At 44.9% G+C, this 72,089-nt stretch overlaps 2 protein-coding genes and 1 long non-coding RNA gene across 4 annotated transcripts; 1 reads left to right on the forward strand and 2 right to left on the reverse strand.

The window, feature by feature from the left end:
* The first annotated feature begins 23,943 nt into the window (after nucleotides 1-23,943).
* LOC123147979 (40S ribosomal protein S24-1) lies at nucleotides 23,944-26,167 on the forward strand. The gene is made up of 4 exons (XM_044567315.1): nucleotides 23,944-24,196; nucleotides 24,283-24,453; nucleotides 25,789-25,875; nucleotides 25,986-26,167. Exons 1-4 carry the CDS (start codon nucleotides 24,071-24,073, stop codon nucleotides 26,013-26,015), a joined length of 414 nt encoding a protein of 137 aa, XP_044423250.1. The 5' UTR covers nucleotides 23,944-24,070; the 3' UTR covers nucleotides 26,016-26,167.
* Nucleotides 26,168-28,188: 2,021 nt separating this feature from the next.
* Nucleotides 28,189-32,636, reverse strand: LOC123147980 (tRNA A64-2'-O-ribosylphosphate transferase). 2 transcript variants are annotated; one of them, XM_044567317.1, is made up of 7 exons: nucleotides 32,231-32,636; nucleotides 31,726-31,889; nucleotides 30,462-31,176; nucleotides 30,245-30,342; nucleotides 30,063-30,171; nucleotides 28,989-29,048; nucleotides 28,189-28,746 (listed from the first exon to the last, which is right to left on the reverse strand). In XM_044567317.1, the coding sequence occupies exons 1-7, from the start codon at nucleotides 32,541-32,543 to the stop codon at nucleotides 28,577-28,579; spliced, it is 1,629 nt and encodes a 542-aa protein (XP_044423252.1). In that variant the 5' UTR covers nucleotides 32,544-32,636; the 3' UTR covers nucleotides 28,189-28,576. The 2 variants fall into 2 exon arrangements, with proteins under 2 accessions (XP_044423252.1, XP_044423251.1); XM_044567316.1 differs by having other exon boundaries at nucleotides 30,245-30,348.
* A 2,446-nt stretch (nucleotides 32,637-35,082) lies between these two features.
* On the reverse strand, nucleotides 35,083-37,694 carry LOC123147981 (uncharacterized). The gene is made up of 3 exons (XR_006473567.1): nucleotides 36,638-37,694; nucleotides 35,947-36,029; nucleotides 35,083-35,577 (listed from the first exon to the last, which is right to left on the reverse strand). It is a non-coding gene; the product is annotated as an uncharacterized lncRNA (long non-coding RNA).
* Nucleotides 37,695-72,089: the final 34,395 nt, after the last annotated feature.

Genomic DNA, 72,089 nt, shown 5'->3' on the forward strand with positions numbered 1-72,089 from the left:
CGTCCGCCGCACTGACTGCGGAAGTGGACGTGCTAAAGCAGGACCTCGAGCGGCCCGAGCAAGAGCTCGGACGTGCCAAGAAGCAGCTCGAGGACAGTGAAGGTAAGAAAATACCTTGTATAAATGTGTATAAAAAGGTGCAATTGCGAAAAATGATAGGAGTATCGTGGCTATTGTAGGGGCCACGTCTGAGGTGGCGACCCTGAAGCAAGCGCTGCTCGAGGCCGAGAAGAGGTCGGCCGCGGAGCGCACTAAGCGAGAAAAGTATGAGGCCAAGGTTGGCAAGGTGCGGCAAGAGCTCCAGGCTCTCATGGAAAAACATGAGAGTTTGGAGCATGACTCAAGGACGCGAGCGTCCGAGCTCGCGGCGGCTACTGAAAGTGCCAAGTCTGCCAAGGCCGAATCCCAGAAGACCCTCCAAGAGTTGGATGAGGTGAAGAAGATAGTGGCGGGTAAGGCATTCTTTATGCAAAGTAAACACATAAGCGTGAGTTACTTGTTACTTACCCGAATCCGGAGTTCTTCAGGCGCGTTCGCAGATCTTCCCCGGAGTATATCTGATGCCGCCGCATTCTATCGAGCCGAGGAGGGCAGCTCAACGAAGAAGGTGTTCTGGTCTTAGTACGCTGAGGCCGGACACCCATGCCCCTGAGCGACCAGTTGAAGCAACTGGTCGAGCTCCACAAGGCGGCCGAACAGGCCATGAAGGGCCTCATAGTTCGGCTGTGGCCTGGAGAGGCTCAACCTGGGAGCTATTTCGGGCTGGTGCGGCGGCTGGTGGAGGCCTGTCCAAGGCTCGAAGTTATCAAGTGCTCCGTCTGCATTGAAGGTGCCCGTAGGGCCCTTGCCCGTGCGAAGGTGCACTGGGGCAAGCTGGATGCTGAGAAGCTTGTGAAGGACGGGCCACCGCCGGGGAAAGAGCATCGCAAGCCCGAAAATTATTATAAGGATGTTCTGAAGGGTGCTCGCATTGTGGCGAATGAATGTTCTATGGATGTAATTTTTGAATAAAACTCGCTCGTTTTGTCCTATGCGCTGAAAACTTGTTCATATGCGCTTAAACAATGCTGTTTGAATTTAAAATAATACCTTCTGTGCAGCTGTTTATCAATTCTAAGAGATGGCAAGTCGTCGGCTTCTGCCCCCGGGCCGCTAGTGCTGGGGTGTTCGGGGATAAACCTGAGGGCTCTTTTTCCCATGTTTGGGTCCTTCGAGGGAGGCGCTCAGCCCAACGAACAAGGCAATCGGACTATAATGCGTGAACACTCTCACTTAGCCATAAAATTCTATAATTTTAAATTTCGGCGAAGCCCCTGGTATTCGGAAGACCGAGTTCGGGGCGCTATCCACGCCTTGGCCGGACAAAACCGGCTCCTCGCCCTAAGCGGCATAAGTCTTTAAGGACTCGAAAAGACCTCTCGAACAGCGACCAGCTCTCGCCTCATCATGACGGTCAGTTTTAGCTTTCTCCACTGAGGTGCTCAACCGGGGCACAATCGCAGTGGTTCTCTGTAACGCCCCGAGACCGATGTGCCAGGTGTCCTCCAGTTATTCGCTGTAGTTGCCATGTCATTTTCTTGTGTGTTTCATTTCATCATGTCATCATGTGCATTGCATCATCATGTTTTCAAAACTTGCATCTGTCCCGGTCTCCTCGTTCCTTCCGTTGTCCGTTCTGAGCCCAGACACACTTGCACGCGCCCGCGGCATGACCGAAATAGTATTTTATAAGTGGCCGGAAAATGTTCTCGGAATGGGATGAGAGTTGACGTGCGGTCTTATTATAGTGTAGGTAGACCGCCTGCCAAGTTTCATCGCGTCCGGAGTTCGTTTGATAGCCCAACCGTTAAACTATAGCGGCATTATAGCCGGTCTAACGTCGGACGTTTTCGGTCTCCGGAAACAGTCGCCGGGCCTCCCTCTCTTCTCTTCTCTCAGCTCGAGACCGTCTGCACAGCCCACCTAGTCCATCCTCCTTCCCCTCTTCGCTTCCGGAGTTGCCCGATGCGATCGCGCGGTCCGAAACCCTCTCTGCACAATGCATCGAACCCCTCACGCGAGCGCCCGAAAGCTGTCCCGGACCCGACTCGGACAGTCGTTACCGCTGTGTCCGGATCATCCCCAAACATCTGCAAAATATCTTCGTTTTATTATTCGGGCTATTTAACCTGTTTATTTACGACCGCCCGATTATAATCGGACGGACCGGATTAGTCCCTACCTAGTCCCCTGCCTATATAATCAGACCAACCCTAAATTTTAGGGATCTTGTCCCATCCACCCTCTCCCGAGCGCTGCCACTCTTCTTGTCCCTTCCTCCTCGGGATCCTCCCCGATCCAAAAATCCAGCCATCCACCTGCGCCTCCCTCCTTCCTCGTTTTCCCTAGCCGGCCAACCCCCACCGAGATCCAGATCCTCCAGCCGCCACCTCGGTTCCCGAGGCCCAGCCTCCTCTCGCTCTCGTGCGCGAGCACGCGCCCGAGGAGCTCGAGCAGGGGAGCCCCGATCCCGCAGCAGCAGCGCTGCCTGGCTCCTTCTCACCTCATCTTCTCCTGCGCGCCTCCATCTCGCGCAGCCCCGCCGGCGACGAGCAGCAGCAGCTGCAGGAGCTCCGCCTCCTCTCGCGAGCGCCCAGGCCCGTGCTCCTCCTCCCTCTTCCTTCCCCTCCCTTTTTCTTATCCTTCTCTGATCTCCCTCTCTCACCGGATGCTCCCTCCCTGTTCTTCTTCACAGGGAACTGACGCAACCGCTGCCTCGTTTGACCCCGCTGGATCGGGTCGCGTTCGCCCCGTTCACGCCATGGCCGCCCGAAGCCTCCCCGTCCGTGCCGCTGGAGCTCCATCCCCGCTCCGCCCGGAGTCCTGCGCGTCTCGACGCCCCTCGCTCGGATCTCGCCGTCTCCGGCCGCCAGATCTTCCAGCGCCGGTGCCCTGCTGCTGGTTCCTGCAACGCCGCCGCGACTCTGCTTCCTGATGAGACGAGCAGAGGACGAGGCGCCCGCTCGCCCGCCTGCTCGTGTTGACTGAGCCGCCAGCGAGGCCGGTTGACCGCGCCCTGCCTGTTCGATCCAGCCCGGCCTCCTCCTGCCTCTCCCTCCGACCGGGCCAGGCCCAAGGGTGAGCCGACCCCAGCGCCCCTCCTCTTTTCTCTTCCTCTTGTTGCGCTGCCCAGTGCACTGTTCAGATTCGGCCCGTGATGTGTTTTTTTTTCAGCGCCTGGGATTTTTCCTATTATTCCTGAGACAGCAGTTTTGCAGTATAGTCCCCCTAGTTCATGCATTTAATAACTCACAAACCGTGCATCGGATTAAAATGTTTCATATATGAAACTTGCTCAGAATTTTGTGTAGATTAATAATATCCAACTTTCATCTATATTTAAAATGTTAAAAATGTTGTTTGCATTAATTTGCTCCTATGCCATGCTAAAATGCTTTATTTCATAACTAAATAACCGTAACTCCAATTTTAATAAACTTTATATGTAAATGGGGTAGAATTTTGCCTAGTTTATCATGGTGACCTTTATTTGCATATTAAACAACTCTAAAATTGTGTTTAGGGCAGAACAGGACCTAATCTAAAATATGCATATGGGGAGTTTCCGGAATTGTTGTTCGTTGCTTCCGGCCTCATTTAAACTTGACTAGATAGGTAGTTTTACTTTGCTTCAACCTCTTGCCATGTTAATCAACATTTAATATTGTTGAGTACATAAACGAGATCAAACTAAATAACTTATTGTGGTGTTCCGTCAACATGCACCTCGTTGCATATCGAGCTCCACTTAACTTGTAGTATTGTTTGTTGCACTTTGCCATGCCATGTTTCATTAAATCGGACATGCATCATACTCGTTTGTGCATCATGCCATGTTGATGTGTGGGTTGTTTACTATGTTTTGTGCTTCTTTTCCGGTGATTGCTTCTTCGGGTTGGTTCCGATAACGTCGCGTTTGTGAGGATCCGTTCAACTACGTCCGTTTGTCTTCTTCATGGACTCTTTCTTCTTCCTTGCGGGATTTCAGGCAAGATGATCATACCCTCGAAATCACTACTATCTTTGCTATGCTAGTTTGCTCGCTCTTTTTCCATGCCAATGCTATGATGCCTACCACTTGCTTGTCAGCCACCCAAATTGCCATGTTCAACCTCTAACCCACCATGTCCTAGCAAACCGTTGATTGGCTATGTTACCGCTTTGCTCAGCCCCTCTTATAGCGTTGTTAGTTGCAGGTGAAGATCAAAGTTTGTTCCTTGTTGGAACATGGAGATGTTGTTCCTTGTTGGAACATGTTTACTTGTTGGGATATCACAATATATCTTACTTAATTAATGCATCTATATACTTGGTAAAGGGTGGAAGGCTCGGCCTTATGCCTGGTGTTTTGTTCCACTCTTGCCGCCCTAGTTTCCGTCATATCGGTGTTATGTTCCCGGATTTTGCATCCCTTACGCGGTTGGGCTATAACGGGAACCCCTTGACAGTTCGCCTTAAGTAAAGCTTCTCCAGCAATGCCCAACATTGGTTTTACCATTTGCCACCTAGCCTTTTCTTTTCCCTTGGGAGTCGCGCTCCTGAGGGTCATCATTATTTTACCCCCCCCCGGGCCAGTGCTCCCCTGAGTGTTGGTCCAACCTGTCAGCTGCCGGTGGCCACCAGGGGCAACTCTGGGTTGGCCTACCCGTACCTTGGACAATCTGAGTGTGCCCTGAGAAAGAGATATGTGCAGCTCCTATCGGGATTTGTCGGCACATTCGGGCGGTGTTGCTGGTTTAGTTTTACCCTGTCGAAATGTCTTGTTGTACCGGGATACCGAGTCTGATCGGAATGTCTCGGGTGGAGGTCTATTCCTTCGTTGACCGTGAGAGCTTGTGATGGGCTAAGTTGGGACACCCCTGCAGGGATTTGAACTTTCGAAAGCCGTGCCCGCGGTTATGGGCAGATGGGAATTTGTTAACGTCCGGTTGTAGAAAACCCAAAGTTGACCTTAATTAAAATATATCAACCGTGTGTGTAACCGTGATGGTCTCTTTCCGGCGGTGTCCGGGAAGTGAACACGGTGTTGGAGTTATGCTTGACGTAGGTTGCTATAGGATCACTTCTTGATCATACTTTTATCGACCGTGCTTTGCCTTCTCTTCTCGCCCTCATTTGCGTATGTTAGCCACCATATATGCTAGTCGCTTGCTGCAGCTCCACCTCATTACTCCATCCTTCCTATAAGCTTAAATAGTCTTGATCTCGCGGGTGCGAGATTGCTGAGTCCCTGTGGCTCACAGATACTTCCAAAACCAGTTTGCAGGTGCCTATGTTACCATGCAGATGACGCAACCAAGCTCAGGAGGAGCTCGATGAAGATCTTGACCTTTATGTTGTTTCGTGTTAGTTGATCAGTACTGGAGCCCAGTTGGGGTCGATCGGGGACCTATGTCGCATTTGGGGTTCTTCTTTTATTTTGGTTCCGTAGACGGACCTTGATTGTATCTGGATGATGTAATGCTTTATTCATGTAATTGTGTGAAGTGGCGATTGTAAGCCAACTATGTATCTCTTTCCCTTATGTATTACATGGGTTGTGTGAAGATTACCTCACTTGCGACATTGCTTTCAATGCGGTTATGCCTCTAAGTCGTGCTTCGACACGTAGGAGATATAGCCGCATTGAGGGCGTTACATTCTCCTAGTGCTACCTGTTGGGGAACGTAGCAGAAATTCAAAATTTTCCTACGTGTCACCAAGATCTATCTATGGAGAAACCAGCTACGAGTAGAAGGAGAGTGCATCTACATACCCTTGTAGATCTCTAAGCGGAAGCGTTCAAGTGAACGGGGTTGATGAAGTCGTACTCGTCGTGATTCAAATCACCGATGATCAAGTGCCGAACGTACGGCACCTCCGCGTTCAACACACGTACAGCCCGGTGACGTCTCCCACGCCTTGATCCAGCAAGGAGAGAGGGAGAGGTTGAGGAAGACTCCATCCAACAGCAGCACAACGGCGTGGTGGTGGTGGAGGAGCGTGGCAATCCAGCAGGGCTTCGCCAAGCACCTACGGGAGAGGAGGAGGTGTCACGGGAGGGAGGGAGGCGCCAAGGGCTCAGGTATGGATGCCCTCCCTCCCCTCCACTATATATAGGGGCAAGGGAGAGGGGGGAGGCGCAGCCTTGCCCCTTACTCCAAGAAAGGGGTGCGGCCAAGAGGGGGGGAGGAGTCCATCCTCCCCAAGGCACCTCGGAGGTGCCTTCCCCCTTGAGGACTCTTCCCTCTAGGGTTCCCTAGGCGCATGGGCCTCTTGGGGCTGGTGCCCTTGGCCCATGTAGGCCAAGGCGCACCCCCTACAGCCCATGTGGCCCCCCGGGGCAGGTGGCCCCACCCGGTGGGCCCCCGGGACCCTTCAGGTGGTCCCGGTACAATACCGATGACCCCGAAACTTGTCCCGATGGCCGAAACAGGACTTCCTATATATAAATCTTTACCTCTGGACCATTCCGGAACTCCTCGTGACGTCCGGGATCTCATCCGGGACTCCAAACAACGTTCGGTAACCACATACAAGCTTCCTTTATAACCCTAGCGTCATCGAACCTTAAGTGTGTAGACCCTACGGGTTCGGAAGACATGCAGACATGACCGAGACGTTCTCCGGTCAATAACCAACAGCGGGATCTGGATACCCATGTTGGCTCCCACATGTTCCACGATGATCTCATCGGATGAACCACGATGTCAAGGACTCAATCGATCCCGTATACAATTCCCTTTGTCTAGCGGTATTTTACTTGCCCGAGATTCGATCGTCGGTATACCGATACCTTGTTCAATCTCGTTACCGGCAAGTCACTTTACTCGTTCCGTAACACATCATCCCGTGATCAACTCCTTGGTCACATTGCGCATATGATGATGTCCTACCGAGTGGGCCCAGAGATACCTCTCCGTTTACACGGAGTGACAAATCCCAGTCTCGATCCGCATAAAACAATAGATACTTTCGGAGATACCTGTAGTGCACCTTTATAGTCACCCAGTTACGTTGTGACGTTTGATACACCCAAAGCACTCCTACGGTATCCAGGAGTTACACGATCTCATGGTCAAAGGAAGAGATACTTGACATTGGCAAAGCTCTAGCAAACGAACTACACGATCTTTTGTGCTAGGCTTAGGATTGGGTCTTGTCCATCACATCATTCTCCTAATGATGTGATCCCGTTATCAACGACATCCAATGTCCATAGCCAGGAAACCATGACTATCTGTTGATCACAACGAGCTAGTCAACTAGAGGCTCACTAGGGACATATTGTGGTCTATGTATTCACACGTGTATTACGATTTCCGGATAATACAGTTATAGCATGAATAAAAGACAATTATCATGAACAAGGAAATATAATAATAATACTTTTATTATTGCCTCTAGGGCATATTTCCAACAGTCTCCCACTTGCACTAGAGTCAATAATCTAGTTCACATCGTCATGTGATTAACACTCACAGGTCACATCGCCATGTGACTAATACCCAAGAGTTTACTAGAGTCAGTAGTCTAGTTCACATCACTATGTGATTAACACTCAATGAGTTTTATGTTTGATCATGTTGCTTGTGAGAGAGGTTTTAGTCAACGGGTCTGAACCTTTCAGATCCGTGTGTGCTTTACAAATCTCTATGTCATCTCCTAGATGCAACTACCACGCTCTATTTGGAGCTATTCCAAATAACTGTTCTACTTGGAGCTATTCTAAATTGTTGCTCCATTATATGTATCCGGTCTCTCTACTCAGAGCTATCCGGATAGGTGTTTAGCTTGCATCGACGTAACCTTTACGACGAACTCTTTTACCACCTCCATAACTGAGAAAAATTCCTTAGTCCGCTAGTTACTAAGGATAACTTTGACCGCTGTCCTATGATCCATTTTTGGATCACTCTTGTACCCCTTGACTGACTCATGGCAAGGCACACTTCAGGTGCGGTACACAGCATAGCATACTGTAGAGCCTATGTCTTAAGCATAGGGGACGACCTTCGTCCTTTCTCTCTATTCTGCCGTGGTTGAGCTTTAAGTCTTAACTTCGTACCTTACAACTCAGGCAAGAACTTCTTCTTTGACTGATCCACCTTGAACACCTTCAAGATCATGTCAAGGTATATGCTCATTTTGAAAGTATTATTAAGCATTTTGATCTATCCTTATAGATCTCGATGCTCAATGTTCAAGTAGCTTAATCCAGGTTTTCTATTGAAAAACACCTTTCAAATAACCCTATATGCTTTCTAGAAATTCTACATCATTTCTGATCAACATATACTCATCAGAAATTCTATAGTGCTCCCACTCACTTCTTTGGAAATACAAGTTTTTCATAAACTTTGTACAAACCCAAAATCTTTGATCATCATCAAAGCATACATTCCAACTCCGAGATGCTCACTCTAGTCCTTAGAAGGATTGCTGGAGCTAGCATACCTTTTAGCATCCTTAGGATCGACAAAACCTTTCTGATTGTATTACATACAACCTTTCCTTACGAAACTGGTAAGGAAACTCGTTTTGACATCCATCTGCCAGATTTCATAAATGCAGCTAATGCTAACATGATTCCGACGGACTTAAGCATCGCTACGGATGAGAAAATCTCATCGTAGTCAACTCCTTGAACTTGTGAAAAACTCTTCGCCACAAGTCGAGCTTCATAGACGGTGACATCACCATCCACGTCCGTCTTCTTCTTAAAGATCCATTTATCTCAATGGCTTGCCGATCATCGGGCAAGTCCACCAAAGTCCATGCTTTGTTCTGATACATGGATCCTATCTCGGATTTCATGGTTTCTTAACCATTTCTTGGAATTTGGGCCCACCATCGCTTCTCCATAGCTCGTAGGTTCATTGTTGTCTAGCAACATGACTTTTAAGACAGGATCACCGTACCACTCCGAAGTAGTACGCGTCCTTGTCGTCCTACGAGGTTCGGTAGTGACTTGATCTGAAACTTCATGATCACTATCATAAGCTTCTACTTCAATTGGTGTAGGTGCCATAGGAACAACTTCCTGTGCCCTAATACACACTGGTTGAAGTGATGGTTCAATAACCATATCAAGTCTCCACCATCCTCCCACTCAATTCTTTCGTGAGAAACCTTTCCTCGAGAAAGGACCCGATTCTTAGAAACAATTCATATTGCTTTAGGATCTGAATTAGGAGGTATACCCAACTGTTTTGGGTGTCCTATGAAGATGTACTTTATCTGCTTTGGGTTCGAGCTTAATCCTGAAACTTTTTCACATAAGCGTCACAACCCCAAACCTTTAAGAAACGACAACTTAGGTTTCTCCAAACGGTGTCGTCTCAACGGAATTATGTGGTGCCCTATTTAAAGTGAATGTGGTTGTCTCTAATGCCTAACCCATGAACGATAGTGGTAATTCGATAAGAGACATCATGGTACGCACCATATCCAATAGGGTGCAACTATGATGTTCGGACACACCATCACACTATGGTGTTCCAGGCGGTATCAATTGCGAAACAATTTCCACAATGTCTTAATTGTGTGCCAAAACTCGTAACTCAGATATTCATCTCTATGATCATATCATAGACATTTTATCCTCTTGTCATAATGATCTTCTACTTCACTCTGAAATTATTTGAACCATTCAATAATTCAGACTTGTGTTTCATCAAGTAAATATTCTCAACATCTACTCGAATCATCTGTGAAGTAAGAACATAACGATATTCACTGCATGCCTCAGCACTCATTGGACTGCACACATCAAAATGTGTTACTTCCAACAAGTTGCTATCTTGTTCCATCTTACTGAAAAACGAGGCTTTTCAGTCATCTTGCCCATGTGGTATGATTTGCATATCTCAAGTGATTCAAAATCAAGTGAGTCCAAACGATCCATCTGCATGGAGTTTCTTCATGCGTATACACCAATAGACATGGTTCGCATGTCTCAAACTTTTCTAAAACGAGTGAGTCCAAAGATCCATCAACATGGAGCTTCTTCATGCGTTTTATACCATTATGACTTACATGGCAGTGCCACAAGTAAGTGGTACTATCATTACTATCTTATATCTTTTGGCATGAACATGTGTATCACTACGATCGAGATTCAATAAACCATTTATTTTAGGTGTAAGACCATTAAAGGTATTATTCAAATAAACAGAGTAACCATTATTCTCCTTAAATGAATAACCGTATTGCGATAGACATAATCCAATCATGTCTATGCTCAACGCAAACACCAATCTCGATGGTAGAGGGAGCGTGTGATGCTTGATCATATCAACGTTGGAAACACTTCCAACACATATCGTCATCTCACGTTTAGCTAGTCTCCGTTTATTCCGTAGCTTTTATTTCGAGTTACTAACACTTAGCAACCGAACCGGTATCTAATACCCTGGTGCTACTAGGAGTACTAGTAAAGTACACATCAATACAATGTATATCCAATATACTTTTATCAACCTTGCCAGCCTTCTTATCTACCAAGTATCTAGGGTAATTCTGCTCCAGCGGCTATTCCCCTTATCACAGAAGCACTTAGTCTCGGGTTTGGGTTCAACCTCGGGTTTCTTCACTGGTGCAGCAGCTGATTTGCCGTTTCATGAAGTATCCCTTCTTGCCCTTGCCCTTCTTGAAACTAGTGGTTTCACCAACCATCAGCAATTGATGCTCCTTCTTGATTTCTACTTTCGCGGTGTCAAACATCGCGAATACCTCAAGGATCATCATATCTATCCCTGATATGTTATAGTTCATCACGAAGCTCTAGCAGCTTGGTGGCAATGACTTTGGAGAAACATCACTATCTCATTTGGAAGATCAACTCCCACTCGATTCAAGTGATTGTTGCACTCAGACAATCTGAGCACAAGCTCAACGATTGAGCTTTTCTCCCTTAGTTTGTAGGCTAAGAAAATTGTCGGAGGTCTTATACCTCTTGACGTGGGCACGAGCCTGAAATCCCAATTTCAGCCCTCGAAACATCTCATATGTTCCGCGACGTTTCGAAAACGTCTTTGGTGCCTCTACTTAAACCATTTAACTGAACTATCACGTAGTTATCAAAACGTGTATGTTCGATGTTCGAAACATCCACAAACGACGTTTGGGGTTCAGCACACTGAGCAGTGTATTAAGGACATAAGCTTTCTACTGTTCGCATAATTGCTACTATCAACTTTCAACTATATTTTCTCTAGGAACATATCTAAAACAGTAGAACTAAAGCGCGAGCTACGGCATAATTTGCAAAAGGTCTTTTGACTATGTTCAGGATAATTAAGTTCATCTTATGAACTCCCACTTAGATAGACATCCCTCTAGTCATCTAAGTGATTACATGATCCGAGTCAACTAGGCCGTGTCCGATCATCACGTGAGACGGACTAGTCATCATCGGTGAACATTTTCATGTTGATCGTATCTGCTATACGACTCATGCTCGACCTTTCGGTCTCCGTGTTCCGAGGCCATGTCTGTACATGCTAGGCTCGTCAAGTTAACCCTAAGTGTTTTCGCTGTGTAAAACTGTCTTACACCCGTTGTATGTGAACGTAAGAATCCATCACACCCGATCATCACGTGGTGCTTAGAAGCGACGAACTGTAGCAACGGTGCACAGTTAGGGGAGAACACTTCTTGAAATTTTGTAAGGGATCATCTTATTTACTACCGTCGTTCTAAGCAAACAAGATGCATAAACATGATAAACATCACATGCAATCAAATAGAGTAGTGACATGATATGGCCAATATCATATAGCTCCTTTGATCTTCATCTTCGGGGCTCCATGATCATCTTGTCACCGGCATGACACCATGATCTCCATCATCATGATCTCCATCATCGTGTCTTCATGAAGTTGTCACGCCAACGACTACTTCTACTTCTATGACTAACGCGTTTAGCAATAAAGTAAAGTAGTTTACATGGCGTTCTTCAATGACACGCAGGTCATACAATAAATAAAGACAACTCCTATGGCTCCTGCCGGTTGTCATACTCATCGACATGCAAGTCGTGAATCCTATTACAAGAACATGATCAATCTCATACATCACATATATCATTCATCACATCCTTTTGGCCATATCACATCACATAGCATACCCTGCAAAAACAAGTTAGACGTCCTCTAATTGTTGTTTGCATGTTTTACGTGGCTGCTATGGGTTTCTAGCAAGAACGTTTCTTACCTACGCAAAACCACAACGTGATATGCCAATTGCTATTTACCCTTCATAAGGACCCTTTTCATCGAATCCGTTCCGACTAAAGTAGGAGAGACTGGCACCCGGTAGCCACCTTATGCATCAAGTGCATGTCAATCGGTGGAACCTGTCTCACGTAAGAGTACGTGTAAGGTCGGTCCGGGCCGCTTCATCCCACAATACCATCGAAACAAGATTGGACTAGTAATGGTAAGCATATTGAACAAAATCAACGCCCACAACTACTTTGTGTTCTATTCGTGCAAAGAATCTACGCAATAGACCTAGCTCATGATGCCACTGTTGGGGAACGTAGCAGAAATTCAAAATTTTCCTACGTGTCACCAAGATCTATCTATGGAGAAACCAGCTACGAGTAGAAGGAGAGTGCATCTACATACCCTTGTAGATTGCTAAGCGGAAGCGTTCAAGTGAACGGGGTTGATGAAGTCGTACTCGTCGTGATTCAAATCACCGATGATCAAGTGCCGAACGTACGGCACCTCCACGTTCAACACACGTACAGCCCGGTGATGTCTCCCACGCCTTGATCCATCAAGGAGAGAGGGAGAGGTTGAGGAAGACTCCATCCAACAGTAGCACAACGGCGTGGTGGTGGTGGAGTAGCGTGGCAATCCAGCAGGGCTTCGCCAAGCACCTACGGGAGAGGAGGAGGTGTCACGGGAGGGAGGGAGGCGCCAAGGGCTCAGGTATGGATGCCCTCCCTCCCCTCCACTATATATAGGGGCAAGGGAGAGGGGGGAGGCGCAGCCTTGCCCCTTACTCCAAGAAAGGGGTGCGGCCAAGAGGGGGGGGGAGGAGTCCATCCTCCCCAAGGCACCTCGGAGGTGCCTTCCCCCTTGAGGACTCTTCCCTCTAGGGTTCCCTAGGCGCATGGGCCTCTTGGGGATGGTGCCCTTGGCCCATGTAGGCCAAGGCGCACCCCCTACAGCCCATGTGGCCCCCCGGGGCAGGTGGCCCCACCCGGTGGGCCCCCGGGACCCTTCAGGTGGTCCCGGTACAATACCGATGACCCCGAAACTTGTCCCGATGGCCGAAACAGGACTTCCTATATATAAATCTTTACCTCCGAACCATTCCGGAACTCCTCGTGACATCCGGGATCTCATCCGGGACTCCGAACAACGTTCGGTAACCACATACAAGCTTCCTTTATAACCCTAGCGTCATCGAACCTTAAGTGTGTAGACCCTACGGGTTCGGGAGACATGCAGACATGACCGAGACGTTCTCCGGTCAATAACCAACAGCGGGATCTGGATATCCATGTTGGCTCCCACATGTTCCACGATGATCTCATCGGATGAACCACGATGTCAAGGACTCAATCGATCCCGTATACAATTCCCTTTGTCTAGCGGTATTTTACTTGCCCGAGATTCGATCGTCGGTATACCGATACCTTGTTCAATCTCGTTACCGGCAAGTCACTTTACTCGTTCCGTAACACATCATCCCGTGATCAACTCCTTGGTCACATTGCGCATATGATGATGTCCTACCGAGTGGGCCCAGAGATACCTCTCCGTTTACACGAAGTGACAAATCCCAGTCTCGATCCGCATAAAACAATAGATACTTTCGGAGATACCTGTAGTGCACCTTTATAGTCACCCAGTTACGTTGTGACGTTTGATACACCCAAAGCACTCCTACGGTATCCAGGAGTTACACGATCTCATGGTCAAAGGAAGAGATACTTGACATTGGCAAAGCTCTAGCAAACGAACTACACGATCTTTTGTGCTAGGCTTAGGATTGGGTCTTGTCCATCACATCATTCTCCTAATGATGTGATCCCGTTATCAACGACATCCAATGTCCATAGCCAGGAAACCATGACTATCTGTTGATCACAACGAGCTAGTCAACTAGAGGCTCACTAGGGACATATTGTGGTCTATGTATTCACACGTGTATTACGATTTCCGGATAATACAGTTATAGCATGAATAAAAGACAATTATCATGAACAAGGAAATATAATAATAATACTTTTATTATTGCCTCTAGGGCATATTTCCAACACTACCTTAGCCAATATAGCGTAATGTAAGACACCAAAACATAGGAGCCGGGCAAACCCAACTATTGACCCAAGACATGATTCGGAGTCGATGCATATAATGCTATAAGTTCGGGGTGCCGTACTTGTTAAAGTGTTCAGACTTCTCACACCATGTTGAGGGGTACTGAAGCCCCTGGCGTATTTTGGCCGTACCAAAGTGTACGGGTACAACATGTCGTTAAGGAACATATATAAATATAAAGAAAAAGAGTAATGCAAAAATAGACAAAAGCTATGCATTATTTATTAAAAAGAGCTGCGATCAAAGCAGAATGATACAAATAATGCGATAAACAAAAGGTTGGACTATGTAACATGTCCGCTCCAGGGGCAAGCTGCAGAATAATATGTGAAACAGGTATACTGCTCGTGATAGAGACCACCTGGGAGTTCCATAATACGACGCGACTCGTCTGCTTCCCTGGTTCTTGCATCGTTTGTGCGGCAATTGAACTGCCGAACAGGCCTTCCGAAGAGTGGAGTCCTGAAAGTAAGAGAAAATTAAAAAATCGGCAGCCCCTGGTACAGTTGAAGCCGTGTTTTGGGCGTGCCGTGATGGTGCCCCTCCCCCTGTGCCCATGGTATCTCTAGAGCGTAGTTATGTACGCGAAGTACTGACGTCGCCTTTTTGCGAGGGTTGGGGTTGGGGCCACATTGCTACGCCTGCTCGGATCGTGCCAGACGGTCTTGTTGTAGGTTACTCCGGGCGCGCTTGACGGTGTCCGGTCGTTTAGTGGCCAGACTGGAGAAATGCCTGGAGAGGCTGCTTTGTACTTCCGCTGCAAGGGCCGTCGTGTGCTCCTCCGTTCGGAGGGAGTGTTCGGTGTTTCCATTGACCGTAATTACTCCTCGAGGGCCTGGCATCTTGAGCTTAAGGTATGCGTAATGTGGTACCGCATTGAACTTAGCGAATGCGGTTCGCCCGAGCAGTGCGTGATAACCACTGCGAAATGGGACTATGTCGAAGATTAACTCCTCGCTTCGAAAATTATCCGGAGATTCGAAGACCACTTCAAGTGTGACTGAGCCTGTACAGTTGGCCTCTGCACCTGGTATTACGCCTTTAAAGGTCGTTTTGGTGGGCTTAATCCTCGAGGGATCTATGCCCATTTTCCGCACTGTATCCTGGTAAAGCAGGTTCAGGCTGCTGCCGCCGTCCATAAGGACTCTAGTGAGATGAAATCCGTCAATAATTGGGTCTAGAATCAATGCGGCGAAGCCGCTGTGACGGGTGCTAGTGGGGTGGTCCCTTCGATCAAAGGTGATCGGGCAGGAGGACCATGGGTTGAACTTTGGGGCGACTGGCTCTATCGCGTATATGTCCCTTAACGCGCGCTTCCGCTCCCTCTTGGGGATGTGGGTTGCGTATATCATGTTCACCGTCCGCACTTGTGGGGGAAAACCCTTCTATCCCTTGTTGTTCGACGGCCGGGGCTCCTCATCGTCATCGCTATGCAGCCCCTTGTCTTCATTTTCGGCGTTTAGCTTGCCAACCTGCTTGAACACCCAACAATCCCTGTTGGTGTGATTGGCCGGCTTTTCAGGGGTGTCATGTATCTGGCATAAGCGGTTGAGTATTCGGTCCAAACTGGACGGGCCCCTAGGATTCCTTTTGAATGGCTTTTTCCGTTGACCGGATTTAGAGCCTCTGAATCCGGCATTAACTGCCGTATCATCTACATTGTCGCCGTTAATGCGGCGCTTCTGTTTGTTGCGACGTGACCTGCCACTACTGTCCCTGGTGTCCGAATTACCAGGGTTCTTGGTTATATTGTTGCTACGAGCAAGCCAGCTGTCTTCTCCCGCGCAAAAGCGGGTCATGAGTGTCATGAGTGCTGCCATAGATTTCGGCTTTTCCTGTCCAAGGTGCCGGGCCAGCCACTCGTCACGGATATTGTGCTTGAAGGCTGCTAGGGCCTCGGCGTCCGGACAATCGACTATTTGATTTTTCTTTGTTAGGAACCGTGTCCAGAATTGCCTGGCCGATTCATCTGGCTACTGAATTACGTGACTTAGGTCATCAGCGTCTGGGGGTCGCACATAAGTGCCCTGGAAATTGTCGAGGAATGCGACTTTCAGGTCCTCCCAACAACTGATTGATCCTGTTGACAAGCTGTTAAGACAATGCCGAGCTGGTCCTTTAAGCTTGAGTGGGAGGTATTTGATACCGTGGAAATCATCACCGTGGGAGGTATTTAATCCTCAATCCATACCGCAGGATCTGTTGTGCCATCATATGATTCGGTGTTTACGGGTTTGAAACCCTCGGGGATTTGATGATCCATTATTTCGTCTGTGAAGCAAAGTGGGTGTGCGGCGCCTCTGTACTGGGCTATATCATGACGTAACTCCAACGAGCTTTGTCTACTGTGTTCGGCCCTGCCGAATTTGTGGGCGGCGTGATGGATGCTGTCTCGAGCCGTGGGGCGCCCACGCGATCTGTAGATCGATCTTGTTTGTCTAGCCTTGTCCTCCAACATGTCTCGTAGGTCCGGCGCATAGTCACGTGCCTTGGTACGGGGTGCGGCTTGAGTGGAGGGCCGAGAGGCCTCTCTGTCGCGGCCACGAGGTGGCCGGTCGGATCAAGTGCTTCCTCCTCTAATTGGGGTAGCAACCTGTGCTTTGGGTAGCTCTTGGAGGGGCGTTTGAGTTTATGCTCTTCGGCAGCAAGGACTTTAGTCCATCTGTCGACTAGCAAATCTTGATCAGCTCTAAGATGTTGCTGTTTTTTTAGGCTTCTTGCCGTGGCCATAAGCCTGCATTGAAAATGCTCTTGCTCGACGGGATCCTCTGGCACGACGAATTCGTCGTCGTCGAGGCTTGCCTCATCTTCGGAGGGAGGCATATAATTATCGTCCTCGACCTCTCTATCTGCCGCTCTCTCGTGAGGGCTGGTTTCTCCATCCTCCTGTGCTAAATCTTGCTGGAGGGGGTTTTCTTCGGCGCTTTCCGGAGTATTATTATCTCCCGTGCTGGAATCATCGTGTTTGTTTTGGCGGGATTTTGAGCGGCGCCGCTGACGTCGGCGCTTAGGCTATTTCTTGGAGGGGTCATCCTCCGCTGTTCCATCGCCGTCTCCCTCTTTTGGGGTGTCCACCATGTATATGTCATACGACGAGGTGGCTTTCCAGGGCCTAGTAGGCGCTGGTTCTTCATCGTCTCCTTCATCGACGTCCATACCGTCGATGTCTTCGGAGTCGAAGTCGAGCATGTCGGTTAAGTCATCGACAGTGGCTACAAAGTGGGTGGTGGGTGGGCTTTGAATTTCTTCATCGTCCGAATCCCAACCTTGCTGGCCGTAGTCCGGCCAGGGCTCTCCTGATAAAAAAAGAGACTTCAGTGACTTCAGAATATCGCCAAAAGGCGAGTGCTGAAAGATGTCCGCGGCAGTAAACTCCATGATTGGCGCCCAATCGGATTCGATTGGCCAGGGCGCAGAGGGTTCGGAGCCCGGAAAGGAGTCCGGCTCCTTGGAGTCACGAGTCTCGCGGAGTGCGGGGCTGGTGTTCGGCTCAATCGCCGTTGGGATCGCAGCCCCCGAGGCGGCGTCCAACCGCCCATCCTTGATCGGCGCAGTTGGCTCCGAATTAAGGATCGGAGCCGATGCGGGTGCGGCCTCCAGGGCACTGCTCGGCGATAGAGCTAGATCATGCTCGTCGGGACAGTGCGGTGCGCTCGGCAGTGGCTCGAATTCGTCGAGGATCAAGTCCCCGCGGATGTCAGCCGTGTAGTTTAAACTTCCAAATCTGACCTGACGGCCAGGGACGTAGCTTTCGATCTGCTCCAAGTGGCCAAGTGCATTGGCCCGCAGTGCAAAACCGCCGAAGACGAAGATCTGTCCGGGGAGGAAGGTCTCACGCTGGACTGCATCGCTATCGATGATCGTAGGAGCCATCGAGCCTGACGGCGACGGCACAGAGGAACTCTCAATGAAAGCACCAATGTCGGCGTCAAAACCGGCGGATCTCGGGTAGGGTGTCCCGAACTGTGCGTCTAGGCTCGATGGTAACAGGAGGCAAGGGACACGAAGTTTTACCCAGGTTCGGGCCCTCTCGATGGAGGTAAAACCCTACGTCCTGCTTGATTAATATTGATGATATGGGTAGTACAAGAGTAGATCTACCACGAGATCGAGGAGGCTAAACCCTAGAAGCTAGCCTATGGTATGATCGTTGATGTGTATCTTGTCCTACGGACTAAAACCCTCCGGTTTATATAGACACGGGATAGGGTTAGGATTACATAGAGTCGGTTACAATGGTAGAAGATCTAAATATCCGCATCACCAAGCTTGTCTTCCACGGCAAGGAAAGTCCCTTCCGGACACGGGACGGAGTCTTCAATCTTGTATCTTCATAGTCCAGGAGTCCGACTGAAGGTATAGTTTAGCTATCCGGACACCCCTTAATCCAGGACTCCCTCAGTGGCAAAGAGGGTGCTTTAGCTGGAGGGGAAGGGTGGCTCCTACGCTTTCGTGGAGCCCAGGCAGGGGCCGACGATTGTTTGAGATAAAGAACCAGACAAGTCATCGGATGTGCAAGCCAGCGACGCGCCGACGGTGACCTTCCTGGGACCAAGCAGCGGCGACCTCCCGTGTTCTATTTTCCTTCAATGTTGGCGGTGGACACGGACGCACTGACCACCAACTCGTCGATCTCCACATAGTCGGCTTCTTACCCTGCCGGCAGGACGCGGCTATGCGCGCGTTGACGACTGATGCCGCGGTCGCAGGCATGGGAGGCGCAATATGACATGGCGTCGTCTACAACAACGATGATGCACGTGCCGCTGTGCTCACCCTGTGTGGTACTGGAGCAACTTGCCACTCCTCCACGAGCTGGCTTGCAGCAGCGAGTTGCTGAACTACACGCCGGCTTGGAGGGGCCACTTGCTTCGTCGGGCTAGGCGATGGAGGTGGAGCAGAGAGCTGCCTCGCTCGTATACGGCGGGCTCGATGGGCCACCTAGCCGGTTTTTATGCCGGAGAACTGCTCTTCCTGCTCGTCAGATGCCATCGGAAGGATGAAGAAAATGATGAAAGGAGTAGATGGGGAGCGGCGGAGTGGTGTGATTCTTGCCCGACGTCTGGCCTCCTTTAAATAGCGGATAGACGGGAAGAGCATGCCCGACGTTGTGTTTAATGTCGTCCTGCTCGTGAACAGACGTGCAACCGGAGTAGGTTTCTCGGCTTCCACGCAGGTTTCATGGAGACGTTTGAACGTGACGAGGAGGCGTGTTCCGCCGGGCGTGCAGCGGGCCGCGCCCTCGACTGGCGCACTGTTTTAGTGGTGGAGGCAATGAGAGGTAACGTCCGCTCCGAACCGTCTTCAATGTGGAACGACTGCTCTACAACGTCATGAATGCGGGCAGCTGGCGTCGGGCGGAGGCACGCGGGCGAGGGAGGATGGGTTTGGATGAGCCAGTGTGGTCAAAAGCGGATGTCGGCACTGTCCAGACGCCCAAAAAGTCTTTATATTTATCTTCGGTTTACGAAAGAAAGTATGTCTGAAACCGTCATATCACGCGGACTTTGGTCCAGACGGCTGCGGACATTTGAAGGTTGTTGTTGGAGATGCGATGCGATGCCATTACCATACCAGGTGAGCTTATGGCCATGACCACCACAGCAACCGCGCCTGTCACTCGGACTTTTCCGGCATTTCGTGCGGCACAAAACAAACCTAACGTCACTGCTCACCAGTGGAAATTGTTGCAGTCCAGTGATCTGCTCAACCGCTGCCGCATCGAGCGACCGGTAGTTTTTAGTTTACCGCCAGTCGCAGTCCCGTGCTCATCCTGCTTCCCTAGCCATCCCGTTGAAACCGTCTCGAGATAGACAGAGCGCTGCGGAACTTCATGGCCGATGCATGGAGACGGGCGCGGGCGCGGTAGGTGGCTGCGTGATGCGATCGACGACGACGTAGGGCACCGTGGCTTCCCCTGCCGAAGTCGCCTTCGATTTCCACTAGAGCCGCGCACGAACGAGAGAGTTTTCTCCCCTGCTCTGTCTACTCTACGCCGGATGTACAAGCCGCGCGACCTCGTCGTATCGTAGCAAACGTAGTTTGTTACAACAACTGGCTAGCGTGTCAAAGTGAGGCTTTATACAATGCAAGACGTTTAGATAAAAAAAATAAGCACATATGCCTATTTGTAGAAAATAGACGCTTAATTAGACGCCCTTTCTGTAGAAATAGAAGCTGGTGTTTTAGAAAAACCGGTTTATTTTTTTTAAGCACCTAGCATTGTACAAAGCCTTAATCGATAACAAGCGATAAGATATACTCCTACCATTCGATAATATAATGCGTATAGATATTTTGAAAAGTCAAACTCTACAAACTTTGACCAAGTTTATAAAGAAAATTATTTCTATTTAGAATACCAAATGTATGAAGTATGAGACTACGTCTTATACTGAATCTAATGATATATGTTTCGCATTCTAGATGTAAATATTTTTCTCCTCAAACAAGCTAACTGATAACGAGCGTAGAATCTTTGACAGGTAAGTACGGCCTTCGTTTTGTAGTGCATCAGGCTAGTTATTATTAGTACCTCAATCGGCGATGTTCATTTGTGAAATCTGCTGTAGCAGTGCTTAGCGCAGTATCCTTTTCTAAAAAAGTGTTTAGTGCAGTTTAGTCCCATGTACATTTTTTTCTTGAGCCAATAGTCCCATATAGATGAAGATAATGCTTGAAGAAAAAAATAGAAGTGTTTTTTACGAAACAGATGAAGATAAATAAGGTCTAGTAGTGCAAATGAAAACGAACAACATCTTGCCGGCCTTGGTCTCCCGCCAAGACCTGGTATGTTTTTCTGACTTTGTCCACGAGACGCTGAAGAAGTAGTTGAAAAGGAAGACATCAAGCGTAACCACCTGAGATCATGCACATGTCCAAATCACCTCAAACAAGCTTTAGTCAGCCCATCAAAATCCGCTTTGTAACAGCGGGACAAATGCTTCACCTATCGGCTATCGCCATTGACCAGAGGCATGACTCCCTAGCTTTAGGACTGGGTACACTGCCATTGCCTCGACATTCAACATAACGATCAACGGGCTACATGACCATGCTCACCTCAATGCAAAAGACCACAAGGTCAGGATGAGGAAGGAGTCGAAGAGACTTGTTCCCGCACAATGGCATTTGCGTCTCCAAAACACCATTGCTTTTACACCAACACATAACCTTCATTGGGTTTGTAACATATGTCGCGCGTGGAATCAAACTCTCCTGCCAACCGTCGTCGGAGCAGCGGTCCTAGCTGAGGGGATATACAACGACACTGACAAAGAAGATAAAACACATCACTCTTTCTTGTACCATGAGTACAAGGACAATATGCCACACTTCATCCGTGCCACCGCGCTAGGGGAGGCTGTACGAAACCCTCTCACTTGTTGTTCCCTTGTTTTTTTTATATCAAAGTACTTTTTATTGCAAGGTGTTTATCATATTATCTTTTACAAGAGTATCAACAATCTCTACGGATGAATTTTCCATCCGCACCGCACACACCTTGTTTTTCTTTTGACAATTTGTTGCTCCCTTTGGGTGATTCTACGGTACGCGCCGATGCTACCTCCTCAAGATAATTAATGGGCGGGCCAGTTTAAGAAACTACACACATCACCAGTTTTTTAGTAAAAAATTTCTATCGTTTTTTGGGGTAAAGCAACTCTTTGTTCATCAAAAACCACAAGAAGTGGGATTACATTTGGGTCATGGGGTTCCAGAAACCACACATGATGACCCGGTCCTAACTAAAGGGACAATCTAGCTAACTTATGAGCATCCTCATTGGCTAAACGACTTTTAAAAGAAAAATTACAACTGAAGTTAATTGCTATGTTTTTATCTCCACAATAATGACTCCATGATGACCCCAACTTCCTTTAGCTATATCACTTATCACCTGCTGTGCATCTGATGCTACCTCAAAGTTCTGGAGGCCAAGATCTTCTGCCAACGTGAGGGCTTCGCACAAGCAAGTGTACTAGCATCTTGTAGACCGGGTATGATCAAAGATGAGCTCCCCATATAGTTACCATGATGATCTCGACAAACCTCCACTACCGCTCCTCCCGATTTTGAAACCCCTGCATCAACATGGATTTTAGCAAAATCCTAGGGTGGTGCTCTGGGGCGTGTTCTAGGACCTAGTCGCGCTCCACCAGCTCTACCACCCGCAGGCGGTTCCTTGATTATTTTAAGCTCAGAGATGAAACGGTTTATAAACACATGAGTTGCTCCGAGGCTTTGGAATATGCCTTCATGGATAGCTTGCCTCCTAGCAAACCAGATCGTACAAAGAGTGTCTGCGATTTTCACAAAGTTAGTTTTTCGGGAGCAACTAGTTAACGAGCGCTCCTTCGGGAGCCTCGCAACGATCAACGCCACTTGGCGCGCTCTCAGCCATTCGTCACGTGTCGCGCTCTCGATGCTTCCTTCAGATTTTGTTTTTTTATTATTTTTCCGCACGCGTTTTCGACTTTTTAAACGGTTTTTTCTCCGGGTTTTTTCGACGTTTTGGTTTTCCCCCAGTCTTTCTTAGCTTTTCGATAAATTTTTTTTTAATTTTTTTGCGCGAAAAAAACGCGTTTTCTTTTATTTTCCTTTCATGAAATCACGTTTTTTCTTCCGCGAGAGGCACGGTTATGCTTTAGCGAGAGTCACGGCCGTGCCTTTCGAAAACGAAAAAAACGCGTTTTCTGTTTTTTTTCTTTCGCGAGAGGCACGGTTGTGCTTTTGCGAGAGTCACGACCGTCCCTCTAGGAAAGGGAAAAACAAAACACGTTTTCTGTTTTTTTTCTTTCGCGAGAGTCACGATTTTGCTTCCGCGAGAGGCATGGTTGTGCTTTCGCGAAAGTCATGACCGTGCCTCTAGGAAAGGGATAAAAACGCGTTTTCTGTTTTTTTTCTTTCGCGAGAGTCACGCCGTGCCTCTCGGAAACGGGAAAAAATGCGTTTTCTGTTTTTTTTCCTTCCACGAGAGTCACGGTTTTGCTTTCACGAGAGGCACGGTTGTGATTTCGCGAGAGACACGGGCGTGCCTCTTCCGGAAAGGGAAAAAACCATGCTCCCGGTTCGGTTTTTTCACCCGGTTTTTTTCGTCTGGTTTCTTTTTGTGAAAAAAAGTTCGTCAAAACCTATCAACATGAGATCTAGTTTTAAAGATCTCGACGCGAGGAATCCAATGATGAAAACGGTTCGAGATTTGGACGCACGGTTTAAAAGATAAAACGTTTTGAATAAACGGATCTACGAAAAAGGGAAAACTCCCAGGTTGCGACAAATGGCACGCTGCATATGCGCCACCTGTCGCGACCTAAGAAAATGGAGTGTTCTTTGCAACGAGTACTCCTTAATTAGTGATTTCATAGTTTTTCTATCATCCTTCCTTATTTTCTGCTGGGCTGGGCTGCCAAGGACCAGTTGAGCTCCGCCCTAGTTACCTGGGCCTTTTTATACTGGAGAAAACAATTCTTTAACAAATTCGGGAGATAGTGAAGGCCCAGCAAGCACGAAAATGGGCTCCGAAGAGTCCAACTCGGCCCACGTAGGAAACGATTAACTCCCTAGGGTTTCACAAGATATATATATATATATGCTCAGCCGCCCCTCCCTCCCCTCCCTGCTACCCCCGCTTTCCTCCCCCTCGCGCCGCCGCCGCCGCCGCCACCTCCTCCGCAGTCAGCCCACCGCGAAGCGAGGTCGAATCAGCCATGGCGGACGCCAAGACCACCACGGCGGTCACCCTCCGCACCCGCAAGTTCATGACCAACCGCCTGCTCGCCCGCAAGCAGTTCGTGCTCGAGGTCATCCACCCCGGCCGCGCCAACGTCTCCAAGGTCTGAGATCTCGCCCCCCTCCTCTCGTTCCTTGGTTCCGTTGCATTTCGTCGTCGTTTCTGAAGCGCTCGTGTGCTTGTGCGCAGGCGGAGCTCAAGGAGAGGCTCGCCAAGGTGTACGAGGTCAAGGACCCCAACTGCATCTTCGTGTTCAAGTTCCGCACCCACTTCGGAGGCGGCAAGTCCTCCGGGTTTGGTCTCATCTACGACAACCTCGAGTCCGCCAAGAAGTTCGAGCCCAAGTACCGCCTCATCAGGGTATGGATCGGTTCTCCCTCGTTTCTTCTTCACATTGAGCTTAGTTGTGTCCTCTCGTCTAGATGTGCGCTAGTATTTGTTTGCGCTGTGCTCACCCATGGGTCGAGATGTAGTGATTTGTATTGATCTAACTGAGGCTTCTTAGTCTCGGTGAATTTTATGCTGCTCACTTAGGTTTCTTTTGATTCGAGTTAGAAAGCTAGATTTGCTTCCATTTTGTGTTTTGGAAGTGGCCTGATTAGCAGAAGTTACTGTTTGCTAGATTAAGTGAGTTAGTGGTAGGAAACTATAATTTGGAACGACTCGTTCTGTGGGTGTAGCTGGTTCTACCTTTTGGTTTGTTTGCTCAAACCTCAGTTTGCAGGTTTGAATGCTATTGTCAGGTTAAGTTACCCCCATGTCCTTCCAGGATAAAGTTAACCCTTTCTAATCCATCAGTGTTTGTCAGGTTAAGTCCCAAACCCACCCCATAGCTTGAACGAAATTGGCTGTTAGGTTGAAATGGCGCTAAGAATGGCATATTGTCTTGCAAATTGAGTATACTGATCTTCTATAAGTCATTACCTATCAGTCATGTGTAACTGATGAATATACTGGGGCGATACATAAGCTGTTTAACCAAGGGTTTGTTTGTGCACAAGCCTTGTTGTGGTTACCATGATGGTGCTGCTGGCAAGCTTAATGTGTATCCGACCAAATTATGTGTTTGCCTTGTTAGCAGTTGTAGTCCTCCGAATTGTTGAAGTTTACATTTGGGTGTAGAGATGGTTGAAGTCGCATCCCTACCATTATTGATATGGGGTGTAACTTGTTTCCGTTAGTTTTGTACTTTATGTAGCCCAATTATGTTGTTGATATGAAAAGGTGCTAGTAAAGATGATTTTACAATTGAGTATAAATGTTTGTATACGTCTTTCTTTTAAGGTGTGGTGCTTCTTTGTTTTGCTATTGTGGGTTATGTTGCAGTCACCTTCAGCGAGTCAGAGTTGCACATCATATTAGTTCATTACAATTGGAATTTTGGCTTAGCTTCTAAACTGACCTTCTAAACAGCTTTAATAGTGGAAGACTTTACTTGGATAAATTTCCATGTGACTATTACTAGATTCTTGCTTGCTGCTGTATAGTAGTGCCTAGCTGGCTATATTTACAATTTCATCATATAGTGGTTATTTTCATGCATCTTTTGTGATCTGTACCCAAGCTTGACATTGAACATGTATCTTCCACAGAAGGTGCAACGTGGTGCTCTATAGTATATATTTGTTGTTTTCAATGACATTGTATGGTCCTCTTTCTATGTCTGGAATTGCTAATATCTTTGCATCTTGTCAGAACGGTCTTGCTACAAAGGTGGAGAAGTCACGAAAGCAGATCAAGGAAAGGAAAAACAGGACCAAGAAGATCCGTGGTGTGAAGAAGGTCAGTTTTAATACAGCATTTCTCACATCTAGTTCAAGTTGAACTTGAATATGCTCTCTTTGTTAAACATGTTGACCAAACTATATTTTCTGTTATGTCATTTTTTGCAGACCAAGGCCGGAGATGCGAAGAAGAAGTAAGGGCCTGTCCTTGGTTTAGGACGGTATCCCTGTTGCAATGTTGCTGAGTGCTTAATTATAACTAGAAAAGACTTTATCATTTATGTCATCTCCTGGTATGTTAAGAGGCATTTTGTAGTATCTTATGCTATGATTTTGAGGAACTTGTTATACACCTGGTTGTCGTTGTTCTTGGTTTCGGCTGTTGATCAGTCAAAATTCATTGTGGGTTATTTTCCCCTTGAATGTTTCCATGTTGCGCAATGGAATGATTTCTTACGAGCGATTTCAAGTTCTGTTTAGGTGTCATTGGAGCAACTCTAGCGGATCTCTTTTTTAGTGATTTCAAGTTCTGTTTAGGGGGCATTGGAGCTACTCTAGCATTTCTCTTTTTTTTCTTCCTGGAGTATGTCTGGGTGTACGGTAGCTTTATAGAAGGCAGAATTGAACTTACCATGACACCACACACGCCAAGTCAAAAGAAAGGCACCACCTACAAAACAAGAGCCTATCTAAGCTGAGAAACAATTCTGCCTCTTGATGGAACAAAAATGTGCATCTCGACGTTGGAGACCTCTGAAAAAACTCGTTATAGTTCTTAGCTTGCAATCTCATACTGCCTTTGTCTTAAAATAAGTGTCTCAACTCTAATACAATTTTATACTAAAGGGACCAAGGGAACAACTCTAATACAATTTTTATACTAAAGGGACGAGGGAGTATTAAAAAGGAAAAAAACGACCAAACAGGACCACGACTATTTTTGGAGAAGTCAAACATCACAAACTAAGTAAGTTTGTGGAGAAAATATTTACATGTAGAATGCCAAACATATCATTAGAATCATCATAATATGTAGATTCATAATTCATATATTTGGTATTGTAGATACAAATAGTTCTTTTCATAAACTTGATCAAAGTTTGTAAAGTGATTTTTCAAAAAATCTATATGCAGTTCGTTATGAAACAGAGGGAGTATTTCATTAAGCATTTTGAACTATAAACATTGAAAATATTTGATTTAACTGAGCGATAATCTCAACTTTCTGTATTTTACTCCAAATCATGTACTTTATGTATTTCATTAAGCATTTTGAACTATAAACATTGAAACAACGGAGGGAGTAGTGTTTATCCTTCCAAATATTTGCTTTGAGAAATTTTCGACTTCGCGTATCGTTGACAATGGCAAAGCATACATCATGTATTCCAGGCCAGTCTTGCGTATGTATTTGTGACCCCAGTGAGGTTGCTACTAATTAAGTGTTTTCGTGATATAACTGGTTTGTTACCTCCTCATAATATTCGTACCTCTCTGATCATCGCCTCTAGACTTGTACCATCTGTCAACCCTTTATTAGCAGAATAATAGATCATTTGAGAATGGGATATACATCCCATGTACTGGATCAACTGAAGACTCTAGGCTTCCATCGAGCCACTACTACATTTCGTTTACATTAACACCTACTCCATCCGTCCTAGCTTGAAAAAGGTTTTTATATTAGGGATAGAGTAAATGATTACAGAAAATAAAACCTTCATAAAATGGACGTTTTTACTTTTATGTTTCATTTGAGAACCCCTTGAACGCCTTCTCAAAGGGTTCTCAAAAATTCGGAGCAGAGTAACCAAGCCCAAGGAATTATTCTATCCGTTCTGATAAGCCAAGCCCATCTTGCTAAATTATCTGCAAAATCTCCTTTGACAGATGATCCTCTACTACATAAGACGTCATGTATTGACTCATCTTATGACCTCGGCTGCACCATTGTCATCATTCATCAATGTATTCAAGGTTTCTATCTAATATTGTTAAGTTTTTCACATCTCAGATTTATGTATCAATTTGTATGTACATATACGACTATAAACCCTATAAACCCGATCACAATCCAGTGCAACATCATCAACGTGTTAAATTGCTCAATTCGTCACAAGCCTTTGCACAAGGTATTGCTTAGGACACACTTCCTCCGAGCTTTCTTTCCACACTAGCACACCGTCTGTTCTTAAATATAAGACATTTCGACAGTTTCTTACATTTGTGGACAAAAGGAGTATTAGATTCAAGACGAGCACTTCACATTTTGATATGCTAGGCCGAGTTTCCCAACCATATACCCTTTCTTTTTCTGAGAGGTTCCCAACCATATAACTGTAAAAACAGCAGTACAGGCTCGAAGAACAAATAAAATGAATGTCTGTGGGATTAGGAGTTGGTGCAAATAATGTTACATCGTCAAGATAAACCAACCCAAAACTGTGGCTCCATCATTACAAGCTCTCTCACAAGTATAAAAGTCGGTTCAAAAAGTCACTTGGGTATTTGGCTGTTGCCAGTACATAACTGTCTCTAACTGATTTTCATTCAAATGAAGAAATGTTGATCAGTATGGGGTCCATCTGGACGGTGTTGCTTGAGCTATTCCAAGGACAACTAGTAATCATTAATTGGTCAGACACTAGAAGATCATTGGAGAATGAAGAGCACACAAGAATCAACTACAGGCCCAAACCTGACTATTCTGTGGCAACTGATCAGAACGAATGCCTGATCGGATGCATTTATCCACAGAACTAATGGGGCAGCTGTTCCTTTTCGTTGCATAGAAAACCATAGACCTGCCTCAAGTTTCCCCTAGATGGCCGCGCATTAACGGCGTATTTGCAAATGAACACCAGCCTCTTCCTCATCTCTAACTTGGTGATGTCTCTTCTCATAAAAGATTCGCCGCAGTCGAAGCACCCTTGAGATAAATACATACTGATTAGTTCAAGATGAATAGACATGACTTATTCGAAGTATATATAGTTCTACAGAGCACCTACCTAGTATTAAAAAAAATTGATTGCATTATGGTTATCCATGGTTAGAAATGAGCGAAGAAAAATAAATTTGTATGTCATGCAGCTATGCGGATAAATAAGAACAGAACTCCTATTTACTCTTGAAACCCATAATTATAATTACACTCATGATTATGCTTACCAGTGTCATTGAATAACCGTGTGATTATTGCCAAAGCCACACAAATGCTTATATCTTCTCCTGAAAGGGCAGGTAAAAAAAAAGAGTTAAGCTAACAGGAATAGACAAACTTTTTGCTAAATAACGTTTTTCGAAGAAATATTGATCAAATAATGCCCACCCTAACATATTACCAAAACTGACTTGTGGTTGTCACACGACACTCGGTGATGTGGCATTTACTTGCCACCATGGGAGTCTAAAGTTAACTCAATGGGGCCACATCATGGTCTGTGGCGTGGCCAATGAACATTGGCATGGCACCATTTAACAGCCGGCAAAGGGAGCCACTCTAGCGCACTTTCTCCACCGACGGACCCAAAAAGGATTATTTATAAAAAAAAGAGGGGGGAGGGAGGTGTATTTTGCATCCCTAAACTGTCTGACTACCCTAAACTCTAAAACTGGATAAATATAACCCTCAGTGCTGAAAACAAGGTAGAGTACTGGTTTTGACTACTTCAAAGTGGTTTTAGATGACATGCTGCCGACGCTGTCTGCCACAGTACCTCCAGATCATTCAAAAAAAGCTTGAAAATACATAAGAGTGAGGTCTTCTACAATTTAACAAATTTAGAAAACAAACCCCCAAAGTTAAAAATGTATTTCCTCCTGATTTTCCAAGTTCAAAAGAATAAAAAATAAAACTATAAATATGACAAAATGTTTTCAATCTAGAAAATTTTGGGACTAAACTAGTTTCCCTGAAATTTCCACTAAACACAAGCGATGATGCAGAGCTCACATGGAAGAAAAATAGGCGGTAAGACATCTAGACACACTTTGAAATAGTCAAAACTGAAGCGATCCGGGGGGGGGGGGGGGATGATTCTGCCCAGTTTGGGTAGTTGAAAATTAGATTTGTCTGGTTTTAGAGTTTAGTGGTCATGTGTGCACTCAACCTTTGAAATAAGGATGCTGGTATTTTGAAAAATGCTGCTATAATAACGTGTTCACAAATGGTATAGTTTTCTACACGGTACAAGGGAAGTGCATGCAATATTTCCTTTTGGTAGGTGAACTTTGTCAACTCACCACTTTGACAACATAGCAGCATTTTTCTCCTTGCGATTAGATTTTTCTTTGCAAAGCTAACTGCTTTGGGAAGATTTTTCAACAAAGAAAATCGTTCATCCTTGGAATCCTGCAAAACGGAAATATAGATGTTGATGTCTGAATAAAAAGGAAACACAAAGGGTAAAAACAATATCACTAACCACAATAGGTAGTTCAAGGTAAGAATCTTCTGATGAATTAGAAGGCAATCTTGATGTGCTGTCACAGTTCAGTATGCAATCCATATCAGCCAAGCCATCTGCAACTACATAAAAGGGACATCAAAAACACTATCATTAAGGTTCTTTGCTATGTCAACTAATTTTTATTCCTAAATGAACAACACTATTAAAGATGTTGCACAGTTAATCAGTATACCTTGCATGGTAGATGCTACTGCAATGTTTGATGTCCCAATCCAGAAGACTACATGACCATCATTGGAGTACTGTGTATTTGCTGGAGCAAGAGTAGAAGGGTTCGAGTTCATAGGTTGTGTGATAATTGTATGATCTCCCGTGTATGATTCTTGTCCATAGCTTGAGCACTTTATATGCTTAACTATAACTTGTGGAGAATGTTCACCCCTCTGTGCACGGTAAACCCTATCCTTTTCAACGATGTCGGCAACTAACTGATTACAAAGATCTGGTCCACCATCAAGTAGATCATACGAATGCTTCCAGAATAATGTAGGAGTTAGACCACGTGCCCAACTCTCTTCATCATCTCCTGCACCAGGAATATAGCGCCAGCTGAATTCTGATGCCGTTCTTTGTGTAGCCACTGTACCAGATGCAGATGCTGAAACTAATATGATGGGAGTGAAGTCCCATAACTGATGATCTGGTACTTCATTCAACCATATACGTGTATTTTGTGATATCCACAGTGGACGGAGTGGTTTTTGCAAACCTAATGCAAGAGAATGAATGTCTGCACCACAAGATTCAAATAGGTCCGCCCATTCTTCAATACGCCCCTCTATTGCATTTCTCTCAGTTTCCAGAACCCATACAGGAAGATGAACTGAGCTATCCCAGTTTGATGAACCAGAGTACTCTTCAGCATCCCCGTTTGATACAACAGCTGACTGACAGACAAAATTATGGAACATTGTGAGAACAAGTGAACACATAATTATATTCTTCTTGCAGAAAGAACAATCCGCAACATGGAAACAAAGGCTCAAATAACAGAAAAGGAAGATATACTGCGACTAAACTACAATATACGGTTGTGAGTTGTGATTTCATCCCAAATAGCAATGTTGATAGTGAAGTGGATGCCATGTTAAATCATGAAATTAGCACTGCTGCCCTTATTTTGCCATGTAGTTTTCTAGAGTAATAAACTAATACTCCCTCCGTTCCAAATTACTCGTCGCAGAAATGGATGTATCTAGAACTAGAATACATCTAGATACATCCATATCTGCGACAAGTAATTCGGAACGGAGGGAGTAATAGCTTGCTCCTAGACAGTAACTTAATATAAGGATAATGCCAAAACAGGCATGGTCTACCTTACAAATTTCAAATATAGCAATGGCAAAGCATCGGGGTAAAGAAAATGCTCACAAGTGGACATTAGCAGGATATACATGCATATTCTAATAAATCGAAGCAATCCATATACGAACCATTTCGGAATTCAATCCGCTACTTTGGTTGATAGCCCGCAGTCGATGCCTCTGAATGGCTCGATTGAGAACGCAGCACCAAATGGGTATTGTCTTTGCCATGCTATCTGGAAATCGTTTCCCTTTCCTTGTTGAATCAACTATTATGCATCCTCCTCTTTCCCCTGCTCAAATGATAACAACAAAACAAATTAGGCTCAACTTAAGCTAAATCCCCTAAAGTTCAGGCATATTGCACTCGCCATTCCATTGTCGCCAAAAACATCTTCAACATTATGGCCCTGTATACGCAATAGTTGAGGAGTTCACATGATGAGCATATCTGCACTCATATTCACACTTTTTTGGCAGTGGATTATTTGAATGAACCCCAAGCGAACGAAATTGAATTATTAATGATTCAGAGAAACAAATTTTCTTCGAACTCCTACTTCTGGATACGCACCACTATACTTACCAGTACAAGTTGTGTAACGAAGGGAGGGAGCGAGATGCATATACATACCGGCGAGGAGGGCGAGGTGGAGATTGAGGCGGGCGGTGGAGAAGGCCCAGTTGCCGGCGTGGCCGTCGGTGGACTTGAAGTAGCAGGTGGCGGCGAGGGAGCGCGGCTGCGCGTACCAGAGGCCGCAGCGGAGGTTGGCGACCAGCGGCAGGGTCGGCCACAGCGCCGCGATCTCGGCCACGAAGGCCGCGTCGTCGGCCACGCTCCGCAGCGCGTTGTACAGGGTGCTCTCCCGCCGCTTGATGCGCCTCGCCGCCTTGTAGATGCTCATCGTCCCCTCCTCGGCCGCGTGCTCTGACGCCGCCGCCGCCATGGGGAGAAGATGCGGGCTCTGGTTCCGGGGCAGAGTGGCGGCTGGGACTCGGAGGTACTACCGGTTTGGTCTGTGTCAGGCACACGTCGCCGCCTCTTTGCCCTTTTTGTTACTGCGGATTTCGTCAGTGCTACCACCGTCAGATACTCGGATATAGTACAGCGTGAGCTAATCAAACAGTGTAAGGTGAAGGCAGTCCGACAGAGATTTGTTTTCCGAGGTAAACAGAAATTCACGATATTTTAGGATTTTTTATTAAAAAGGAGAACTCAGTAAGTTTCAGTGATTAATTGGATATTTTTTAGGGAGATTAATCGGATATAGTTTATTATATTAGAGAATCATCATGTGGCTCAAAAAGACACGAGCCTATTGAAATATGAAGTCAAATTAAAGGTTGGAGGTTGCCGTTGGATAGCCCTTTCCGAGATGGATACAAGGATACCTCAAATCGGAGTTCTGACGTTGGAGTTATGTCAAGTTCAAATGGGCTTTTGTTGACACCACTTGCATGATTCCCCATTCAAGATGACCTCAAATGCATCAGAAAGCAAATTTGTTCGCCTCGACAAGGCAAATAACTTTCATGGTGAAGTTAATCTGTGATTGTATGCAACTTTTAGAGCCAAAACAGGTCAGCCTAATGCTTTATGTGGCTAAAATTTGGTCGCTCGACCTAGACAAGTGAGAGATAGTAGAGGTAATATGCAATCTATGTACCATGACCCTGTCCACTAGGGCAAGGGCCTCCCTATAGGTGAGAGTTTCAAGCATCTAATCAGCATTGATTCCTTGAGAAAGAACCATCAAGGTGCCTAAATATCCACCATGGTAATTTCGGCACACTACTCACATGACCCCATATACCTCGTTCCTTGAAAGTTGAAACTGTTGTACCTATATTTACCTTTGCCTTGTCCCCTGAAGAGGGAAGCCATATATAATTCTTCGGTTGCACTTGGCTTACTTGAGCGATCTGATTAACTTATTTTGGAATCATTAGCATGAGCTAGGGATCTTTGGGCAAAAAGGTGTGTTCAGAGGGGGATTTGGAACCCCCCCCCCCCCCCCCCCATCGCCCCACATGAATCGCCTTACGCATAGCTGTCCAGATCACCCACAAGGTTACCGCCATCAAAGTAAACTCCAGATGGGGTAACAAGTTCATGTTGGTGAAGACCCATTGATTCACACTTGGCTCATTCACGCTCCACTGTTTCTTCCTTTGCCGAAGGCCACACACGTCGAGAGATATAACACTAATAAATTCTATGGTCTTCTTTCCACCAAGCAGAAGTTGCATCAATGTGCTCAGAGACCATCCGTGGTGTAGGGTTCGTCAAACACACTATCGGCCTCATAAGTTCATCTCTTGGAAGCCAGTTGTGATGTCATATATTTGTCGTCTCTCCAGCTCCTATATACACCTTATCTACCTCTGTCCTGATTTACTAGCCCACCTCATATTTTGGGTCATATTTTGACAATGATTTTAACTAATAAAATATATGTTAGATGTAACAAAACTAATATTATTGGAAACTACAATCAGATACGAATCCAACATATAATTTTTGTGACATGCATTCATATTTTGCTAGTCAAATACGTGATCAAATTTTAACCCAAAATATGATGGGGACTAGTATAGCAGGAAGGACTCTAGATATATAGTATAAAACAGGGAGGGTGTGTCGAAACGAAGAAGGGAAATTAACTTGAGCCAAGATCTCTAGCCTGTAGTATAAGTTCCATACTGGCCCAACCGAGATTTGAGTCATGCGCTGTCCCCTTAGAGGTAAAAGGGCGCAACTGTGTGCCGCCTGCTTATGAGTCCTACCACGGCTCGCCTGCCTGCAGGGAGTAGGTATTGAGCCGGCCCAGTAACAGCGTCCCATCATCATGTTACTTCTTGTTTTATTTTTACTAAGACATATGCCCGTGCGTTGCAACGGGAGAAAAAATTGATGTTGTGTGAGCAAAACTCATTCGCATTGTCCACGTAAAAAAACTTGGTAGGTAGGTGTCCACTGTCTTTTTTTTTTTCTCAAAACACCGACATTATCCATCCATCTGTCTGAAAAGTGAAAACATGAAATACTTCCTCCGTCTTTAAATATAAGACTTCTTAGATATTTCAATACGGACTACATACAAATATATGAACATACAAATATATATAGATATATTTTAAAACATAGATTCATTCATTTTACTTCGTATATAGTTCATATTTAAATTTTTTAAGAAGACTTATATTTAAGAACGAAGGGGGTATATGTTTTAAAAAGATATGAATATGGTCATATTCTGCATGCAACGACCCAACCCCTGATGCCTATATGGAATTATGAATCATCACATGTAAAATACTCCCTCCGTTCCTAAATATTTGTCTTTCTAGACATTTCAAATGACTACTACATACGGATGTATGTAGACATATTTTAGAGTGTAGATTCACTCATTTTGTTCCGTATGTAGTCACTTGTTGAAATGCCTAGAAAGACAAGTATTTAGGAACGGAGGGAGTAGAAGCTAAGAAAAATTTCTATGTATATTAAACGATCCCGCAAAAAAAGAATCCACCATCTCACCACCATCACCAAAATCACCAAGGGGGGAGGAGTCCTCACAGACACCTACTCAGGCAAAGAAAACGGAACAAAAAAATCGCTCACTCTTCCCCTCGGCCACCCAGCCTGTGTGGACTCCAAATATGAAAATGGAGGGGCCACAGGCATACACGCACTCTTCATTTACTGCATGGCAACCGACATCGACCCACACAGGAAATTAGCACCGTCGGCTAACGGCTCTATAACATCCCTTCATCCTTGTATGATCCATCTCGATCTACTCATCTTCTCTAGTTCGCCTCCTCACTTGTGTCACACCTCTCATGCCCCCCGCCCGGAGCCTCCCGGTGATGCGTCGTGATGGCTCATGCTGCCACCACCGGCTCATGCCTCCCTTGACGTTCTCCTCCTCCTTCAGTCAAGGGACTCGTCACACCAATATTGGAACTCATTTCCTGATTTCATCAAAAGGTTAGGTAAGACAAATATCTGCTAGGCGATCGACACAGGGAGGAAAGACCAAAAGGAAAAGATCGAAGTATTCAGTTCAACCATCAATTCGCAAAATCACCATGCCAGTAATAAGTTTATTTTTACAAAAAAATATTTCTATTACTCAATGATTGTTACATCATTAACTAATAAAGGTACATGCTATTTAGGTGGATTATCCAACAAAATTCAAGGAGAAGTAAATTTGGTTTCCCTAGCAAGCTCATGGGCCACAAGATTTGCTTCCCAAGAGAAATGTTCAACCTTCAAAAAAAAAATCTTGAACAACTCTGTGTGCATATGGTAGCAGTCCTCACGAATCAAGTTAGTACCTTGCATGAAGTCACTCTTCTTCGTCCAAAAAGTCATTGTCTTGACTGCTACTATCTGTGTTGGCCACAGCATCGGTTTGAACCTACATACTTTCACGTGGTTAGCCACAAAATGAAACATATGACCACATTATGTAAATAGATAAGTGTGTGTCAAAACTGAAAAATCAACTACACCTAGTTGACCAAGAATTAATCCACAAGATGCAATATATGTAACTAATTTAGGTATAGTAGTAAATCAATCCCATTTGATTCATTCTTTATTCGCTACTATGAAAGTACCGCAGACCCCTTGTAGACTACAAAATTTGTATTAGTAGTATACAACAGTAACATGTACACAAAAATTGACAACCTCCCAAGCCCTGAAGAGTCACTTCAGAACAACTTTTTCAAATAGCAATTTCTAGTATGCATTGAGTAGGATTATCTTAAGAAGTACTCCACCTCATGTCTTCTTCCTATAAGTCCCACAAAATGGCAACAAACAGGTAGATTCTTTAAAAGAGAGGATCCATAGGGCCATTGAGTGCAGCTTCAGGTCAGTTTTGAAACTGAACGTGGTTTGAGCAAATTTATCATCTTTTTAAATCTGCTTTAGCTTACCATTTGTAACGAATATAGTTCACTGGAATTTAACACTACACGGGAACTAAACTGAGCGAGAGTTTTTGTATCTAAAGCGTACCTGATGCCGTGAGCTCTCGATTGTACTGCATTAAATGTAGAGTCACAAATGTCAGGCATAAACTGGTTGGTCTCTCATCAAGCAACAACTGATAAAACCAGGCTATTTGCAACTTGACAACATACAGGCAGAGTCACACAAACAGACTTCCGCTTGATATATATATCACCTCGTCTCCGGAATAATCTATCAACTTCTGTTTCACCTGGATCGGATTGGCTTCAATTCAGATCGCATTGTTCTGGATAATCCCCACGAAATCAAATGAACAGTGGACCCTCGCCTACTCTTCGGCCATCATCACGGACAGCTTGGAACATCATGTACACTTGTTTTAGGTGCAGATCCGACATCAGATACACTTGTTTTTTCATTCTGAATATCTAAATAGTAGTAAGAGTTGGATCTGAAAATTCCCAGTCTGTCATAGCATAACATCAAACAGGATGTGGGCGGAGTACTTTCGCCGATGCTAATCAACGCTCCTGCCTCAAACACCTGCACATGTGGCCAAAGAAGAATCGGAGAGATAAGATGACACAAAGCAGAGAGCATGAGGACAAGAGGAGGAGATGTGATATTCAGCCACAGCCACCCCGAGCCCCGTCAACAGGCGTACACCGCAGGCTCTGAGGCCGCCGCCCCGCGCCACATCAACTTGGTCGGGAGGAGCAGGACCAGGACGTCCGCGTGTTCCCTTTGAGCCGGTGGCCAATCCGGCATAGTCTGTAGCCCCTGAACCGAAACAGAGTGGCCGCACACGTGCCGATTCGTCGTGGCCGCCGATGCCGCTCGCCGGACCCCAAAGGAGGAGGCGTGTGGGCGGACGGTCGGGCGAGACGTGGCCGCCCGCGTGCGGCGCATCATGAGGAGCATGTGCTCTGTGGCGCCGCAGTGGTGGGTAGAGCGCGCCGGAGAGGGAGAGGAGGAAGACGATAGCACGCCGGCGCCGGTGAAATCGGGGAGAGGAGGATGGGGGCGTGGCGGCGGGGCAGAGGGAACCCTCGTCTTCTCGTGCGCGATAGCGATGTCAACGACGGGGCTGCATATGAGACTTTTTTTTTCACTTATTATTAGGGCATGTACAATGGTGCTATCTTAGAAGTGTCACGTGGGATAAATGATGAGGTGGAGGAGAGAGAACTCATAAGAGAAGGCTTGTCTTCTCTTATTTAAGATAAGACAAGAGATGATCTCTTAGCACAATATGTCTCACCACATTTTTAGGAATTGCTAGTTATTCAAGATAAGACTAAGAGATGACCCATTGTAGACATTTTTCTTTATCATCTCTAAATTACATGCAAAACTTAAGATAAGACTATCTTATCAACCATTGTACATGCCCTTATGGTCGGCCTATAGTGGACGACGGGTTTATTTCCATAATACTTAAGGACTCAATCCGTGCTTTATTATTAGGGAGAGAATTTTATTTTATATTCATATTTTTATTTTCTTTATCTTTTTTGCTTTTTTAATTTAAAAATACTATAAATATATATTACAAAAAAACACTTAACATAAATTTTAAAAAATGTCAATTTTGCATTTGAAATATCTTTGTAATGTATACGAAAAATGTACAACGTGAATCAACAAAAGCAGGAAATGTTAATCATGTGTACGATTTTTTTTGACATTTAGAAAATGTCCCACATTTTGAAATAAATACTCGTGACATTTAGAAAAATGTTTGTACGTTGCAAAAAAATGTTCCTATGATACAAACTATTTATACATTAAAAAATGTATGTTACATTTAATAAAAGGTTAAACAAGTTTCAAATATGTGTTTGTGACATTCTCACAATGAAAATTGTACAATGCAAAAGAAATGTTGCAATGTTAAGATTTTTGTATCATTAAGAAAATGTTCTAAAGTGCATTTAAAGAATTTTTATTTTACATTATATATTTTTTATTTTCTTAATGATAAAAAAATCTTAACACATATTTTAACAGCTAAACATGTATTCAAAAATGTGAAGTATTTATAAAATATGTTTAATGATAATGTTACAAACACATATTTAAAATTTGTTAACACTTTAAATACATGTTTAGCTACTAAACTATTGTTAAAATAATGTTCTAAAACATTATCACATTTTTTAAATACAATGTTAAAATAATGCTTTCGTTAAATTGCTAAACATGTATTTAAAAATGTGAAATATTTATAAAAAATGTTTTAGATCTATATGAAAATGTACAACATCTATGAAAAAAGTAGAGATCAAATCACATACTGGAAAAAAATATTAATCATGCATTGAAGAAAATATTAAACATGTGTAAAAAATGTTCCTAATGTACAAAAAAATGTACAATGCATATGAAAAATGTAGACATGTGTTTTCTTTAACACAATACAATCAAAGTCGCTTTCATACACGAGCATACGCTCACCTTTATGAACGCACACATGCCCCTACCCATGTGAGCACCTCCGAGAGGCTGAGTCGGCATAGCATCTTGAGATTTTATGAAGTCATCACATGTGTCTCACAGTCGATGGAACGTCTCCTCCCACTGAACGAACATCGCCAGAAGTCTGAAATAAATCCTGGAATAATGCGAGCACCAATGTCAAGTTTAGAGCATCTCCAGCCGCGCCCCCAGAACGACCTCCCCAGGCGGTTTATTTGCGCCGGCGACGAAAAAACGGCCCAGTCGCGCCCCCAGGACGCCGAATTCCGCCAACTCGGCCCGTTTTTGCGCCCGGCGCTCGCAGGCCGAACCGGCGCATTGGGGGGGGGCGCTCGGGGGCTCTGTCGCAAGGGAAAAACGTTCCTGGGTCACATTGACAAGCGAAAAGTCAAGCCATCCGCCCAGATTCACCTCCTACCCCCCCTCCCCCGCGCTCGGCCGCCACCCTGCGCCACCCTGCCGATCCCGGGGCCGACCACCGCCCGCCTCAGCTAGGTAGACCATCTCCCGCCAGGAAAAAGAAGGGGTTCGCCAAGGCAGCCTCTCCGACGCCGCCCCGACACCTTTTCCGGTGCTTCGCCTGCGCAGGGCCTGTACACCGGCGGGCTTGCGCCCACCTCGCCCACAAGGTGTTCGGTGAATTGCCCGGTGATACGTCTCCGTCGTATCTACTTTTCCAAACACTTTTGCCCTTGTTTTGGACTCTAACTTGCATGATTTGAATGGAACTAACCTGCACTGACACTGTTTTCAGCAGAATTACTATGGTATTATTTATGTGCAGAAACAAAAGTTTTCGGAATGACCTGAAACTTCACAAAACAAGTTTTCGGAAATAATAAAAAATCCTTTCAAAAGATGAAGGCCAGGGGGCCCACCACCTGTCCACGAGGATGGGGGGCGCGCCTGCCCCCCTAGGGCGTGCCCCTACCTCGTGGGCCCCCTGGAGTGATGACTCACAAGTATAGGGGATCTATCGTAGTCCTTTCAATAAGTAAGAGTGTCGAACCCAACGAGGAGCAGAAGGAAATGATAAGCAGTTTCCAGCAAGGTATTCTCTGCAAGTACTGAAATAAGTGGTAACAGATAGTTTTGTGATGAGATAAATTATAACGAGCAACAAGTAACAAAAGTAAATAAGGTGCAGCAAGGTGGCCCAATCCTTTTTGTATCAAAGGACAAGCCTATACAAACTCTTATATGATGTAAAGCGCTCCCGAGGACACATGGGAATATCGCCAAGCTAGTTTTTATCACGCTCATATGATTCACGTTCGGTACTTTGATAATTTGGTATGTGGGTGGACCGGTGCTTGGGTGCTGCCCTTACTTGGACAAGCATCTCACTTATGATTAACCTCTATTGCAAGCATCCGCAACTACAACAAAAGTATTAAGATAAACCTAACCATAGCATGAAACATATGGATCCAAATCAGCCCCTTACGAAGCAACGCATAAACTAGGGTTTAAGCTTCTGTCACTCTAGCAACCCATCATCTACTTATTACTTCCCAATGCCTTCCTCTAGGCCCAAATAATGGTGAAGTGTCATGTAGTCGACGTTCACATAACACCACTAGAGGAGAGACAACATACATCTCATCAAAATATCGAACGAATACCAAATTCACATGACTACTAATAGCAAGACTTCTCCCATGTCCTCAGGAACAAAAGTAACTACTCACAAAGCATAAACATGTTCATAATCAGAGGGGTATTAATATGCATATAGGATCTGAACATATGATCTTCCACCAATTAAACCAACTAGCATCAACTACAAGGAGTAATTAACACTACTAGCAACCTACTAGCACCAATCCCGGACTTGGAGACAAGAATTGGATACAAGAGATGAACTAGGGTTTTGAGATGAGATGGTGCTGATGAAGATGTTGATGGAGATTGCCCTCTCCCGATGAGAGGAGCGTTGGTGATGACGATGGCGATGATTTCCCCCTCCGGGAGGGAAGTTTCCCCGGCAGAACAGCTCCGCCAGAGCCCTAGATTGGTTCCGCCAAGGTTCCGCCTCGTGGCGGCGGAGTTTCGTCCGAGAAGATGGCTTATGATTTTTTTCCCATCGAAAGACTCCATATAGCAGAAGATGGCCACCGGAGGGCCACCAGGGGGCCCACGAGGTAGGGGGCGCCCGGGGGGGGCGCCCCCCACCCTCGTGGGCAGGGTGTGGCCCCCCTGGTGAAGTTCTTGCTCTCAGTATTTTTTATATATTTGGAAAACATCTTCCGTGAAGTTTCAGGACTTTTGGAGCTGTGCAGAATAGGTCTCTAATATTTGCTCCTTTTCCAGCCCAGAATCCCAGCTGCCGGCATTCTCCCTCTTTATGTAAACCTTGTAAAATAAGAGAGAATAGGCATAAGTATTGTGACATAATGTGTAATAACAGCCCATAATGCAATAAATATTGATATAAAAGCATGATGCAAAATGGACGTATCAACTCCCCCAAGCTTAGACCTCGCTTGTCCTCAAGCGAAAAGCCGAAATCGAAAAATATGTCCACATGTTTAGAGATAGAGGTGTCGATAAAAATAAAATACGGACATGAGGGCATCATGATCATTCTTAGAACAACAACTTATATAATTCTTGTCATATAATCTCTAATGCTAGAGTAATAATTCAATCACAATATCAAGTATGAATCGTAAACTTCATTGAAAACTAACAAACTACAATCTCAGTCATTGAAGCAATTGCAATTTATCATAACATAGGAAAGAGTCAATGTATAAGAGCTTTTCAGCAAGTCCACATACTCAACTATCATATAATCTTTCACAATTGCTGACACTCACGCAATACTTATGGGTATGGAGTTTTAATCGGACACAGAGAAAGATAGGGGCTTATAGTTTTGCCTCCCAACGTTTTACCTCAAGGGTAATGTCAACAGTAATAGTTCATGAAAACTCACATCCAATTAGCCATATATACCAGGATCTTTCCAACATATTGTGCTTGCCAAAGGATAAAATGTAAAAAGGAAGGGTGAAGATCACCATGACTCTTATGCAATGTAGGAGATAAAAGTAAAAGATAGGCCCTTCGCAGAGGGAAGCAGAGGTTGTCATGCGCTTTTATGGTTGGATGCACAAAATCTTAATGCGAAAGAACGTCACTTTATATTGCCACTTGTGATATGGACCTTTATTATGCAGTCTGTCGCTTTTATTACTTCCATATCACACGATCGTATAAAGCTTATTTCCTCCACACCAATCAATCATACATATTTAGAGAGCAATTTTTATTGCTTGCACCGATGACAACTTACTTGATGGATCTTACTCAATCCATAGGTAGATATGGTGGACTCTTATGGCAAGACTGGTTTAAGGGTATTTGGAAGCACAAGTAGTATCTCTACTTGGTGCAATGAATTTGGCTAGCATGAGGGGGAAAGGCAAGCTCATCATGTTGGAAGATCCAAGACAATATAATTCATCTCAGATGTAAGAAAACATAACCCATTACGTTGTCTTCCTTGTCCAATGTCAACTCTTTAGCATGTCATATTTTAATGAGTGCTCACAATCATAAAAGATGTCCAAGATAGTATATTTATATGTGAAGACCTCTCTTTCTTTATTACTTCCTATTAATTGCAACGATGACCAAAACTGTGTTTGTCAACCCTCAACAACTTTTATTCATCATACTCTTTCTATGTGAGCTCATTACTCTCCATAAGACTCACATGATCTCTTTGTTTCTTTTTATTTCTTTCTCTTTTCTTTTATTCACTTAGGATCATGGCAAAATAATCAAGCCCTTGACTCAACACTAATCTTTATTATATAGCTCACGGACTCGATTACATAGAAGGATAATAAAGCAAAACTCACAACTAGATCATACTAAGAACTTTTATTCTACTAGATCAAGATATTACCAAAAGGATCGAACTAAGAAAAACGGTAAAGATAAAAGTGATGGTGATACGATACCGGGGCACTCCCCCAAGCTTGGCAGTTGCCAAGTGGAGTGCCCATACCAGATACTCAATTCTTCTTTGTTGGTGGAGACGGTGGTGATTTTGTTGATGGCGTAGGCTTGTCGTCCTTCTTCCAAGGCATAGGCTCACCATCATAGAAAGATGACCGAGTCTCCGGGATCCTCAAATCTGCAGCCAAACTCATCCTTTTGAATCTATATTCATACTCACAGTTTTGGTTTTGCAGGTCATAGATTTGAGCTTGAAGGTGCTCAATTTTCTCGTGAAGCTTGAAGATGGTCTCCCCGATGTTGTCGGCATCCAGCTTGTGTTTGTTGGTGAATTCTGCGATCATCATGTGGTTGGAGTTGAGTCCACGCTCCACCACCCCCTGACACTTGAAAACTTGTTGCTCCATTGCTTCGAGCCTCGTCTCCATGCTTCCGGTCCCCTTCGGTCCCTCAGCATCACGGATGTGCAGCAACCCATCACGCATCTCAATGGTTTGAGGGTGTCGCTGCACCTCCGCGAGGTAAGGGTTGATGACCTTCTCAAAGAACTTGTCCTTGGGGGCACTTGGAGACGCCATGATAATCTAGATCTGTCAGAAAAACAGCTTGAAACAAAGACAGGAGATTTTTGCGTGATACGGGAGTCAAAATCCCCGGGAGATTATATAATGAATTTTTATCGACCAAAATATGTGTCGTGTACGAAAACAGAGTCCAGAGAGCACACGAGGTGCCCACGAGGTAGGGGGCGCGCCCAGTAGGGTAGGGCGCGCCCTCCACCCTCGTGGAGCCCTCGTGTCCTTCCCGGACTGCTGCTTATTTTTCTATTTTTCTAAATATTCCAAAACGGAGAAATATTGCCTTAAAAACTGTTTTGGAGTCGGTTTACTTACCGTACCACATACCTATTCCTTTTCGGAGTCTGAAACGTTCCGGAAAGTGTCCCTTATGTATTCCTCCGGGGTTACGGTTTCAATAACATTGGTTTCAACATTTATGGGATTACCTGAGATATAGTGTTTGATTCTTTGACCGTTCACCACCTTCGGATTTGTGCCTTCGAAGTTGTTGATTTTTATGGCACCGGAACGGTAGACCTCCTCGATAACGTAAGGACCTTCCCATTTAGAGAGAAGTTTTCCTGCAAAAAATCTTAAACGAGAGTTGTATAGCAATACATAATCACCTACATTAAACTCACGCTTTTGTATCCTTTTGTCATGCCATCTTTTAACTTTTTCTTTAAACAACTTGGCATTTTCGTAGGCTTGGGTTCTCCATTCATCAAGTGAGCTAATATCAAATAACCTCTTCTCACCGGCAAGTTTAAAATCATAATTAAGTTCTTTAATAGCCCAATAAGCCTTGTGTTCTAGTTCGAGAGGTAAGTGACATGCTTTTCCATAGACCATTTTATACGGAGACATACCCATAGGATTTTTATATGCAGTTCTATAGGCCCATAATGCATCATCAAGTTTCTTGGACCAATTCTTTCTAGACCTATTAACAGTCTTTTGCAAAATTAATTTGAGTTCTCTATTACTCAATTCTACTTGACCACTAGACTGAGGGTGATAAGGAGATGCAATTCTATGATTAACATCATATTTAGCAAGCATTTTACGGAAAGCACCATGAATAAAATGTGAACCACCATCAGTCATTAAATATCTAGGGACTCCAAATCTTGGAAAAATAACTTCTTTAAGCATTTTAATAGAAGTGTTATGATCAGCACTACTAGTTGGAATAGCTTCTACCCACTTAGTAACGTAATCAACAACAACTAAAATATGTGTATAACCATTAGAGGAAGGAAAAGGTCCCATATAGTCAAAGCCCCAAACATCAAATGGTTCAATAACAAGTGAATAATTCATAGGCATTTCTTGACGTCTACTAATATTACCAATTCTTTGACATTCATCACAAGATAAGACAAACTTACGGGCATCCTTGAAGAGAGTAGGCCAATAAAAACCAGATTGCAGTACCTTATGTGCAGTTCTATCTCCAGCATGGTGTCCTCCATAAGCTTCGGAGTGACACTTGCGTAGGATCTGTTCCTGTTCATGCTCAGGTACACAACGTCTAATAACACCATCTACTCCTTCTTTATAAAGATGTGGGTCATCCCAAAAGTAATGCCTCAAATCATAGAAGAACTTTTTCTTTTGCTGGTATGTGAAACTAGGTGGTATAAACTTAGCAACAATGTAATTAGCATAATCAGCATACCATGGAGCAGTATGAGAAGCATTTATGACATTTAATTGCTCATCAGGAAAGCTATCATCAATAGGTAGTGGGTCATCAAGCACATTTTCTAACCTAGACAAGTTGTCTGCAACGGGGTTCTCAGCTCCTTTTCTATCAACAATATGCAAATCAAATTCTTGTAGCAAGAGAACCCATCTAATAAGTCTAGGTTTAGCATCTTTCTTTTCCATAAGATATTTAATAGCAGCATGATCAGTGTGAATAGTTACTTTAGAATCAACAATATAAGGTCTAAACTTATCACAAGCAAATACAACTGCTAAGAATTCTTTTTCAGTAGTAGCATAATTTCTTTGAGCATTGTCTAGAGTTTTACTAGCATATTGAATAACATTTAGTTTCTTATCAACTCTTTGTCCTAGAACAACACCTACAGCATAATCACTAGCATCACACATAATTTCAAAGGGTAAATTCCAATCAGGTGGCTGAACAATAGGTGCAGAGATCAATGCTTTCTTAAGTATTTCAAATGCTTCTACACAATCATCATCAAAAACAAATGGTATATCTTTTTGTAATAAATTAGTCAGAGGCCGAGAATTTTTGAGAAGTCCTTAATGAACCTCCTATAAAAACCGGCATGACCAAGGAAACTTCTTATACCTTTGATGTCCTTGGGACATGGCATCTTTTCAATAGCATCAACCTTGGCTTTATCAACTTCAATACCTCTTTCAGAAACTTTATGCCCCAAGACAATACCTTCATTAACCATAAAGTGGCACTTTTCCCAATTCAAGACAAGATTAGTTTCTTCACATCTCTGCAAAACTCGATCAAGGTTGCTCAAGCAATCATCAAAAGAAGATCCATAGACGGAAAAGTCGTCCATGAAAACCTCACAAATCTTTTCACAAAAGTCAGAGAATATAGCCATCATGCATCTTTGAAAGGTAGCAGGTGCATTACATAAACCAAAAGGCATACGTCTATAAGCAAAAGTACCAAAAGGGCATGTAAAAGTAGTCTTTGATTGATCTTTGGCTGACACAGGTATTTGAGAGAAACCAGAATAACCATCTAGAAAGCAAAAATGTGTATGTTTGGATAATCTTTCTAGCATTTGATCGATAAAAGGTAAGGGGTAATGATCTTTTTAGTAGCCTTATCTAATTTGCGGAAATCAATTACCATCCTATAACGTGTAATAATTCTTTGAGGAATCAATTCATCTTTATCATTAGGAACAACAGTAATACCTCCCTTCTTAGGGACACAATGGACAGGGCTTACCCATTGACTATCAGCAACGGGATAAATTATACCTGCCTCAAGGAGCTTTAGTATCTCCTTTCTTACCACTTCTTTCATTTTAGGATTCAGCCGGCGTTGATGATCACGAACTGGTTTAGCATCTTCTTCCAAATTAATTTTATGTTGACATAGAGTGGGACTAATGCCCTTAAGATCATCAAGAGTATACCCAATAGCAGCGCGGTGCTTCTTCAGAGTTTTCAATAATCTCTCTTCTTCATGTTCTGAAAGGTTAGCACTAATAATAACAGGATATATCTTTTTCTCATCAAGATAAGCATATTTAAGAGTATCAGGTAACGGTTTAAGCTCAAACACGGGATCACCCTTGGGTGGAGGAGGATCCCCTAGGATTTCAACAGGTAAATTGTTTTTCAGAATAGGTTCCTGTTTAAAGAATACTTCATCTAATTCCCTTCTTTCATTCATAAACATGTCATTTTCATGGTCTAGCAAGTATTGTTCTAAAGGATCACTAGGAGGTACGGCAATAGAAGCAAGACCAATAATTTCATCCTTACTAGGTAATTCTTCTTCACGGTGTTGTCTACTAAATTTAGAAAAATTAAATTCATGAGTCATATCATCTAAACCGATAGTAACAACATCCCTTTTGCAATCTATGGTAGCATTAACAGTATTTAAGAAGGGTCTACCAAATATAATGGGACAAAAGCTATCTTGTGGGGAACTAAGAACAAGAAAATCAGTAGGATATTTAGTTTTCCCACACAAGACTTCAACATCTCTAACAATTCCCATTGGTGAAATAGTATCTCTATTGGCAAGTTTAATTGTGACATCAATGTCTTCCATCTCAGCAGGTGCAATATCATGCATAACTTCTTGGTATAAAGAATAAGGTATTGCGCTAGCACTAGCACCCATATCACATAAGCCATGATAACAATGATCTCCTATTTTAACAGAAATAACAGGCATGCCTACCACAGGTCTAGGTTTATCTTTAGCACAGGGTTTAGCAATTCTAGCAGTTTCATCACAGAAATAAATAACATGCCCATCAATATTATCAGACAAGAGATCTTTAACAATAGCAATATTAGGTTCAACTTTAACTTGCTCAGGAGGTGTATATGTTTTAATATTGCTTTTACGAACTACAGTTGAAGCTTTAGCATGATCCTTTATCCTAACAGGGAAAGGTGGTTTCTCAACATAAGAAGTAGGAACAATAGGATCATTATAAGTGACAGTCTTTTCTTCAACTTTAATAGGTGCAACCACTTTTACTTCTATGGGAGGATGATATTTAAACCACTTCTCCTTGGGAGATCAACATAAGTAGCAAAAGATTCACAGAAAGAAGCTACTATCTCATAGTCAAGTCCATATTTAGTGCTAAATTCACGAAAAATATCGGTATCGATAAAAGATTTAACACAATCAAAACTAGGTGTCATACCTGACTCCTTACCATTGTCGAGGTCCCAATCTTCAGAGTTGCGTTTAATTCTTTCCAATAAATCCCATTTGAATTCAATAGTCTTCATCATAAAAGAGCCAGTACAAGAAGTATCAAGCATGGTGCGATTGTTACCAGAAAACCGAGCATAAATTTTTTGAATAATCATTTCTCTTGAGAGCTCATGATTGGGGCATGAATATAACATTGACTTAAGCCTCCCCCAAGCTTGAGCGATGCTTTCTCCTTTGCGAGGCCAAAAATTATATATATAAATGTGATCATGATGAACAAGATGCATAGGATAAAACTTCTGATGAAATTCTAATTTCAATCGTTTGTAATTCCAAGACCCCATATCATCACATAGCCTATACCATGTCGATGCATCTCCCCTCAAAGATAAGGGGAATACCTTCTTCTTAACAACATCTCCGGGTACACCTTCAAGCTTAAATAATCCACAAACTTGATCCACATATATCAGATGTTCATCAGGATGTTTTGTTCCATCTCCTAAAAAAGGATTAGCTAGCAGTTTTCTATCATACCCGAAGGAACTTCAAAGCAAGCATTTTCATTTTCATTTTCATTTTTAGTAGGTTCAGTAGGTTGAGGGTGAAGATACCCCGAACAAGACCCTCATAGGATTACTTTCCATGGTAACAAGTGACAGTAAATTTCAGCACACTATATAAAATTTTCCTTACCAAATTCCACCTACCAAAGGCGCTTCACTCCCCGGCAACGGCGCCAGAAAAGAGTCTTGATGACCCACAAGTATAGGGGATCTATCGTAGTCCTTTCGATAAGTAAGAGTGTCGAACCCAACGAGGAGCAGAAGGAAATGATAAGCGGTTTCCAGCAAGGTATTCTCTGCAAGTACTGAAATAAGTGGTAACAGATAGTTTTGTGATAAGATAATTTGTAACGAGCAACAAGTAACAAAAGTAAATAAGGTGCAGCAAGGTGGCCCAATCCTTTTGTAGCAAAGGACAAGCCTGGACAAACTCTTATATGATGTAAAGCGCTCCCGAGGACACATGGGAATATCGTCAAGCTAGTTTTCATCACGCTCATATGATTCGCGTTCGGTACTTTGATAATTTGGTATGTGGGTGGACCGGTGCTTGGGTGCTGCCCTTACTTGGACAAGCATCTCACTTATGATTAACCTCTATTGCAAGCATCCGCAACTACAACAAAAGTATTAAGGTAAACCTAACCATAGCATGAAACATATGGATCCAAATCAGCCCCTTACGAAGCAACGCATAAACTAGGGTTTAAGCTTCTGTCACTCTAGCAACCCATCATCTACTTATTACCTCCCAATGCCTTCCTCTAGGCCCAAATAATGGTGAAGTGTCATGTAGTCGACGTTCACATAACACCACTAGAGGGGAGACAACATACATCTCACAAAATATCGAATGAATACCAAATTCACATGACTACTAATAGCAAGACTTCTCCCATGTCCTCAGGAACAAAAGTAACTACTCACAAAGCATAAATATGTTCATAATCAGAGGGGTATTAATATTCATATAGGATCTGAACATATGATATTCCACCAATTAAACCAACTAGTATCAACTACAAGGAGTAATTAACACTACTAGCAACCTACTAGCACCAATCCCGGACTTGGAGACAAGAATTGGATACAAGAGATGAACTAGGGTTTTGAGATGAGATGGTGCTGATGAAGATGTTGATGTTGATTGCCCTCTCCCGATGAGAGGAGCGTTGGTGATGACGATGGCGATGATTTCCCCCTCCGGGAGGGAAGTTTCCCCGGCAGAACAGCTCCGCCAGAGCCCTAGATTGGTTCCGCCAAGGTTCCGCCTCGTGGCGGCAGAGTTTCGTCTGAGAAGATGGCTTATGATTTTTTCCCATCGAAAGACTCCATATAGCAGAAGATGGCCACCGGAGGGCCACCAAGGGGCCCACGAGGTAGGGGGCGCGCCCAGGGGGGTAGGGCACGCCCCCACCCTCGTGGGCAGGGTGTGGCCCCCCTGGTGAAGTTCTTGCTCTTAGTATTTTTTTATATATTTGGAAAACATCTTCCGTGAAGTTTCGGACTTTTTGAGTTGTGCAGAATAGGTCTCTAATATTTGCTCCTTTTCCAGCCCAGAATCCCAGCTGCCGGCATTCTCCCTCTTTATGTAAACCTTGTAAAATAAGAGAGAATAGGCATAAGTATTGTGACATAATGTGTAATAACAGTTCATAATGCAATAAATATTGATATAAAAGCATGATGCAAAATGGACGTATCATGGAGCTCCTGCGACCTCAACTCCAACTCTATATATTTGGTTTCGAGGAGAAAAAAAATCAGAGAGAAGGATTCATCGCGTTTTACGATACGGAGTCGCCGCCAAGCCCTAAAACCTCTCGGGGGGCTGATCTGGAGTCCGTTCGGGGCTCCGGAGAGGGGAATCTGTCGCCATCGTCATCATCAACCTTTCTCCATCACCAATTTCATGATGCTCATCGTCGTGCATGAGTAATTCCATCGTAGGCTTGCTGGACGGTGATGGGTTGGATGAGATTGAAGGAAATATGCCCTAGAGGCAATAATAAAGTTATTATTTATTTCCTTATATCATATAAATGTTTATTATTCATGCTAGAATTGTATTAACCGGAAACATACTTGTGTGAATACATAGACAAACAGAGTGTCACTAGTATGCCTCTACTTGACTAGCTCGTTGATCAAAGATGGTAAAGTTTCCTAACCATAGACATGAGTTGTCATTTGATTAACAGGATCACCGTTGGGGAACGTTGCAGAAAACAAAAAAATTCCTACGGTTTCACCAAGATCCATCTAGGAGTTCATCTAGCAACGAGTGATCGGATTGCATCTACATACCTTTGTAGATCACGCGCGGAAGCGTTCAAATAACGGGGATGAGGAAGGCGTACTCGACGTGATCCAAATCACCGGAGATCCTAGCGCCGAACGGACGGCACCTTCGCGTTCAACACATGTACGTTCAGCGTAACGTCTCCTCCTTCTTGATCCAGCAAGGGAGAGGAGAGGTTGAGGAAGATGGCTCCAGCAGCAGCACGACGGTGTGGTGGTGATGGAGCTGCAGTACTCCGGCAGGGCTTCGCTAAGCTCTATGGAGGAGGAGGATGTGTTGGAGAGGGAGAGGGAGGCACCAAAGGCGTGGGTTGAGAGGCCCTCTTTCCCCCACTATATATAGGGAGTCCAAGGGGGGGGGGGGCGCAGGCCCTAGGAGATCCAATCTCCTAGGGGGGGTGCGGCCAAGGGAGGAATCCCTCCTCCCCAAGGCACCTAGGAGGTGCCTTCCCCCTTTGGGACTCTTCCCTTCCTTGAACCCTAGGCGCATGGGCTTCTTGGGGCTGGTGCCCTTGGCCCATATAGGCCAAGGCGCACCCCCTACAGCCCATGTGGCCCCCCGGGGCAGGTGGCCCCACCCGGTGGACCCCCGGGACCCTTCCGGTGGTCCCGGTACAATACCGGTGACCCCGAAACTTGTCCCGATGGCCGAAATAGCACTTCCTATATATAATTCTTTACCTCCGGACCATTCCGGAACTCCTCGTGACGTCCGGGATCTCATCTGGGACTTGAAACAACATTCGGGTTACTGCATATACATATCCCTACAACCCTAGCGTCACCGAACCTTAAGTGTGTAGACCCTACGGGTTCGGGAGACATGTAGACATGACCGAGATCGCTCTCCGGTTAATAACCAACAGTGGGATCTGGATACCCATGTTGGCTCCCACATGCTCCTCGATGATCTCATCGGATGAACCACGATGTCGAGGATTCAAGCAACCCCGTATACAATTCCCTTTGTCAATCGGTATGTTACTTGCCCGAGATCCGATCATCGGTATCCCAATACCTCGTTCAATCTCGTTACCGGCAAGTCACTTTACTCGTACCGTAATGCATGATCCTGTGACCAGACACTTGGTCACTTTGAGCTCATTACGATGATGCATTACCGAGTGGGCCCAGTGATACCTCTCCGTCATACGGAGTGACAAATCCCAGTCTTGATCCGTGTCAACCCAACAGACACTTTCGGAGATACCCGTAGTATACCTTTATAGTCACCCAGTTACGTTGTGACGTTTGGCACACCCAAAGCACTCCTACGGTATCCGGGAGTTACACGATCTCATGGTCTAAGGAAAAAATACTTGACATTGGAAAACTCTAGCAAACGAACTATACGATCTTGTGCTATGTTTAGGATTGGGTCTTGTCCATCACATCATTCTCCTAACGATGTGATCTCGTTATCAATGACATCCAATGTCCATAGTCAGGAAACCATGACTATCTGTTGATCAACGAGCTAGTCAACTAGAGGCTTACTAGGGACATGTTGGTGTCTATTATTCACACATGTATTACGATTTCCGGATAACACAATTATAGCATGAATAAAGACAATTATCATGAACAAGGAAATATAATAATAATGCTTTTATTATTGCCTCTAGGGCATATTTCGAACAGTCTCCCACTTGCACTAGAGTCAATAATCTAGTTACATTGTGATGAATCGAACACCCATGGAATTCTGGTGTTGATCATGTTTTTCTCTAGGGAGAGGTTTAGTCAATGGATCTGCTACATTCAGGTCCGTATGTACTTTACAAATATCTATGTCTCCATCTTGAACATTTTCACGAATGGAGTTGAAGCGACGCTTGATGTGCCTTGTCTTCTTGTGAAATCTGGGCTCCTTGGCAAGAGCAATAGCTCTAGTGTTGTCACAGAAGAGCTTGATCGGCCCCGACGCATTGGGTATGACTCCTAGGTCGGTGATGAACTCCTTCACCCAAATTGCTTCATGCGCTGCCTCCGAGGCTGCCATGTACTCCGCTTCACATGTAGATCCCGCCACGACGCTCTGCTTGCAACTGCACCAGCTTACTGCCCCACCATTCAAAATATACATGTATCCGGTTTGTGACTTTGAGTCATCCAGATCTGTGTCGAAGCTAGCATCGACGTAACCCTTTACGACGAGCTCTTCGTCACCTAGACGAGAAACATTTCCTTAGTCCTTTTCAGGCACTTCAGGATATTCTTGACCGCTGTCCAGTGTTCCTTGTCGGGATTACTTTGGTACCTTCCTACCAAACTTACGGCAAGGTTTACATCAGGTCTGGTACACAGCATGGCATACATAATAGGATCTATGGCTGAGGCATAGGGGATGACACTCATCTCTTCTATATCTTCTGCCGTGGTCAGACATTGAGATGAGCTCAATTTCACACCTTGTAACACAGGCAAGAACCCCTTCTTTGACTGATCCATATTGAATTTCTTCAATATCTTATCAAGGTATGTGCTTTGTGAAAGACCTATGAGGCGTCTTGATCTATCTCTATAGATCTTGATGCCTAATATATATGCAGCTTCTCCAAGGTCCTTCATTGAAAAACTCTTATTCAAGTAGGCCTTAATGCTGTCCAAGAGTTCTATATCATTTCCCATCAAAAGTATGTCATCTACATATAATATGAGAAATGCTATAGAGCTCCCACTCACTTTCTTGTAAACGCAGGCTTCTCCATAAGTCTGTGTAAACCCAAACGCTTTGATCATCTCATCAAAGCGAATGTTCCAACTCCGAGATGCTTGCACCAGCCCATAAATCGAGCGTTGGAGCTTGCACACCTTGTTAGCATTCTTAGGATCGACAGAACCTTCTGGCTGCATCATATACAATTCTTCCTTAAGGAAACCATTAAGGAATGCCGTTTTGACGTCCATTTGCCATATCTCATAATCGTAGAATGCGGCAATTGCTAACATGATTCGGACGGACTTTAGGTTCGCTACCGGTGAGAAAGTCTCATCGTAGTCAACCCCTTGAACTTGTCGATAACCCTTAGTGACAAGCCGAGCTTTATAAATGATCACATTACCATCCGCGTCTGTCTTCTTCTTAAAGATCCATTTATTTTCTATGGCTCGCCGCTCAACGGGCAAGTTAGTCAAAGTCCATACTTCGTTTTCATACATGGATCCTATCTCGGATTTCATGGCTTCTAGCCATTTGTCGGAATCCGGGCCCGCCATTGCTTCTTCATAGTTCGAAGGTTCACCGTTGTCTAACAACATGGTTTCCAAGACAGGGTTGCCGTACCACTCTGGTGCGGAACGTGTCCTTGTGGACCTACGAATTTCAGTAGGAGCTTGATCAGAAGTATCTTGATCACCATCATTAACTTCCTCTCTAGTCGGTGCAGACACCTCAGGAACATTTTCTTGAGTTGCGCCCTTTTCCAGTTCAAGAGGTAATACTTCATCAAGTTCTACTTTCCTCCCACATACTTCTTTCGAGAGAAACTCTTTCCCCAGAAAGGATCCATTCTTGGCAACAAAGATCTTGCCTTCGGATCTGAGGTAGAAGGTATACCCAATAGTTTCTTTAGGGTATCCTATGAAGACGCATTTTTCTGACTTGGGTTCGAGCTTTTCAGGTTGAAGTTTCTTGACATAAGCATCGCATCCCCAAACTTTTAGAAACGACAGCTTAGGTTTCTTCCCAAACCATAATTCATACGATGTCGTCTCAACGGATTTCGACGGAGCCCTATTTAAAGTGAATGCGGCAGTCTCTAAAGCATAGCCCCAAAAAGATAGCGGTAAATCGGTAAGAGACATCATAGATCGCACCATATCTAATAGAGTGCGATTACGACATTCGGACACACCATTACGCTGAGGTGTTCCAGGCGGCGTGAGCTGTGAAACTATTCCACATTTTCTTAAGTGTGTGCCAAACTCATGACTCAAGTATTCTCCTCCACGATCTGATCGCAGGAACTTGATTTTCCTGTCACGTTGATTCTCAACCTCACTCTGAAATTCCTTGAACTTTTCAAAGGTCTCAGACTTGTGTTTTATTAAGTAGACATACCCATATCTACTCAAGTCATCAGTGAGGGTGAGAACATAACGATAGCCACCACGAGCCTCAACACTCATTGGAACACACACATCAGCATGTATGATTTCCAATAAGTTGGTTGCTCGCTCCATTGTTCCTGAGAACGGAGTCATGGTCATTTTACCCATGAGGCATGGTTCGCACGTGTCAAATGATTCGTAATCAAGAGACTCTAAAAGTCCATCAACATGGAGCTTCTTCATGCGTTTGACACCTATGTGACCAAGGCGGCAGTGCCACAAGTATGTGGAGCTATCATTATCAATCTTACATCTTTTGGTACTCACACTATGAACATGTGTAGAATTACGCTCGAGATTCATTAAGAATAAACCATTCACCATCGGAGCATGACCATAAAACATATCTCTCATATAAATAGAACAACCATTATTCTCGGATTTAAATGAGTAGCCATCTCGAATTAAACGAGATCCTGATACAATGTTCATGCTCAAAGCTGGCACTAAATAACAATTATTAAGGTTTAAAACTAATCCCGAAGGCAAATGTAGAGGTAGCGTGCCGACGGCGATCACATTGACCTTGGAACCATTCCCGACGCACATCGTCACCTCGTCCTTTGCCAGTCTTCGCTTATTCCGCAACTCCTGCTTTGAGTTACAAATGTGAGCAACCGCACCGGTATCAAATACCCAGGAGCTACTACGAATACTGGTAAGGTACACATCAATTACATGTATATCATATATACCTTTCGTTTTGCCGGCCTTCTTGTCTGCTAAGTATTTGGGGCAGTTTCGCTTCCAGTGACCACTTCCCTTGCAATAAAAGCACTCAGTCTCGGGCTTGGGGTCCATTCTTTGGCTTCTTCCCGGCAGCTTGCTTGCCGGGCGCGGCAACTCCCTTGCCGTCCTTCTTGAAGGCTTTCTTACCCTTGCCCTTCTTGAACTTAGTGGTTTTATTCACCATCAACACTTGATGTTCCTTTTTGACTTCTACCTCTGCTGATTTCAGCATTGCAAATACCTCAGGAATGGTCTTTTCCATCCCCTGCATATTGAAGTTCATCACAAAGCTCTTGTAGCTTGGTGGAAGCGACTGGAGGATTCTGTCAATGACCACGTCATCCGGGAGATTAACTCCCAGCTGAGTCAAGCGGTTATGTAACCCAGACATTGTGAGTATGTGCTCACTGACAGAACTATTTTCCTCCATCTTACAGCTGAAGAACTTGTCGGAGACTTCATATCTCTCGACCCGGGCATGAGCTTGAAAAACCATTTTCAGCTCTTCGAACATCTCGTATGCTCCGTGTCTCTCAAAACGTTTTTGGAGCCCCGGTTCTAAGCTGTAAAGCATGCCGCACTGAACGAGGGAGTAATCATCAGCACGTGTCTGCCAAGCGTTCATAACGTCTTGGTTCTGTGGGACGGGAGGGTCACCTAGCGGTGCTTGTAGGACATAATTTTTCTTGGCAGCTATGAGGATGATCCTCAGGTTCTGGACCCAGTCCGTGTAGTTGCTGCCATTGTCTTTCAGCTTGGTTTTCTCTAGGAACGCGTTGAAGTTGAGGACTACGTCGGCCATTTGATCTACAAGACATATTGTAAAGATTTTAGACTAAGTTCATGATAATTAAGTTCATCTAATCAAATTAATCAATGAACTCCCACTCAGATAGACATCCCTCCAGTCATCTAAGTACAACATGATCCGAGTTAACTGGGCCGTGTCCGATCATCACGTGAGACGGACTAGTCAACATCGGTGAACATCTTCATGTTGATCGTATCTTCTATACGACTCATGCTCGACCTTTCAGTCTTCTATGTTCCGAGGCCATGTCTGTACATGCTAGGCTCGTCAAGTCAACCTAAGTGTTTGCATGTGTAAATCTGTCTTACACCCGTTGTATGTGAACGTTAGAATCTAACACCCGATCATCACGTGGTGCTTCGAAACAACGTACTGTCACAACGGTGCACAGTTAGGGGAAACACTTTCTTGAAATTATTATGAGGGATCATCTTATTTACTACCGTCGTTCTAAGTAAACAAGATGCAAAACATGATAAACATCACATGCAATCAAATAATAATAGTGACATGATATGGCCAATATCACATAGCTCCTTTGATCTCCATCTTGGGGCTCCATGATCATCTTGTCACCGGCATGACACCATGATCTCCATCATCATGATCTCCATCATCGTGTCTCCATGAAGTTGCTCACCAACTATTACTTCTACTACTACGGCTAACGCGTTTAGCAATAAAGTAAAGTAATTTACATGGCGTTTCTCAATGACACGCAGGTCATACAAAAAATAAAGACAACTCCTATGGCTCCTCCCGGTTCTCATACTCATCGACATGCAAGTCGTGATTCCTATTACAATAGCATGAACATCTCATACATCACATATATATCATTCATCATTCATCACAACTTTGGCCTTATCATATCACAAAGCACTTGCTGCAAAAACAAGTTAGACGTCCTCTAATTGTTGCTGCAAGTTTTACGTGGCTGAAATAGGGTTCTAGCAAGAACGTTTTCTTACCTACGTGAAAGCCACAACGTGATTTGTCAACTTCTATTTACCCTTCATAAGGACCCTTTTCATCGAATCCGCTCCAACTAAAGTGGGAGAGACAGACACCCGCCAGCCACCTTATGCAACTAGTGCATGTTAGTCAGTGGAACCGGTCTCACGTAAGCGTACGTGTAAGGTTGGTCCGGGCCGCTTCATCCCACAATACCGCTGAAGCAAGATAAGACTAGTAGCGGCAAGAAAGTTGAGAACATCTACGCCCACAAAAAATTTGTGTTCTACTCGTGCAAGAGAACTACACATAGACCTAGCTCATGATGCCACTATTGGGGAACGTTGCAGAAAACAAAAATTTTCCTACGGTTTCACCAAGATCCATCTAGGAGTTCATCTAGCAACGAGTGATCGGATTGCATCTACATACCTTTGTAGATCACGCGCGGAAGCGTTCAAAGAACGGGGATGAGGAAGCCGTACTCGACGTGATCCAAATCACCGGAGATCCTAGCGCCGAACGGACGACACCTCCGCGTTCAACACATGTACGGTCAGCGTAACGTCTCCTCCTTCTTGATCCAGCAAGGGAGAGGAGAGGTTGAGGAAGATGTCTCCAGTAGCAGCACGACGGTGTGGTGGTGATGGAGCTACAGTACTCCGGCAGGGCTTCGCTAAGCTCTATGGAGGAGGAGGATGTGTTGGAGAGGGAGAGGGAGGCACCAAAGGCGTGGGTTGAGAGGCCCTCTTTCCCCCACTATATATAGGGAGTCCAAGGGGGGGGGCGCCAGCCCTAGGAGATCCAATCTCCTAGGGGGGGTGCGGCCAAGGGAGGAATCCCTCCTCCCCAAGGCACCTAGGAGGTGCCTTCCCCCTTTGGGACTCTTCCCTTCCTTGAACCCTAGGCGCATGGGCCTCTTGGGGCTAGTTCCCTTGGCCCATATAGGCCAAGGCGCACCCCCTACAGCCCATGTGGCCCCCCGGGGGCACGTGGCCCCACCCGATGGACCCCCGGGACCCTTCCGGTGGTCCCGGTACAATACCGGTGACCCCGAAACTTGTCCCGATGGCCGAAATAGCACTTCCTATATATAATTCTTTACCTCCGGACCATTCCAGAACTCCTCGTGACGTCCGGGATCTCATCCGGGACTCCGAACAACATTCGGGTTACTGCATATACATATCCCTACAACCCTAGCGTCACCGAACCTTAAGTGTGTAGACCCTACGGGTTCGGGAGACATGTAGACATGACCGAGATCGCTCTCCGGTCAATAACCAACAGCGGGATCTGGATACCCATGTTGGCTCCCACATGCTCCTCGATGATCTCATCGAATGAACCACGATGTCGAGGATTCAAGCAACCCCGTATACAATTCCCTTTGTCAATCGGTATGTTACTTGCCCGAGATCCGATCGTCGGTATCCCAATACCTCGTTCAATCTCGTTACCGGCAAGTCACTTTACTCGTACCGTAATGCATGATCCCGTGACCAGACACTTGGTCACTTTGAGCTCATTACGATGATGCATTACCGAGTGGGCCCAATGATACCTCTCCGTCATACGGAGTGACAAATCCCAGTCTTGATCCGTGTCAACCCAACAGACACTTTCGGAGATACCCGTAGTATACCTTTATAGTCACCCAGTTACGTTGTGACGTTTGGCACACCCAAAGCACTCCTATGGTACCCGGGAGTTACACGATCTCATGGTCTAAGGAAAAGATACTTTACATTGGAAAACTCTAGCAAACGAACTATACGATCTTGTGCTATGTTTAGGATTGGGTCTTGTCCATCACATCATTCTCCTAACGATGTGATCTTGTTATCAATGACATCCAATGTCCATAGTCAGGAAACCGTGACTATCTGTTGATCAACGAGCTAGTCAACTAGAGGCTTACTAGGGACATGTTGGTGTCTATTATTCACACATGTATTACGATTTCCGGATAACACAATTATAGCATGAATAAAGACAATTATCATGAACAAGGAAATATAATAATAATGCTTTTATTATTGCCTCAGGGCATATTTCCAACAATCACATCATTAGGAGAATGATGTGATTGACTTGACCCGTTCTGTTAGCTTAGCACTTGATCGTTTAGTTTGTTGTTATTCCTTTCTTCATGACTTATACATGTTCCTATGACTATGAGATTATGCAACTCCCGTTTACCGGAGGAACACTTTGTGTGCCACCAAACGTCACAGCATAACTTGGTGATTATAAAGGTGCTCTATAGGTGTCTCCGAAGGTACTTGTTGGGTTGGCGTATTTCGAAATTAGGATTTGTCACCCCGATTGCCGGAGAGGTATCTCTGGGCCCACTCGGTAATGCACATCACTATAAGCCTTGCAAGCATTGCAACTAATGAGTTAGTTGTGGGATGATGTATTACAGAACGAGTAAAGCGACTTGCCGGTAACAAGACTGAACTAGGTATTGAGATACCGACGATCGAATCTCAGGCAAGTAACATATCGATGACAAAGGGAACAACGTATGTTGTTATGCGGTCTGACCGATAAAGATCTTCGTAGAATATGTAGGAGCCAATATGGGCATCTAGGTCCCGCTATTGGTTATTGACCAGAGAGGTGTCTCAGTCATGTCTACATAGTTCTTGAACCCGTAGGGTCCGCACGCTTAAAGTTCGTTGACGATATAGTACTATGAGTTATGTATGTTGGTGACCGAATGTTGTTCGGAGTTCCGGATAAGATCACATACATGACGAGGAACTCCGGAATGGTCCGGAGATAAAGATTGATATATGGGATAATAGTGTTTGGACTCCGGAAGGGTTACGGAATTCACTGGAAGGGGTTCCAGATGTTTCCCGAAATGTTTGGGTACGAGAACACTTTATTTGGGCTAAAGGGGAAAGCCCACAAGGTTTTTGGAAAGCGCAAAAGGAAGTTTTACGGAGTCCAGGGGCCATACGCCAGGGTCCCTGGCGTCTGGGTCCAGACGCCGGGTACCCTGGCGTCTGGCCCTGGAGTCCGAGAAGGAATCTTGCCTTTCAGGTGAAACCGACTTTGTGGAGGCTTTTACTCCAAGTTTCGACCCCAAGGCTCAACATATAAATAGAGGGGTAGGGCTAGCACCCAAGACATATCAAGAAACACCAAGCCGTGTGCCGGCAACCCCATCCCCTCTAGTTTATCCTCTGTCATAGTTTTCGTAGTGCTTAGGCGAAGCCCTGCGGAGATTGTTCTTCACCAACACCGTCACCACGCCGTCGTGCTGCCGGAACTCATCTACTACTTCGCCCCTCTTGCTGGATCGAGAAGGCAAGGACGTCACCGAGCCGAACGTGTGCAGAACTCGGAGGTGCCATGCTTTCGGTACTTGGATTGGTCGGATCGTGAAGACGTGCGACTACATCAACCGCGTTGATATAACGCTTCTGCGAACGGTCTACGAGGGTATGTAGACAACACTCTCCCCTCTCGTTGCTATGCATCACCATGATCCTGCGTGTGCGTAGGAATTTTTTTGAAATTACTACGTTCCCCAACAGTGGCATCCGAGCTAGGTTTTATGCGTAGATGCCATATGCACGAGTAGAACACAAATGAGTTGTGGGCGATATAAGTCATACTGCTTACCAACATGTCATACTTTGGTTCGGCGGTATTGTTGGATGAAGCGGCCCAGACAGACATTACGCGTACGCTTACGTGAGACTGGTTCTACCGATGTGCTTTGCACACAGGTGGCTGGCGGGTGTCAGTTTCTCCAACTTTAGTTGAACTGAGTGTGGCTACGCCCGGTCCTTGCGAAGGTTAAAACATCACAAACTTGATGAACTATCATTGTGGTTTTGTTGCGTAGGTAAGAACGGTTCTTGCTAAGCCCGGTAGCAGCCACGTAAAACTTGCAATAACAAAATAGAGGACGTCTAACTTGTTTTTGCAGGGCATGTTGTGATGTGATATGGTCAAGACATGATGCTAAATTTTTATTGTATGAGATGATCATGTTTTGTAACCGAGTTATCGGCAACTGGCAGGAGCCATATGGTTGTCGCTTTATTGTATGCAATGCAATCGCCCTGTAATGCTTTACTTTATCACTAAGTGGTAGCAATAGTCGTTGAAGCATAAGATTGGTGAGACGACAACGATGCTACGATGGAGATCAAGGTGTCGCGCCGGTGACGATGGTGATCATGACGGTGCTTCGGAGATGGAGATCACAAGCACGAGATGATGATGACCATATCATATCACTTATATTGATTGCATGTGATGTTTATCTTTTATGCATCTTATCTTGCTTTGATTGACGGTAGCATTATAAGATGATCTCTCACTAAATTTCAAGATAAAAGTGTTCTCCCTGAGTATGCACCGTTGCCAAAGTTCGTCGTGCCCATACACCACGTGATGATCGGGTGTGATAAGCTCTACGTCCATCTACAATGGGTGCAAGCCAGTTTTGCACACGCAGAATACTCAGGTTAAACTTGACGAGCATAGCATATGCAGATATGGCCTCGGAACACTGAGACCGAAAGGTCGAGCGTGAATCATATAGTAGATATGATCAACATAGTGATGTTCACCATTGAAAGCTACTCCATTTCACGTGATGATCGGTTATGGTTTAGTTGATATGGATCACGTGATCACTTAGAGGATTAGAGGGATGTCTATCTAAGTGGGAGTTCTTAAGTAATATGATTAATTGAACTTAAATTTATCATGACCTTAGTACCTGATAGTATCTTGCTTGTCTATGTTGATTGTAGATAGATGGCCCGTGCTGTTGTTCCGTTGACTTTTAATGCGTTCCTTGAGAAAGCAAAGTTGAAAGATGATGGTAGCAATTACACGGACTGGGTCCGTAACTTGAGGATTATCCTCATTGCTGCACAGAAGAGTTACGTCCTGGAAGCACCGCTAGGTGTACCACCTGCGCTAGCAACTGCAGACATTGTGAATGCCTGGCAGTCACGTGTTGATGATTACTCGATAGTTCAGTGTGCCATGCTTTACGGCTTAGAACCGGGACTTCAACGACGTTTTGAACGTCATGGAGCATATGAGATGTTCCAGGAATTTATGTTAATATTTCAAAATAATGCCCGGATTGAGATATATGAAGTCTCCAATAAGTTCTACAGCTGCAAGATGGAGGAGAATAGTTCTGTCAGTGAGCATATACTCAAGATGTCTGGGTACTGCAATCACTTGATTCAATTGGGAGTTAATCTTCCGAATGATAGCGTCAATGACAGAATTCTTCAATCACTGCCACCAAGCTACAAGAGCTTCGTGATGAACTATAACATGCAAGGGATGGATAAGACGATTCCCGAGCTCTTCGCAATGCTAAAGGCTGCGGAGGTAGAAATCAAGAAGGAGCATCAAGTGTTGATGGTCAATAAGACCACCAGTTTCAAGAAAAAAGGCAAAGGGAAGAAGAAGGGGAACTTCGAGAAGAACAACAAGCAAGTTGCTGCTCAAGAGAAGAAACCCAAGTTTGGACCTAAGCCTGAGACTGGGTGCTTCTACTGCAAGCAGACTGGTCACTAGAAGCGGAACTGCCCCAAGTATTTGGCAGATAAGAAGGATGGCAAGGTGAACAAAGCTATATGTGATATACATGTTATTAATGTGTACCTTATCAGAGCTCGCGGTTGCACCTGGGTATTTGATACTGGTTCTGTTGCTAATATTTGCAACTCAAAACAGGGACTACGAATTAAGCGAACACTAGCCAAGGACGAGGTGACGATGCGCGTGGGAAACGGTTCCAAAGTCGATGTGATCGCCGTCGGCATGCTACCTCTACATCTATCTTTGGGATTATTAGACCTAAATAATAGTTATTTGGTGCCAGCGTTGAGCATGAACATTATATCTGGATCTTGTTTGATGCGAGACGGTTATTCATTTAAATCATAGAATAATGGTTGTTCTATTTATATGAGTAATATCTTTTATGGTCATGCACCCTTGAAGAGTGGTCTATTTTGGATGAATCTTGATAGTAGTGATACACATATTCATAATGTTGAAGCCAAAAGATGCAGAGTTGATAATGATAGTGCAACTTATTTGTGGCACTGCCTTTTAGGTCATATCGGTGTAAAGCGCATGAAGAGACTCCATACTGATGGACTTTTGGAACCACGTGATTATGAATCACTTGGTACTTGCGAACCATGCCTCATGGGCAAGATGACTAAAATGCCGTTCTTCGGAACAATGGAGAGAGCAACAGATTTGTTGGAAATCATACATACAGATGTATGTGGTCCAATGAATATTGAAGCTCGTGGCGGATATCGTTATTTTCTCACCTTCACAGATGATTTGAGAAGATATGGGTATATCTACATAATGAAACATAAGTCTGAAACATTTGAAAAGTTTGAAGAATTTCAGAGTGAAGTTGAAAATCATCGTAACAAGAAAATAAAGTTTCTACGATCAGATCGTGGAGGAGAATATTTGAGTTACGAGTTTGGTCTACATTTGAAACAATGCAGAATAGTTTCGCAACTCACGCCACCCGGAACACCACAGCGTAATGGTGTGTACGAACGTCGTAATCGAACTTTACTAGATATGGTGCGATCTATGATGTCTCTTACTGATTTACCGCTATCGTTTTGGGGTTATGCTTTAGAGACGGCTGCATTCACGTTAAATAGGGCACCATTGAAATCCGTTGAGACGATGCCTTATGAACTGTGGTTTGGCAAGAAACCAAAGTTGTCCTTAAAGTTTGGGGCTGCGATGCTTATGTGAAAAAGCTTCAACCTAATAAGCTCGAACCCAAATCGGAGAAATGTGTCTTCATAGGATACCCAAAGGAGACTGTTGGGTACACCTTCTACCACAGATTCGAAGGCAAGACATTCGTTGCTAAGAATGGATCCTTTCTAGAGAAGGAGTTTCTCTGTCAGGACCCCGATTCTAAGTCACACGATCTAGCATGTAACACCTCATATCACTTTGCGGCCTCACGCACGGTATTCTCGCGGGTGTCGCCTTACCATGGCCCGGGACCGTTTGCGCCTTTTGGCTCACGTATATGATAGTGTCGCTAGCATCCATATGACAGAGAACCCGGGCCGACATGGCTAGTCGTGAACCCAAAGCGGCACTAACCTATGGGGACAGGCATACATGATTCACATCGAGCATGTCGGTCAACAGCGTGTGAATCCGGGCTGTAGCACTGGGCTACCAGGACTCCGGATGTCACCGCGTGACATTTCCCCGAAGGGACAGACACAGGAACGAAGTGAAATACATGTCGGCCAGTCGAGTGTCCCGAGTAGTAGTGCTGGGCTAGCAGGACTCCGGTGAACCGGGCTGTAGCGGACTACTATGGCTCAAGGAAGCACTAAACTACATTTCCCCATATGTGAGGCTGCCAAGGATAAACAACTAGATTGTCGGATCCCACACATAGCAATACACGTCACACGTACGCATCACATGCAAGTATGTGCTGTACAACATGGCATCACAACATAACGCAACTCATATAAATAAAGGCCTAGGAGAGCCACATAGCATTAATACAAACAGGGGTCACATGACCCATCATTCAGAGCATACAAGCAACGGAAGCATTACATGTCTGAGTACAGACAACTACAAAAGAAAAAGGCTAAGAAACCTGACTATCTACAAGTCCCTCCAAGATACAAGATCGTAGCTGAGGTAACAAGCTACTCGTCGAAGTCCAAGCGATACTACTAGTGAGACAGACGTCTCACCTGCAAAACATAAATAAAGCAAACGTGAGTACAAAGGTACTCAGCAAGACTTACATCAGATCCTATCATACATGCATTTGTATCAAGAAGGTAATGTGGGGTTTAGTTGCAGCAAGCCAGCTTTGACTCAGTGGCTATCCTGTTCTACGACAATGAGAAACTTCTTTGAGATGAGGCAGCGCACACGAGTCCACTAATCACCACATCAAAACACTACTATGGATCCATCCTCGTCTCCTGACGAGAAGGCCATCCATAGCACTCACACTTGTCTTGAGCATTTTAGAGTATCCACTTTAAGTTGTCTATGTACCACGTAAGCATCCAAGAAGTCCATAACCGCGGACCCGGCTATTCAAATAGATCATGTTAACCCTGCAGGGGTGTACTTCTTCACACACGCTCTCACCACTTATCACCATATACACATCATGTATCTTGGCAACCTTCAAGCGGAAGCCTGGCGAGGGTGTCGGCCACGATCTGACTAACCACACAAGACTCTAGTCTAGGTTTATCGCCTATTCGGGTTCCATCCGCAAGGAGATTCGGCCGGGGTGTCGCTCACGGCCCCAAACGATATGTGCAGGGTTCCCAAGCCCACCTCGCCGGATGGATCTACGCTTGGTACACCGTGCCACTTGTGCCTAGTCTGTCCCAAGCCCACCTGGCCGGGTGCCACTTGGTAGACTACTAACACTACCTACAAACACCAGAAACTATTTGCGACTCCTGGACAGAGATCAAGTTGGCTAATAAGTCGAGAGGGGAACTTAAGCATTCCAATGTGTGGTAGTAGCTAGTCATTGGACAACCTACACGGAACTCAGTGCTTACGGACGGTTCCAGTGAGACAACCCACCATGTATTCCTACATGGCCTCTCACCGCTACCTTTACCAAATCGTGTTCACACGCTTAACTCTCAGCACCAAAACATATCGTACCACTCCAATTCATTCCCGATGAATCAGACCTGACACAACTCTAAGCAATAGCAGGCATGGCATGGCATGGCAAGAACACAACATGGCTCAATCAACTCCTACACATGCTAGTGGGTTTTAACTATTTACTGTGGCAATGACAGGTCATGCAGAGGAATGGGTTCAACTACCACAGCATAAAGTAGCAGTTGAATCGTTGTTGTCCTAATGCATTAAAATGAGAGCAGGAGCGAGAGAGTAGGATTGTATCGGAATGAACAAGGGGGTTTGCTTGCCTGGTAGATCAACAGGGGGGGCACTGCTCCACTGATAGGTACTCTCGAACACTTTCCGGAGCAGGACCTATCGAGAAGGAACGGTGTCAGAAATCAAACACAAGCATATGCAACATTATGATGCATGAACATGGCATGAGTATGTGATGTTGTATGAGCTAATGCAACTAGTATTCAAATTGAATGAAGTCCATTTGAACCAAGGGTTCAAATGCAACTCCAAATTAAGCTCTTATATATGCCATTTATATGTTTTCACCTATACAGCAGGTATAAGTTGTTTTGTCATGCATGAAACTGGTACAGATGGAAAGATTGTATTTTTCTGATAATTTTTCATATATAAATTATTTCAATCCGAGCTACGGTTGAATTTCTATGTTTTTTGAAGTTTAAATCATTTTCTGGAATTTCTTGATTAATCTTAAATCCAGAAAATGAAATATTGCATCAGCATTGCGTCCTGCCCGCGTCAGCAGGTCAACAGAGCCAACCAGGTCAAACCTGACGTGTGGGGGCCACACGTCAGTGTCATGGTTAGTTTAACCGAGGGGTTATTTCTAATCTAATTAACAGATTAGGGCGCGGGGCCCACTGTCAGTATCATCAGCTAATTAAGTTTAATTAACATCTAACTAAAATTAGCAGGGGCCTGGCCCACTTGTCAATGTCACAGAGGGGGGGGGGTTAATTAGCGGGGTTGACGCGGTCAAACCTACCGGCGTTTAGCCGCCGGCGAGGCCGAACGCGGCGGAGGGCACAGGAATCGCCCTCCGGCGACCATTCGGGCGGCGGAGACCACGGGCGAGGAGCTGAGCCTCGTCCGCGTCATTTGGAGCAAGTGGGAGAGGCGGGGACGGCCGGAGCTCACCGGAGCGGAGCTCGGGGCGGCGGCCGGAGCACGGGCTTCAAGCGGGAGCGGGCTGTGGGGCACGGGGTGGCCACCCGAGGGGCTCTTCGGCACCCTCATGGCACCAGGAGCATGGTGACGTGCTCGGTTGCGGGCTGCGGTGGCCAGGGCAACGGCGGCGACATAGATGGCGGCGAGGAGCTATGGCCACAGCGGGGAAAGGGGCTACGACGTGCAGGCGGCTAAACGGAGATAGGGGAATGGCGTAGAAGCTCACGGCGGTTTGGATGAGGCGGTCAGCGAGCTCGGGGACGCGTTGAAGACGACGGGGCTGCGAAGACGATCTCTGGCGACCGGAGATGAAGACAGCGGCGAGGCGGCTCTCCAGGGCCTCCCGAGGCGCGTGGCTTGACGGAGAGGTGGAGGACGACGTGGCGGAGCTTCTGGACTCGAAGAGAGGGCGAGGGGGAGGCGGTGGCCGCGACAATGGCGTGCGGCGGTGATGGTGGTGCTCGGGCGGTCGCGCGGAAGAGAACCAGAGGAGGAGGGAGAGCGAGGGAGAGGAAGAGAGGTCGGGGCGGTGCGTGGCGTCGCGCGGGGCATTCAAACGACGAGGAGGAGAAGTAGGAGGTGGCGGGGAACGTGGCCCCGGCCAGACGCGTGGCCGCGCACGCCGGCGCGTGCCCCTGTCCTTCTGTCGTCGCCAAGAGGACGACGGTTGGCGGTTGGGCCAGTGGGCCGCACCACTGGGCCGGCTGAGGCGCCAGATGGCTGTAGGTAAGCGCCATGTAAGCTTTCTGTTTTTGTTTCTTTCCTATTTTTCTGACATTTGTTTGGTTTAATAAAAATACTAAACCATTTTATTTTATTATGCCAATTTTTGTACGGGCTAGTGGTATTATTCCAGAGCTCCTCAACAAATGGCACAATTTTTGGACATATAATATATATATATAACATTTATATATCCAAAGCAAATAATTACTGCATTGATTCCAAATGCCCAAAATAAATACTTACGAGTTCCTAAAAATATTGGTTTGATTTTCATCTCTGTCCAATATTTTTAGAGAACAACATGAACATTTTCTTGGACCTTTTTGGAGCAATTTTTATCTAGGTCATTTCCAGAAATGATTCTAAGGGTTTCACAAATCCTTATTTCAAATTTAAATGAAATTTAAACATGATGCACACATGACTAGCTAGCCTCGAGCATACCAGAACTAGGGGTGTGACATTCTCTCGAAAGAAGTGAGTGGGAGGAAAGTAGAACTTGATGAGGTAGCTGTACCTGCTCCCTTATTGGAAAGTAGTTCATCACAGAAACCAGTTCCTGTGACGGCTACACCAATTAGTGAGGAAGTTAATGATGATGATCATGAAACTTCAGATCAAGTTATTACTGGACCTCGTAGATCAACCAGAGTAAGATCCACACCAGAGTGGTACAGTAATCCTATTCTGGAAGTCATGTTACTAGACCATGATGAACCTACGAACTATGAAGAAGCGATGGTGAGCCCAGATTTCGCAAAATGGCTTGAAGCCATGAAATCTGAGATGGGATCCATGTATGAGAACAAAGTGTGGACATTGGTTGACTTGCCCGATGATCGGCAAGCCATTGAGAATAAATGGATCTTCAAGAAGAAGACTGACGCTGACGGTAATGTTACTGTCTATAAAGCTCGACTTGTTGCGAAAGGTTTTCTACAAGTTCAAGGGATTGACTACGATGAGACCTTCTCACCCGTAGCGATGCTTAAGTCTGTCTGAATCATGTTAGCAATTGCCGCATTTTATGATTATGAAATTTGGCAAATGGATGTAAAAACTGCATTCCTGAATGGATTTCTGGAAGAAGTGTTGTATATGATGCAACCAGAAGGTTTTTTCGATCCAAAGGGAGCTAACAAAGTATGCAAGCTCCAGCAATCCATTTATGGACTGGTGCAAGCCTCTCAGAGTTGGAATAAATGCTTTGATAGTGTGATCAAAGCATTTAATTTTATACAGACTTTTGGAGAAGCCTATATTTACAAGAAAGTGAGTGGGAGCTCTGTAGCATTTCCGATATTTAATGTGGATGACATATTGTTGATTGGAAATGATATAGAATTTCTGGATAGCATAAAGGGATACTTGAATAAGAGTTTTTCAATGAAAGACCTTTGTGAAGCTGCTTATATATTGGGCATCAAGATCTATAGAGATAGATCAAGACGCTTAATTGGACTTTCACAAAGCACATACCTTGACAAAGTTTTGAAGAAGTTCAAAATGGATCAAGCAAAGAAAGGGTTCTTGCCTGTGTTACAAGGTGTGAAGTTGAGTAAGACTCAATGCCCGACCACTGCAGAAGATAGAGAGAAGATGAAAGATGTTCCCTATGCTTCAGCCATAGGCTCTATCATGTATGCAATGCTGTGTACCAGACCTGATGTGTGCCTTGCTATAAGTTTAGCAGGGAGGTACCAAAGTAATCCAGGAGTGGATTACCGGACAGCGGTCAAGAACATCCTCAAATACCTGAAAATGACTAAGGATATGTTTCTCGTTTATGGAGGTGACAAAGAGCTCATTGTAAATGGTTACGTTGATGCAAGCTTTGGCACTGATCCGGATGATTCTAAATCGCAAACCGGATACGTGTTTATATTGAACGGTGGAGCTGTTAGTTGGTGTAGTTCTAAACAAAGCGTCGTGGCGGGATCTACGTGTGAAGCGGAGTACATAGCTGCTTCGGAAGCAACAAATGAAGGAGTCTGGATGAAGGAGTTCATATCCGATCTAGGTGTCATACCTAGTGCATCGGGTCCAATGAAAATCTTTTGTGACAATACTAGTGCAATTGCCTTGGCGAAGGAATCCAGATTTCACAAGAGAACCAAGCACATCAAGAGACGCTTCAATTCCATCCGGGATCTAGTCCAGGTGGGAGACATAGAAATTTGCAAGATACATACGGATCTGAATGTTGCAGACCCATTGACTAAGCCTCTTCCATGAGCAAAACATGATCAACAACAAGGCTCCATGGGTGTTAGAATCATTACTGTGTAATCTAGATTATTGACTCTAGTGCAAGTGGGAGACTGAAGGAAATATGCCCTAGAGGCAATAATAAAGTTATTATTTATTTCCTTATATCATGATAAATGTTTATTATTCATGCTAGAATTGTATTAACTGGAAACATAATACTTGTGTGAATACATAGACAAACAAAGTGTCACTAGTATGCCTCTACTTGACTAGCTCGTTGATCAAAGATGGTTAAGTTTCCTAACCATAGACATGAGTTGTCATTTGATTAATGGGATCACATCATTAGGAGAATGATGTGATTGACTTGACCCATTTCGTTAGCTTAGCACTTGATCATTTAGTTTGTTGCTATTGCTTTCTTCATGACTTATACATGTTCCTATGACTATGAGATTATGCAACTCCCGTTTACCGGAGGAACACTTTGTGTGCCACCAAACGTCACAACGTAACTGGGTGATTATAAAGGTGCTCTACAGGTGTCTCCGAAGGTACTTGTTGGGGTGGCGTATTTCGAGATTAGGATTTGTCACTCCGATTGTCGGAGAGATATCTCTGGGCCCACTCGGTAATGCACATCACTATAAGCCTTGCAAGCATTGCAACTAATGAGTTAGTTGCGGGATGATGTATTATAGAACAAGTAAAGAGACTCGCCGGTAACAAGATTGAACTAGGTATTGAGATACCGACGATCGAATCTTAGGCAAGTAACATATCGATGACAAAGGGAACAACGTATGTTGTTATGCGGTCTGACCAATAAAGATCTTCGTAGAATATGTAGGAGCCAATATGGGCATCCAGGTCCCGCTATTGGTTATTGACCAGAGAGGTGTCTCGGTCATGTCTACATAGTTCTCAAACCCGTAGGGTCCGCACGCTTAACGTTCATTGACGATATAGTACTATGAGTTATGTATGTTGGTGACCGAATGTTGTTCGGAGTTCCGGATAAGATCACGGACATGACGAGGAACTCCGGAATGGTCCGGAGATAAAGATTGATATATGGGACAATAGTGTTTGGACTCCGAAATGGTTCCGGAATTCACCGGAAGGGGTTCCGGATGTTTCCCGAAATGTTTGGGTACGAGAACACTTTATTTGGGCAAAAGGGGAAAGCCCACAAGGTTTTTGGAAAGCGCAAAAGGAAGTTTTGCGGAGTATAGGGGCCAGACGCCGGGAACCCTGGTGTCTGGCCCTGGAGTACGAGAAGGACTCTTGCCTTTCGGGTGAAACCGACTTTGTGGAGGCTTTTACTCCAAGTTTCGACCCCAAGGCTCAACATATAAATAGAGGGGTAGGTCTAGCACCCAAGACACATCAAGAAACACCAACGCCGTCGTGCTGCCGGAACTCATCTACTACTTCGCCCCTCTTGCTGGATTGAGAAGGTGAGGACGTCACCGAGCCGAACGTGCGCAGAACTTGGAGATGCCGTGCTTTCGGTACTTGGATCGGTCGGATCGTGAAGACGTACGACTACATCAACTGCGTTGATATAACGCTTCCGCGAACGGTCTACGAGGGTATGTAGACAACACTCTCCCCTCTCGTTGCTATGCATCACCATGATCCTGCGTGTGCGTAGGATTTTTTTTTGAAATTACTACATTCCCCAACATAGATCTATCATGTAATCGAGTTAGTTTTGTTAGGGTTTGATCCCTAGTATCCATTATGTTCTGAGATTGAT

This window comes from Triticum aestivum, chromosome 7A, assembly GCF_018294505.1.
Source record: "Triticum aestivum cultivar Chinese Spring chromosome 7A, IWGSC CS RefSeq v2.1, whole genome shotgun sequence".
Lineage (NCBI taxonomy): Eukaryota > Viridiplantae > Streptophyta > Magnoliopsida > Poales > Poaceae > Triticum > Triticum aestivum.

What these genes read in the sequence shown, in the direction of transcription:
- LOC123147979 (XM_044567315.1), top strand. Translation starts at nt 24,071, where the DNA reads ATGGCGGACGCCAAGACCACCACGGCGGTCACCCTCCGCACCCGCAAG. An exon ending in GCCGCGCCAACGTCTCCAAG is followed by an intron (nt 24,197 to 24,282) that starts GTCTGAGATCTC and finishes GCTTGTGCGCAG; the next exon opens with GCGGAGCTCAAGGAGAGGCT. An exon ending in AGATCCGTGGTGTGAAGAAG is followed by an intron (nt 25,876 to 25,985) that starts GTCAGTTTTAAT and finishes CATTTTTTGCAG; the next exon opens with ACCAAGGCCGGAGATGCGAA.
- LOC123147980 (XM_044567316.1), bottom strand. Translation starts at nt 32,543, where the DNA reads ATGGCGGCGGCGGCGTCAGAGCACGCGGCCGAGGAGGGGACGATGAGC. An exon ending in GCGGATTGAATTCCGAAATG is followed by an intron (nt 31,177 to 31,725) that starts GTTCGTATATGG and finishes TTTGTCTGTCAG; the next exon opens with TCAGCTGTTGTATCAAACGG. An exon ending in GCTGCTATGTTGTCAAAGTG is followed by an intron (nt 29,049 to 30,062) that starts GTGAGTTGACAA and finishes CTGCCCTTTCAG; the next exon opens with GAGAAGATATAAGCATTTGT.